At 46.9% G+C, this 72,089-nt stretch overlaps 1 gene segment (V, D, J or C); it reads right to left on the reverse strand.

Annotated features, from left to right (window-relative positions):
* Nucleotides 1-8,386: 8,386 nt before the first annotated feature.
* LOC119961455 lies at nucleotides 8,387-30,986 on the reverse strand. The segment is given in 7 exon segments: nucleotides 8,387-8,834; nucleotides 10,356-10,664; nucleotides 11,518-11,826; nucleotides 12,026-12,325; nucleotides 29,240-29,264; nucleotides 30,439-30,806; nucleotides 30,935-30,986. Coding segments are annotated over 7 exon segments (1,749 nt in total).
* Nucleotides 30,987-72,089: the final 41,103 nt, after the last annotated feature.

The raw sequence follows: 72,089 nt of genomic DNA on the forward strand, positions 1-72,089 counted from the left end.
GTGGAGTGCCTCGTGCACCTCCACCTTTCCCACGAGGACCGTGGCCTCCTCCTCCCTCACAGCCATCTCCTGCTGCAGCTCCCGAATTGACGCCTCTTGGGTCGCCTGGGCTCCCATCAGCCTGGTGGTCGTCGCGTTCATCGACTCCAGCAGCTCCACTTTCAGCTCCGTGAAGAAGCGCAGGAGAACGGCCTGCTGCTCCTCCGCCCATTTCCTCCAGTCCTCGGGTGTGCCGCCGGCCGCCATTTTGGGTTTCTTCCCCCGCTTTTTTCGGGGAGCTGCTGCCGCTTTTTTTTCTGCCCCACTTCGGGTGACGACCATAAGTTTTGCAGGGTTCTCCTCTGGGAACCTTCCCCCACCGGGAATCGTCGTTCCAGCCGTATTCATTGGAGTTTAGAAGGTTAAGGGGAGATCTAATAGAAACTTACAAGATAATACATGGCTTAGAAAGGGTGGACGCAAAGAAACTGTTTCCGTTAGGCGAGGAGACGAGGACCCGTGGGCACAGCCTTAGAATTAGAGGGGGTAAATTCAGAACAGAAATGCGGAGACATTTCTTCAGCCAGAGAGTGGTCGGCCTGTGGAATTCATTGCCACGGAGTGCAGTGGAGGCCGGGACGCTAAATGGCTTCAAGGCAGAGATAGATAAATTCTTGATGTCGCGAGGAATTAAGGGCTACGGGGAGAATGCTGGTAGGTGGAGTTGAAATGCCCATCAGCCATGATTGAATGGCGGAGTGGACTCGATGGTCCGAATGGCCTTACTTCCACTCCTATGTCTTCTGGTCTTATAAGCACCCGGCATATTCAATAAACACATATGCACATTTCTCCCTTCCCCCGCAACAAACCCCCCCCCCCCCCCCTCCTCTCCCCCCCTCCCCCCCTCCCCCCCTCCCCTCGGGCTGCTGCTGCTGCCGGCCTATTTCCCTACCGTTCTGCCAGGAAGTCCAGGAAAGACTGCCGCCGCCTAAAGAACCCCTATACTGATCCCCTCAGGGCAAATTTCATCTTCTCTAATTTGATGAACCCGGCCATGTCATTGACCCTGCCCTCCACGCTTGGGGGCTTCGCATCCTTCCATTGAAGCAAAATTCTCTGCCGGGCTACTAGGGATGCAAAGGCCAGAACACCGGCCTCTATCGCCTCCTGCACTCCCGGCTCCACTGCAACCCCAAACATTGCGAGTCCCCAGCCTGGCTTGACCCTGGATCCTACCACCCTCGACACCGTCCTTGCTACCCCCTTCCAAAATTCCCCCAGCGCTGGACATGTCCAGAACATATGGGCATGGTTCGCTGGGCTCCCCGAGCACCTAGCACACCTGTCTTCGCCCCCGAAAAACCTACTCATCCTCGTCCCGGTCATGTGGGCCCTGTGCAGCACCTTGAACTGTATGAGGCTAAGCCTCACACAGGAAGAGGAGGAATTCACTCTCTCCAGGGCATCTACCCACGTCCCCTCCTCAATCTCCTCACCCAGCTCCTCTTCCCATTTACCCTTCAGCTCCCCCACCGAAGCCTCATCCACCTCCTGCATGATGTGGTACACGTCCGAAATCCCCCCCCCCCCTCCAACCCACACCCCCGAGAGCACCCTGTCCCGTACCCCATGTGGGGGCATCAGAGGGAACCCCTCCACCTGCCGCCTGGCAAACACCCTAACCTGCATGTACCTAAACATGTTCCCCGGGGGGAGCCCAAACTTCCCCTCTAACTCATCCAGGCTCACAAACCTCCCATCCACAAACAGGTCCCTCAACCTCCTGAGACCTACCCTATGCCAGCCAAGAAACCCACCATCGATGCTCCCTGGAACAAACCGGTGGTTCCCCCGCATCGGGGACTCCATTGAGCCCCCCACTTCCCCCCTATGCCGTCTCCATTGCCCCCAAATTTTGAGGGTAGCCACCACCACCGGGCTCGTGGTATATCTCGTTGGAGGGAGCGGCAACGCCGCCGTTACCAGCGCCTCCAGGCTCGTGTCCACACAGGACGCTATCTCCATCCTCTTCCATGCTGCCACTGCCCCGTCCATTACCCACTTACGCACCATCGCTGTGTTGGCAGCCCAATAGTACCCACATAGGTTGGGCAACGCCAGCCCCCCCCCCCCCCCCCCCCCCCCCCCATCCCTGCCCCGCTCCAAAAGCACCCTTCTCACCCTCGGAGTCCCATGCGCCCATACAAATCCCGTAATACTCCTATTGACCTCCTAAAAAAGGCCTTTGGGATAAGGATGGGGAGGCACTGGAACAAGAACAAAAACCTCGGGAGCACCGTCATCTTGACGGACTGCACCCTGCCTGCCAGCGACAGCGGCAACATGTCCCATCTTTTGAACTCCTCCTCCATTTGCTCCACCAGCCTAGTCAGGTTAAGTTTGTGAAGAACCCCCAACTCCTAGCCATCTGGACTCCCAGGTACCGAAAGCTCCTCCCTGCCCTTTTCAGTGGGAGCCTACCAATCCCCTTCTCCTGATCCCCCGGGTGCACGATGAACATCTCACTCTTGCCCAGGTTGAGCTTGTACACAGAAAAGCCCCCAAATTCCCTAAGGATCGTCATCACCTCCGGCATTCCCCCCACTGGGTCCGCCACATATAGCAACCAGTCATCTGCGTATAATGACACTCGGTGCTCCTCCCCACCCCGCACCAGACCCCTCCAATTCCTCGACTCCCTCAACGCCATGGCCAGGGGCTCAATTGCCAATGCAAAGAGCAAGGGGGAGTGAAACCAAATTTTGCCACGCAGTCGTGTGTGTACAGGGAGTAGAGTAGAGGGCTAAGTACGCAGCCTTGCGGTACACCGGTATTGAGGACTATTGTGGAGGAGGTGTTGGTGTTAATTCTTACTGATTGTGGTCTGTTGGTCAGAAAATCGAGGATCCAGTTGCTGAGTGGAGAGCCAAGTCCTAGGTTTTGGAGCTTTGATATGAGCTTGGCTGGGATCATGGTGTTGAAAGTGAATGCCCTGTTGCAAACTTTGTGGATGACACAAAAACAGATGTGAAGTCTGCAGATGGATATAGACAGATTAGATGATTGGGTAAAAACTTGACAGATGGAATATAATGTGGGAGCTGAATATCATTTAAATGTCGAAAGCCTGCAGAAAGTTGCAGCACAGAGGTCCTGGTGCATAAATCACAAAAAACTAACATGCAGTTTCAGCAGGTAATTGGGAAGATTGGCCTTTATGTCAAAGGGAATGGAGTAGAAAAATAGGGAAGTCCTGCTGAAATTTTACAGCCACTAGTTAGACCACACCTGGAATACTGTGAATAATCTTGGTCCCCTTTCCTCAGGGATATATGTGGACATTTGAAGCTGTCCAGAGAAGGTTCACTCGGTTGATCCTGGGTATGGAGGGATTTTCATATTAGAAGAGGTTGACTTGTTTGGGCCTGTACGCATTGGAGTTGAGACGCATGAGAGGTAACCTTATTAAGACATAAGGATTCTCAGGGGACTTGACAGGGAAGATGCTGAGAGGATGTTTCCTCTTGTGGGAGAGTCTAGGACCAGAGGGAAGAATGTCAGAGTAAGGGGTCTCCCATTTAAGATAGAGATGAGGAGACATTTCTTCTCTCAGAGGGGAGTGAATCTGTGGAATTCTTCAGCTGCGCAATCATGCTGTTTAGCACACTGGGCTAAATCGCTGGCTTTGATCGCAGAAAGCCAGGCCAGCAGCATGGCTCGATTCCCGTAACAGCCTCCCCGAACAGGCGCCGGAATGTGGCGACCAGGGGCTTTTCACAGTAACTTCATTGAAGCCTACTCCTGACAACAAGCGATTTTCATTTTTCATTTCATATCCTGTCTCTGGAGTTTACCATAAAACGGCAGAGGTGAAATGTCTTAACCCGGATGGGCCGCTTGGTGGCGCAGTGGGTCTTTCACTGAGGGGTCGTGAGTTCAGACACATCCCAGAGGGACTGGTGAGAAATATCTGTCTGGGAAAGGGGAGAGAACTGTATAATCGGGGAAAAGGAGCGCTTCCGATGGACTTGAGAGAAAGAAGTTCAGCAAAGTATTTTATAAATTTTTTATTCAATATTTATTAAAATTTCAGAGACGATATTGCACAAAAGTTTATTTTGAAGTTAACAAAAACGATTGAGGGTGACACTGAGAACACAGCACATGCCCTCTGAGCTGCCAAATGTATGTACAACTGCTACAGACACAAGAGAGAACAGGAGCTCAACATAAAGGGAAGGCAACTGTTGTAAATAAGGTACGAGATAAGTTACTTATTTAGACATGACATTGAGAGAAATTATTAGCTACAATTACATTACAGCCAAAATTATCTCGGCCATTTTAAACTGAAAAGCAGAAATACTGTCCATGATTGTCTCAGTTACAGATGCAGACTATAAACTGAGATAATTTTACTGTTCGAGTCACCAAGAGGAGATATTGTATTTGTGTCACACACAGATCATAATAAACAGCTGAGGAAAATCTACAGCGTCCGAACGTCAACCCATCACTTGATCTGTAAAAGAGAGAGAAAATGATGAAGCAGATGTTTATGATCTGGGACATTGATGTTAGAGTTTTTAATCAATCAAACATTTAGAGATGTTTTAAACGGCCTCTGTCAGTTTGAATTGTGAGTGGATTGAATCTTCTCACCTTCACCAGAGTGACTGCAGCGCTGTAGGAAATGCTCAGGAAGAACAGGGTGATGAATGTGGAAGCGGTTGTCCAGATGTTCCCGTTATCATCCTCATTTTCTTCAGTCCAGGTGTGGTCTGTGGTATCTACGAGGATCGAGCCAAATATAATTAGTTTGTTTATTAATCCAGGATATGTTTTTTAATATTCTCGTTCCATTTTCTCCCGCTGCTAATTTAACATATTTGTCATTGCATATCTACTGTTGAATTCATGACACTCGGAAATCGGTCTCTGTCACCCATTTCTTCCAATTAAGGGGCAATTTAACATGGCCAATCCACCTACCCTGCACATCTTTGGGTTGTCGGCGTGAGACCCACGGGTCACTGGGAAACTCCACTGGGACAGAGACCCAGAAGCGGGATCAACCCCAGGTCCATGGTGGCGTGAGGCAGCAGTGCTAACCGCTATGCCACCGTGCCGCCCTTGCCTGACGTTTGTGTTTGTTCTTTAGCTTTTGTGTCTGTGTAGATGCGAAATTCGTATTTCTTTACTCTTCATTTGTGTGTCCCGATGTCTTTATAAGTGTCATTGTGTGTGTTCATGTGTCAAGGAGTATTGATCTGTGTATTTGTGTGTCAGCGCCTGTGTGAACTTTGTTTATCTTCTGTTAATGTGTATATATGAGTGTTTTATTGTGTGTGTTTGTGTGTTGAAGTCTATGTTTATATATTAATGCCTATGTCAATATAAGTTTATACTTCCCTGTCCAGTAATGAAACTGTTAATGTGTCTTTGTACGTTCAACATGCATGTCATTGTCTAAATGTTTGTGTCTGGATAAATGCGTTTGTGTGTGTGTGAGTTTGTTGATGCGTGTATTTCTTCATAGAATCATCATTAAATATAATCCCTACTGTGCCGAACGAGGCCATTCGGCCCATTGTGTCTGCACCGACCCTCCGAAAGAGCAGTCTGCCTGGACGCATGCCCCTGCCCTTTGCCGAGAACCCCGTAATCCCAACTAACGTTGTGGGCATTAAGCGGTAATATAGCCTGGCCAATCCACCGAACCTGCACATCTTTGGACTGTGGGAGGAAACTAGAGCACGTGGAGGAAACAGAAACAGACCCGGCAGAACGTGGGAACTCCACACAGACAATCACCCAAGGCTGGAATTGAACCCGGGATTATGGCGCTGTGCGGCAGAGGTGCTATTTATGCGTTGATGTTTGATTATAACTATCTATTGATGTGTGTTGATGACTCTATGTGTATTCATATGTGTTCGTGTTAGCGTGTGTACGAGTCAGCTAATATGTATCTACGTGTGTCCGTTAGTGTGGATTATTGTCTCTGTTTGAATGGAAATATTTCTGTCATCGTGAAATTCTGCTAATTTACATGTTATTGGTTACATTTCTGTTTCATATTCTTCTGTCAGCCTGCTTGTCTGGTTGTATATGTCTGTGTATCTGTGTCGACATGTGGTTGTATATGTCTGTGTACATGCGTGTACCCACTTATGCGTATGGAATTGTGTTTGTATGTGTGGATGCGCACGTGAGTCTGTGTGTTTCTAAACATGTGCTTTTTGTGTTTACGTGCTTGCTTGTGAATTTTTGTGCACATTTGCGTGTGCTTTTGTGTCAAAATATGTGTGGTCCGTTGTGCCTGGGTGTATGTTTGTGCATGTGTTTCTATGTGTGTTTCTATGTGTGTGTTTGTGTCTACTTGTGAGCGTGTGTGTGTTTCTGGGTCTGTGTGCATGTGTGTGAAGTGTCTGTGTCTGTTTATCTGTCTGTGTATTTGTATCAGCTGCCTGTAGCTTTGCCAGTTGTGGGTATTATTGATACCGATGTAGAATATGTTGAACTTTCTGCATATAAATGTGTTTTCCGTGAGTTGCACGCTGACATCAGGTGACCTAATGCAAAAGTACAAGGAGGCTCCTTGGGAGAGAACAGTGAAAACCCAGAGAGAATTCAATCACCAGTCTGGATTTGGATTATGGGGAATCGGTTTCAGCATACGGATAAGAGGAACAAGGGTGCTAAAAAAATTATGTTGCATAAATAGATATTTTAAGAACATCTTTATAATGTATCAGCCTGTAAACTACATGGCGTCTTGTAATGTCAGTAACTGAGTTCTTAGTCCAGACAACCGTTTACTTCCAAACTCCCTGCTTGGGGACTGGGAAGATATTGAGTTAATAATCTCCCTCTCTCTGGTCAGCTCAGCAAATTGCCTTTGGGTTCTCCCTGCTGGAGGTGGAGATACAGAGAGTTCACTCGTCACCTTCCTCCTCTTTTGGTCGGGATAGTGGAGGTAAAATGTGTTAGTATTGCCCCTTAGCTCTCTCTGTTGGGGAAGTGGGGAGGCAGTGGATTAAATAATGTCCTTCCACTCATTGTTGGAAGCGGGTGTCCAGCGGATTAACTAATGTACAGCCCCCCCCTCATTGTTGGAAGCGGATGTACAGTGGATTAACTAATGTACACCCCCCCCCCCCTCATTGTTGGAAGCGGATGTACAGTGGATTAACTAATGTACACCCCCCCCCCCCTCATTGTTGGAAGCGGATGTACAGTGGATTAACTCAGCCCACCACCGTCTCTTTGTTGGGGAAGTGGGGGCAAAATGTGTTAACTAATGCTCCTCCCCTCGCTTTGCTGGGGAAGTGGGGGCACAGTGTGTTAACTAATGCTCCTCCCCTCGCTTTGCTGGGGAAGTGGGGGTACAGTGTGTTAAGTAATGCCCCAACCCCTCTCTTTGTTGGGGACGTGGGGAGACAATGGATTAACTAATGCCCCTCTCTTTGTTGGTGAATTGGGGGTACAGTGTATTAACTAAAGCCCCTCCCACTCTCTCTGTTGGTGAGGTGGGGTACAGTGGATTAACTAATGCCCCCCTCTCCTCTCTTTGTTGGCGAATTGGGGGTACAGTGAATTAACTAAAGACCCTCTCTCTATTGGGGAAGTGGGGGTACAGTGGATTAACTAATACCCCTCCCCCTCCCTCTATTGGGGAAGTGGGGGTACAGTGGATTAACTAATGCCCTTCCCCCTCTCTCTGTGTGGGAGGTGGGTGGGTGGGTGGGGAGACAGTGGAATAACTAATACCCCTCCCGCTCTCTCTGTTGGGGAGGTGGGGGTACAGTGGATTAACAATTTCACTTTCCCCTCTCTTTGACTGGAGATTGTTGGTCCATGTTTCTGTGTGACCCTCAAATCAGTTCCCAGTGGGTCTCATGCAGCAACTTAAAGCTGACATTAATTTTAAAGGGATGGACAATGAGAGAAGCAGGAACACCGAGATCTAAATGTGATGGGTTTGTTTGTCTGAAATGGGAAATTGTCCGATTTCTCCTCATCTGGAGGAAAGTCAATGAAGATATTTTGTTGAATCCTGGAATGAATGAGTTTTACTCTGTCTCTAACCCAGGGTGTTTCTGAGCTGAGAGCTCTGGTTGTATCAGACTTGGGGCTGAGACCTGTAGAAATCCGGGTCTCATTGACCAGGGACTGGTTTAAAATCGCTGGATTTTAAAGCAGACCAAGACAGGCCAGCAGCACGGTTCAATTCCCGTACCAGCCTCCCCGAACAGGTGCCGGAATGTGGCGCTGAGGGGCTTTTCACAATAACTTGACTGAAGCCTACTTGTGACAATAAGTGATTTTCATTTCATTTTCAGATCTAACATCAGTAAAGTGGAAACACCATTAATCAAGTGGCTGTATGTTTAAATCACAATTAGAGGAAACGTTTTTATTATTTTTATTTTAGTTCGAAATATAACCAATCGATTCTCATTGACATGAATTAACGGTGTCCATCAGAGCGAGGGAAATGTTCACAAAACTGGGTTTACCGCTGGATTTATCAACCGTTCTGTTGATGATCTTCAAGGGGATGGCTTCATGTCCCACCACACAGGAGTAAGAAGCGCCGCTGGCCCACTCCTCCGCTGCAATGGATAACAGGCTGTACATGAAGAAGGAGCTATTGCCGTTCTCCGCCATCACCTCGGTGTTCTTGTAGTTCCCGGGATTCACCGGCTTGTCATTGACGGTCCACTTGACGAAGATCTCTCGGGGGGAGAAACCTCTCACTAAGCAGCTGAGGGAGACGAATCTCTGAGCGGAGACGTCTTCAGCCGAGGGCAGGAGGACAGAGACGGACGGTTCCCGCGGATTGGGATCTGCAGAAAATGTACAATAGATGTCAATAAAATGGGGAATTCCAGAGACAATGGAACCGCGAGTTAGATGTGAGAGTAATGTGTTTTGTGTTGGATTTTAAAGGTTTCCATTTTCCACTTTGGGATCTGTCCGGTTTCCCAGCTCGGAGCAGAGGTGGACACAATCCTTTTCCCTGAGGATTTACGGATTATGGATTCGAAAGTTTCAGAAAGTGTACAGCAGGGAAACAGGCCATTCGGCCCAACTGTTCTGTGCTGGTGTATAAACTCCACACCAGGCTCCTCCCACCTTACCCCAAGAAGATTGGACAACTGCCAATGTAACACCTTTATTCAAAAGGGGAGGGAGTCAAAAACAGGTAACTATAGGCCAGGGACCTTAACATCTGTCAGTGGAAAACGGTTCGAGCCCATTATAATGGATCCAATAGCTGAGCATTTAGAAATACTCAATATAATCAGAGTCAGCACGGCTTCGGGAAGGGTAAATCATGCCTGACAAATTTAGTGCCCTTATTTGAGGTGATGACGAGAAGGCGAGAGAGGGAGGGGGAGGGGGTGGGGAAATAGATGTAAAATACATGAATTTCAAAACGGTGTTTGATAAATGAATGTACTATTCCCATGTTTGCAGATGATAAAAAATAGGTAGAAAGGCAAGTGGTGAGGATTACAGGAAATCCACAGAGGGACAGAGAATGTGAGGTTAGACACTTTGGTAGGAGGAAGAACATAAAGAATTATTATTTAGATGGAGAAAGACTGAAGAAAGCTGAAGTAACGGGGGAATTGGGGGCCCTCGTGCAGAAACCACAAAAAGTAAGTTCTGCAGGTAATATGGAGACAAATTGCATGCTGATCTTTATTTTAAAAGGAGTAGAATATAACAATGGGGAAGCCTAGCTAAAACTGGGGAATTAGTTAGACAACACCTGATATACTTTGAATAGCTTTGGTGCCCTTATCTAAGGAAGACAGATTGGTTTTGAAGGCAGTCCAGAGAAGGATCACAAGGTTGATCCCGAGTATGGAGGGATTTTCTTACAGGGAGAGGTTAAGTAGGCTGGGCTGTACTTATTGGAGTTTAGAAGAATGAAGGCGACCTCAGATTCTGGGTCGGTCAGTACGTTCAAGGTTGAGGGACACATATTTTAAATCAGTAAAACCGTCAAGAGATATGAGGATAAGGTGGGAAAGAGGAGTTGAAGGTTATCACATCAGATCAGGCTTGAACTCACTGAAGGCTGGACCGGTGTTGATGGGCCCAATGGGTTACATCTGCTCCTATGTCTTGTGGTCTATGGTCTCGCTTGATCTACACCCAATATCACTGGGTTTAATTCATTGTTCATTCATCTACATATCAATTTCCCCCTGAAACTCTAAACGCCCAGAGTATTTAGTTAGTGGAATTACCAATCAGAATGGACCATAAATACACTGAATGCTAAATACTGACCACTGCTCTCAAACTAGAAATAGACACAATGGCTCACTTAATGCTTCAGTTTCACCGCTCACCTATTTTTTTGTGAATTGAAATTCTTAAAGGAGTTGGCAGGTCCTGATGGCTCGCCACACAGTCAAACACAGCCCCACTCAGCCAGGCTTGTGTCGAGATGTTTAATTTGCTGAGCACGCTCTCAGTATCTGCCCCAGGCTCGTTGGCGATCTCTGATTTCAGCGGCTTCTTCGCTTCACTCCAGGACACGTTGACTCCATAAGGAGCATTCGAAATGACACAGGTTAAGGTTACAGTCGCCTCCAGTAAGACCTGTTCTATTGGTGGTGGCACTATTGTTACTGAGGCATCAGTGCAAATGGAAGGATCTGTGAATGAAAAAAGTGGAAATCAACCCAAGTTTGATCTTCAGAATCAGGTCAGCAGGATTCAACCTGAACTCTAAATGGGAATAAATCAACTTCGAAACATCAACCTCGAAATAATCAACTTCGAAGCATCAACCTTTAAAGATCTCCTTTAATCTTCGATACGCATTGGAAAACCAGTTTGGTTTCTGAAAACTATTCTCATTGTGAAATACAGTCAGCCCCGATGCCATTCTAACGAATCAGTATTGCAGCATTCCCAATACAAATATTCCAGTCCTGATCTCAGGGACGAAGTACTGGAGGCTGATCCATAAATAGGTTGGATGAACTTTCCAACACTTCCCCCGGAGCTGTTATCAGTTAAGGGTTCCACACACCCACTGACTCTCAAATATAATCAGCTGTCTGAGGATAAAGCTGATATCAAGTCCATCAGGGGCTGGTTTAGCACAGGGCTAAATAGCTGGCTTTTAAAGTAGACGAAGTAAGGCCAGCAACGCGGGTTCAATTCCCATACCAGCCTCCCCGAACAGGCGCCGGAACGTGGCGACGAGGGGCTTTTCACAGTAATTCATTTGAAGAATACTTGTGAGAATAAGGGATTTTCATTTCATTGATTCACCTCACTCACTAAATTACTTCAAATTAAAGGGATACATTTATTTCTATATTCATAAAATCGTGAATGGTCAGCAATCCTAATGCAGCTCTTACATCAGAATGAAACACAAACTACATGGCAGCAAACTAGAAGTTATTCTGTGCTTTGTACTAACTTCAGTAAATTCCTGATTTGGATTAACATCAGAGTGCAGGATGATTTATTGTTTCCTCTGTTTGTGTCTCTTACCAGACGCGGTGATGTTGTGAATTTGGGTGACCTCTTCATGAGTGACCTGGCAGGTATAGACCGCTTTGCTGAACCATTCCCCAGCGGAGACTGTCAGCCGACTGCTCGCTGAGAAGTTCCCGTTAACTTCACAGGCGGGAGAGGTGACAATTCCTGAACCCATGGCTTGTCCATTCTTCAGCCACTTCACCGTCATTGACTTTGGATGGAAATCGTTGATTGAACAGACGATGGTTGCAAATTTCTGTCTTGTGATTTCTTCACTGGAACTCACGGTGAGGAGAACATTTGGAGCATAAATTCTGGGACCTTCAAGAAACACAATGAGATATCTCTTGCAGTAGAAATTGATAAACAAAATGAGTTGATATACTTAAAAAATGTTTGTGGTCAATAGACACTAAGCTGGATTTTCCAGGGATCAGGAGTATTACAAATGAGTTATATCCAAGACCCTATATAAGGTAATCATATGTTTTCTATTTCTCACAGGTTCCACAACACTTACATTCCATTCCAATGCTCTTGTCTGAGACGCTGTGTCGAACCTCACAGCTGATGTTGCTGCATCCCCCCTCTGACTCGGTGATGGTTAACTGGCTGCTCAGGGTGTAGGTTCCCTTCTTGTTTTTTACTGATGGGTATTTCTTAACTCCAGTGGTGATCAGCTGCCCATCGTTCTTCCAGGTGAGGCTGGTGATTTCTGGGGAGTAGTCCATCGCCAAACAGCCGTAGGTCACGGAGCCGTCGGTGTTGTGTTGCTGACAGGAGGAGACCAGACTGTAGAGAGTGGGCGGAGTCGGTGTCACTGGGGGAGAATGGCCCATTCAACAAGTTAGACTCTGGTATTTGTGATTTATAAGTAACCAAGCATTTCATAATTTGACTAGAACTATGATTTTATCCTAACATTTCCGATTAAATCACACATCCACATTGAATCTTCTATCGGTTCTATCGTTCGGAATCACCTACTTTTTGTCCCTTGTTCAGAAACTCACCTCTTTCTCCGTCTCTATAAAAAAAAACATGTTTTGATGTAATCTGAATGGTGTATCTTTCATTGGATTGAAAGAGAAGAGCAGAGCGTTTCCCCCATTATTTCAGCCACCATGTAATATAAAATGCAAATGAGGCCATAGTTCCGGAGACTGTTCTTTCCCTTTGAGAGCTGACTGTGGTGATTTAACCTGAGGGTCACCACACATCAGGCCAGGAGCAAGGTTGAGAATGGAGATCTTTATGAATAACCTCAGCCGGTGCAGCGTTTGAACCCGCGCTGTTGGGATCGCTCTTCGTCACGAACCAGCCGTCCAGCTAACTGAGCTGTGTACGTCACAATCCAGCTAACTGAGCTGTGTACGTCACAATCCACCTAACTGAGCTGTGTACGTCACAATCCACCTAACTGAGCTGTGTACGTCACAATCCAGCTAATTGAGGTGTGTACGTCACAATCCAGCTAATTGAGGTGTGTACGTCACAATCCAGCTAATTGAGGTGTGTACGTCACAATCCAGCTAACTGAGTTGTGTACGTCACAATCCACCTCACCGAGCCATGTACGTCACAATCCAGCTAACTGAGCTGTCACGTCACAAACCAGCTGACTGAGCTGTGTACGTCACAATCTAGCTCACTGAGCTGGGTACGTCACAATCCAGCTAACTGAGCTGTGTATGTCACAATCCAACTAACTCAGCTATGTACGTCACAAACTAGCTGACTGAGCTGGGTACGTCACAATCCAGCTAACTGAGCTGTGTATGTCACAATCCAGCTAACTGAGCTGTGTACGTCACAACCCAGCTAACTGAGCTGTGTAGATCATAATCCAGCTAATTGAGCTGTGTACGTCACAATCCAGCTAACTGAGCTGTGTACGTCACAATCCAGCTAACTGAGCTGTGTAGGTCATAATCCAGCTAATTGAGCTGTGTACGTCACAATCCAGCTAATTGAGCTGTGTACGTCACAATCCAGCTAACTGAGCTGTGTACGTCACAATCAATTTGTCTTACAAAAGTTGTCTCTTCATTTGTATCTTTGCAGTTTTGGGAAATTCTCTTTGTTCAAACTGACTGATGCCCCTCCTCTCTCCACCTCACTACCCCCACTCCCCAAACCAGAGAATAGTGGCTTTGCTTCAAAAACACCTTCTGAATGCACCTTTATATAATTACAATAAAATTCTACATTTGAGTAATTGCAACATTCACTAATTTTAGGACCATGCACATTGACAGCAGGAGGAGGCCATTCAATCCGTGGAGTCTCCTCCCCCATTCAATAAGATCCTGGCTGTGCTGATTGTGGTGTTAACCCCACATTCCGCCTGTCACTGAGACCGGGCTGTCTGCGATCCCCCCAAACCCCGCCCCGCGCTCTCTGAGCGTTCCCCCATCTCTCTGCGGTTCCCGCTGGATTGCTGCACCTTCCTCCTGGTCCCTTCACTATCGTTTAGCTCTCTGCTCTTTTCCACGGCTCTTTGCCCATGTGCGCTGCACTTTCCCTAGTTCTTTCGACTTTTCCCGGTTCCTGGCACTTTCCCCGGGCTTTTTGAACATTTCGCCACTGTGCGCTTTACCCCGATTCTTATGGCTTATCGCCCACTCTATGGACTTTCGTCCGGCTCTCTGCACTTGCGCCAGCTCTCTGCCCCTTCTCCCGGCTCTCTGCCCCTCCCCCCGGTTCTCTGCGCCTTCCCCAGGCTCTCTGCTCCTTCCCCCGGCTCTCTGCTCCTTCCCCCGGCTCTCTGCTCCTCCCCCGGCTCTCTGCTCCTTCCCCCGGCTCTCTGTGCCTTCCCCAGGCTCTCTGCTGCTTCCCCGGCTCTTGGCGCCTTCCCCCGGCTCCCTGCACTTCCCCCGGCTCCTGCACTCCCACTCCCCCCCCCACCCCGCTCTCTGCACCTTTCCCTTGCTCCCTCCACTTCCTTCCAGCTCTCTGTCCTTTTCTACAGCTCTCTGTGTGTTCCGCTGCATCTCTGCCCATTCCCCTGCATCTCTGCCCATTCCACTGCATCTCTGCCCATTCTCCTGCATCTCTGCCCATTCCCCTTCATATCTGCCCTTTCCCCTTCATCTCTGCCCTTTCCCTTGCATCTCTGCCCTTTCCCCTGCATCTCTGCCCTTTCCCTTGCATCTCTGCCCTTTCCCCTGCATCTCTGCCCTTTCCCCTGCATCTCTGCCCTTTCCCCTGCATCTCTGCCCTTTCCCCTGCATCTCTGCCCTTTCCACTGCATCTCTGGCCTTTCCCCTGCATCTCTGCCCATTCCCCTGCATCTCTGCCCTTTCCCCTGCATCTCTGTGCTTTCCTCCCAACTCTGCCTTTTCGCCGTCTCTCGGCTCCTTCCCCCGGCTCTCCGCACTTTCCCCCGGCTCTCGGCTCCTTCCCCCGGCTCTCGGCTCCTTCCCCCGGCTTTCTGCACCTTCCCCCGGCTCTCTGCACCTTCCCCCGGCTCTCTGCCCCTTCCCCCGGCTCCCTGCCCCTCCCCCCGGTTCTCTGCGCCTTCCCCCGGCTCTCGGCTCCTCTCCCGGCTCTCGGCTCCTTCCCCCGGCTCTCGGCTCCTTCCCCCGGATTTCTGCACCTGCCCCCGGCTCTCTGCTCCTTCCCCCGGCTCTCTGCTCTTTCCCCCGGCTCTCTGCTCCTACCCCCGGCTCTCGGCACCTTCCCCCGGCTCTCGGCACCTTCCCCCGGCTCTCTGCCCCTTCCCCTGCCTCTCTGCTCCTTCCCCCGGCTCTCTGCCCCTTCCCCTGGCTCTCTGCCCCTTCCCCCGGCTCTCTGCCCCTTCCCCCGGCTCTCTGCCCCTTCCCCCTGCTCTCTGCTCCTTCCCGCGGCTCTCTGCTCCTTCCCCCGGCTCTCCGCACTTTCCCCCGGCTCTCCGCACTTTCCCCCGGCTCTCTGTTCCTTCCTCCGGCTCTCGCCACTCCCGTGTCATGCAGCCACATTCGGGCGCCACTGGACATCAGTTTCGCTCCAGTTCTCTATTCCTCCCCCGTTGCAGTCGCTCCCTTGCCCATTTCCTGAGCATCAGAGAGAGAGGATGAGTGAGTAACTGAGTGAGGGTCGGAGAGTGAGTGTGTGTGAGTGAGTAACTGAGTGAGGGTAGGAGAGTGAGTGTGGGTGAGTGAGTAACTGAGTGAGGGTAGGAGAGTGTGTGCGGGTGAGTGACTAACTGAGTGAGGGTAGGAGAGTGAGTGTGGGTGAGTGAGTAACTGAGTGAGGGTAGAAGAGTGAGTGCGGGTGAGTGACTAACTGAGTGAGGGTAGGAGAGTGAGTGTGGGTGAGTGAGTAACTGAGTGAGTGTAGGAGGGTGAGTGGGGATGAGTGAGGAACTGAGTGAGGGTAGGAGAGTGAGTGTGTGTGAGTGAGTTGGCTGATTGAGGATGTATGAGTGTTGATGAGTGGCAGATCAGGGTGAATGACAGAGTGAGGGTTAATGGGTGAGGCTGTGTCTCCGAGCACGAATGAGCCAGGATGGGTGAGGGAGAGTGAGTGAGAGGCAGGAATGAGTGCCGCTGGATGAGTGAGGTTGTGTAGTTCGAGCCAATGAAGATGAGTGACCGAGGGTGGGTGAGTCAGGGGGTCGGTGAATGAGTGAGCATGGGTGAGTCAGGGGGTCGATTGCTGGTGAGTGAATGTAGTGGGTGAATGAATGAGGGGGAGTCAGTGACCGTAGTCGAGTGAGGGTGAATGAGTGAGGATGATTGAAGGAGGATGTATGAGTGAGTGCGGGTCAGTGAGGATGTAACTGTGGCTCAGTGAGTGAGGTGCATCATTGAGAATTAGTGGGTGTGCGAGGATGAGTGAGGATGAGTGAGTGGCAGAGAATGAGTGTGGGTGGGTGGTGCGCGAGGGTGGGTGTGTGATGGTGGTTGAGTGAGTCAGGGTGAGTGAGAGGATGGGTGTGGGTAAATGAGGGTGTGTGAGGATGGGTGGGTGAGTGAGGGTGAGGGATAGTGGGTGACAGAGGGTGGGTGCGTCTGGTGAGGGTGGCTCAATAAGGGTGTATGAGGGAATGTGAATGAGTGAGGGTGCGTGAGTGAGGAAGGGTAAGGATCTGTGAGTGAAGGTCTTAAAGAGGGTGGGTGCGAGTCTTTGTGAGGGTGAATGAGTGAGGCTGGATGAGTAAGTATGAATGAGTCATTGTGGGTGTGTGAGGGAGGATTCGAGAGTGATGGTGGGTTGGAGGGTGAGTGAGTGAGTGTGGGGGAGTTAGGGTGGGTGGTGGTATTTGAGTGGGGGGAGAGTGAATGTGTCAGTGAGGGTGGGTTAAAGATTGAGGGTGCGTGAGGGTGGGTGTGTGAGTGTGGGTGAGTGAATAAGCGTGCATGAGGGTGGGTGGGTTAGGGTGTGTGAGGGTGGGTGAGTGAGGGTGTGTGAGGGTAGGGGAGTGAGGGTGAGTGAGGGTAGGGGAGTGAGGGTGTGTGAGGGTGGGTGAGTGAGGGTGTGTCAGGGAGGGTGGGTGAGTGAGGGTGTGTGAGGGTAGGGGAGTGAGGGTGTGTGAGGGTAGGGGAGTGAGGGTGTGTGAGGGTGGGTGAGTGAGGGTGTGTCAGGGAGGGTGGGTGAGTGAGGGTGAGTGAGTGACCGTGGGTGTGAGGGTGTGTGTGAGCGTCGTAAAGGAAAAGTTTGTCATTGAGGATGGGTGAGTGAGGGTGTGTGAGCGAGGGTGTGTGAGGGTGGCGGAGTGAGTGTGGGTGGGTGACTGAGTGAGGGTGAGAGCCTGAAGGAGAGTGGGTGAGGATGAGTCAGGATGGGCGTTGGTTTGAGGATGAGTGGGTGAGAATGTGTGAGTGAGGGTGAACGAGTTAGGTTGGGCCTGAAAGGGTGAGTCAATCAGGGCGAGTGGTGGTGAATGAGGATGGGTGACTGTGTGTGTGAGGGTGAGGGAGTGAAAGTGTGTCAGAGTGGGTGGGTGAGTGACAGTGTGTCAGGGAGGGTGGGTGAGTGACAGTGTGTCAGGGAGGGTGGGTGAGTGACAGTGTGTCAGGGAGGGTGGGTGAGTGAGAGTGTGTCAGGGAGGGTGGGTGAGTGAGAGTGTGTCAGGGAGGGTGGGTGAGTGAGAGTGTGTCAGGGAGGGTGGGTGAGTGACAGTGTGTCAGGGAGGGTGGGTGAGTGAGAGTGTGTCAGGGAGGGTGGGTGAGAGAGAGTGTGTCAGGGAGGGTTGGTGAGTGAGAGTGTGTCAGGGAGGGTGGGTGAGTGAGTGTGTATCAGGGAGGGAGGGTCAGTGAGTGTGTGTCAGGGAGGGTGGGTGAGTGAAAGTGTGTCAGGGAGGGTGGGTGAGTGAGACTGTGCCAGGGAGAGTGGGTGAGTGTGTGTGTCAGGGAGGATGGGTGAGTGAGAGTGTGTCAGGGAGGGTGGATGAGTGTGTGTGTGTGTCAGGGAGGGTGGGTGAGTGAGAGTGAGTCAGGGAGGGTGGGTGAGTGAGAGAGTGTCAGTGAGTGTGAGTCAGGGAGGGTGGGTGAGTGAGAGTGCGTCAGGGAGGGTGGGAGAGTGAGACTGTGTCAGGGAGGGTGGGTGAGTGAGAGTGTGTCAGGGAGGGTGGGTGAGTGAGTGTGTCATGGAGGGTGGGTGAGTGAGAGTTTCAGGGAGGGTGGGTGATAGTGTGTGTCAGGGATGGGGTGGGTGTGTGAGAGTGTGTCAGGAGAGTGGGTGAGCGAAAGTGTGTCAGGGAGGGTATGTGAGTGAGTGTGTGACAGGGAGGGTGTGTGAATGAGTGTGTGTCAGGGAGGGTGGGTGATTGAGAGTGTGTCAGGGAGGGTGGGTGATTGAGAGTGTGTCAGGCAGGGTGTGTGAGTTAGTGTCTGTCAGGGAGGATGGGGGGTGGTGAGTGGGTGTAAGGGAAGGTGGGTCAGTGAGTGTGTGTCAGGGAGGGTGGGTGAGTGAGAGTGTTCCAGGTAGGGTGGGTGAGTGAGAGTGTGTTAGGGAGGGTGGGTGAGAGAGAGTGTGTCAGGGAGGGTGGATGAGTGGGAGTGTGTCGGGGAGGGTGGGTGAGAGAGTGTGTCAGGGAGGGAGGGTGAGTGAGTGTGTGTCAGGGCGGGTGGGTGAGTGAGAGTGTGTCAGGGAGGGTGGGTCAGTGAGGGTGGGTCAGTGAGAGTGGGTCAGGGAGGGTGGTGAGTGAGAGTGTGTCAGGGAGGGTGGGTGAGAGAGTGTGTGAGGGAGGGTGGGTGAGTCTGTGTGTGTCAGGGAGGGTGGGTGAGTGCGAGTGTGTCAGGAAGGGTGGTGAGTGAGAGTGTGTCAGTGAGGGTGGGTGAGAGAGAGTGTGTCAGGGAGGGAGTGTGTGTGTGTGTGCCAGGGAGGGTGGATGAGTGAGAGTGTGTCGGGGAGGGTGGATGAGAGAGTGTGTCAGGGCGGGTGGGTGAATGAGTGTGTGTCAGGGCGGGTGGGTGAATGAGTGTCTGTCAGGGAGGGTGGGTGAGTGAGAGTGTATCAGGGAGGGTGGGTGAGTGAGAGTGTGTCAGGGAGGATGGATGAGTGACAGTGTATCAGGGAGGGTGGGTGAGTGAGAGTGTGTCAGGTTTGGTGGGTGAGAGAGAGTGTGTCAGGGAGGGAGGGTGAGTGTGTGTGTGTCAGGGAGGGTGTGTGATTGAGGGTGGGTGAGTGAGAGTGGATCAGGGAGGTGTGTCAGGGAGGGTGGGTGAGTGAGTGTTTGTCAGGGAGGGTGGGTGAGTGACAGTGCGTCTGGGTGGGTGAGAGTGTGTGTCAGGGTGGGTGGGGGTGAGTGCGTGTCAGGGAGGGTGGATGATTGGGAGTGTGTCGGGGAGGGTGGGTGAGAGAGTGTGTCAGGGAGGGAGGGTGAGTGAGTGTGTGTCAGGGCGGGTGGGTGAGTGAGAGTGTGTCAGGGAGGGTGGGTCAGTGAGGGTGGGTGAGTGAGAGTGTGTCAGGGAGGGTGGGTCAGTGAGGGTGGGTGAGTGAGAGTGTGTCAGCGAGTGTGGGTGAGTGAGTGTGTCAGGGAGGGTGGGTGAGTGAGAGTGTGTCAGGGAGGGTGGGTGAGTGAGGGTGTGTCGGGGAGGGTGGGTGAGTGAGAGTGTGTCAGGGAGGGTGGGTGAGTGTGTGTGTGTCAGGGAGGGTGGGTGAGTGTGAGTGTGTCAGGGAGGGTGGGTCAGTGAGTGTGTGTCACCGAGGGTGGGTGAGTGAGAGTGTGTCAGGGAGAGTGGGTGAGTGAGAGTGTGTCAGGGAGTGTGTGTGAGTGAGAGTGTGTCAGGGAGGGTGGGGGAGTGAGAGTGTGTCAGGGAGGGTGGGGGAGTGAGAGTGTGTCAGGGAGGGTGGGTGAGTCAGAGTGTGTCAGGGAGGGTGGGTGAGTCAGAGTGTGTCAGGGAGGGTGGGTGAGTGAGAGTGTGTCAGGGAGGGTGGGTGAGTGACAGTGCGTCTGGGTGGGTGAGTGTGTGTGTCAGGGAGGGTGGATGAGTGGGAGTGTGTCGGGGAGGGTGGGTGAGAGAGTGTGTCAGGGAGGGTGGGTGAGTGAGAGCGTGTCAGGGAGGGTGGGTGAGTGTGTGTGTGTCAGGGAGGGTGGGTGAGTGTGAGTGTGTCAGGGAGGGTGGGTCAGTGAGTGTGTGTCAGGGAGTGTGTGTGAGTGAGAGTGTGTCAGGGAGGTTGGGGGAGTGAGAGTGTGTCAGGGAGGGTGGGTGAGTCAGAGTGTGTCAGGGAGGGTGGGTGAGTGAGAGTGTGTCAGGGAGGGTGGGTGAGTGAGAGTCTGTCAGGGGGAGTGGGTGAGTCAGAATGTGTCAGGGAGGGTGGGTGAGTCAGACTGTGTCAGGGAGGGTAGGTGAGTGAGAGTGTGTCAGGGATGGTGGGTGAGTGAGAGTCTTTCAGGGGGGGTGGGTGAGTTAGAATGTGTCAGGGAGGGTGGGTGAGTGAGACTGTGTCGGGGCGCGTGGTTGAGTGAGGGTAAGTGAGTGAGGGTGGGTGTGAGGGTGGGTGTGAGGGTTGTTAAGGAAAGATGTATCATTGAGGATAGGTGAGTGAGTGTGAATGAGTGATGGTGAGTGAGTGAGTGAAGACTGGTGAGTGAGGGCGAGTGAGCGTGGATGAGTGAGTGGCCGTGATGGTTCTTCCCAGGTGCTCCCAGCCCATTAGGACGATGTTTCTCTGGATGATTTTCCGCTCAGGCTCAGCTTTCTGTTGCCTGTTGTCCACAGCCGAGCTGAGGGCTCTTCCATTCGGCTCCACCACCCCCACCTCCTCCTCTTCCTCTCCATCTATCCTGTCCTGATTCTACACATTGATCAGCTTTCAGTAACACCGGCTGTGTACAGTCAGACAGCAGTGTAGATCACTGGGCAGCTACTTTAATACTTTCAGTAACACCGGCTGTGTACAGTCAGACAGCAGTGTAGATCACTGGGCAGCTGCTTTAATACTTTCAGTAACACCGGCTGTGTACAGTCAGACAGCAGTGTAGCTCACTGGGCAGCTGGTTTAATACTGTCAGTAACACGGGCTGTGTACAGTCAGACAGCAGTGTAGATCACTGGGCAGCTGCTTTAATACTTTCAGTAACACCGGCTGTGTACAGACAGCAGTGTAGATCACTGGGCAGCTGCTTTAATGCCGATGTAATTTCATTTTGTACGAAACAATTCGGAACTTCAACAATGAACATTCCTGCAATTTAAGAGATTTTAATTTTACAACTGGCAATTTCAGGCCGTAAAATTGCTGTCATATTTTGTCAGAGTGTTTTCTTCATTTTTGTGCTGTAGGAGTCTCTGACTGGGCCAGCATTTATTTCCCATCCCTCAGTGTCCTTGAGAAGATGGTGGTGAGCTTCATTCTTCAACCACTGCAGTCCATGTGGTGTTTGGGAGGCAGCTCCAGAATTTTGAATCATGGACAGTGAAGGAACAATGTGATATTTTGAGGTCACGATGGTGAGAGGCTTGATGGAGAAATTCCAGTTGGTGATGTTCCCATGTGTCTGCTGTCCTTGTACAGATGGTGCTGTTGTGAGATTTGAAGGTGCTGTCGAAGGAGCCATGACGAGTTCCTGCAGAGCATGTTGTTGGTGTTACACACTGCTGCCAGTGTCCCTCAGTGGTGGAGGGAGGGAGTGGTTGTCGATGGTGTCCCAATCACGGGCTACTTTGTCCTGGATGATGTTCAGTTTTTGAGTGTCGTTGGAGCTGTATTCATTCAGACAACTGGGGAGCATTCCATCACACTCCTGAATCGTGCCTTGCGTGATATGGAGATGCCGGCGTTGGACTGGGGTGAGCACAGTAAGAAGTCTTACTCAGGTGACTCACCTGATGAAGGAGCTGCGCTCCGAAAGCTAGGGATTCCAAACAAACCTGTTGGACTTTAACCTGGTGTTGCAGATGGTGGATAGGCTTTGGGGCATCAGGAGGTGTTTTTGTTGCAGAATTCCGAGTCTCTGACCTCTTGTCGCAGCCACACAGTGTATATGGCGAGTCCAGTTCAGTTTCTGGTCAATGATCAGCAGGAGATTCAGCGATGGTAATTCCATTGAATGGCATAAGGTGATCGTTCGATCTTCGCTTGTTTGAGATGTCCATTACGTGCACTTGTCTGGTGCGAATGTTCCTTTCCCCTTGTCAGCCCAAGCCTGGATATAGTCCAGATCTTGCTGCATTTACCAATGGACAGCTTCAGTAACTGCGGAGCCGTGAATGGTGCTGCACATCGTTCAATGATCAGCCAAAATCCCCACTTCTGACTTTTGGAAGGTCATTGCTGAAGCAGCTAAAGATGGTGGGGCCGACACTGAGGACCCCTGCAGTGATGTCCTGGAACTGAGATGATTGACCTGCAGAAACCAAAACCATCTTCCACTCGGTATGACTCAAACCAGCGGGGAATTTCCCCCCGATTCCCATTGACTCCAGTTTTGCTCGGGGTCCTTAATGCAACACTGGTTCAAATGTTGCCTTGATGTCATGAACAGCCACACTCAGCTGTCTGTGTGTTCTTGTGTGTGTGTATCCTTGTGTGCATGTTCCCAGGTATTCGTGTGTGTGTGTGTGAGCGTGTGTCTGTTCCTGTGTATGTGTGTCCCTCTGTATCCCTGTGTACGTGTTCCTCGGTGTTCATGTGTGTCTGTGAGCGTGTGTGTCTGTTCCTGTTTGTGTGTTGCTGTGTGTGTGATGAGTGTACATAGAACATAGAACATAGAACAGTACAGCACAGAACAGGCCCTTCGGCCCTCAATGTTGTGCCGAGCCATGATCACCCTACTCAACCCACGTATCCACCCTATACCCGTAACCCAACAACCCCCCCCTTAACCTTACTTTTATTAGGACACTACGGGCAATTTAGCATGGCCAATCCACCTAACCCACACATCTTTGGACTGTGGGAGGAAACCGGAGCACCCGGAGGAAACCCACGCACACAGGGGGAGGACGTGCAGACTCCACACAGACAGTGACCCAGCCGGGAATCGAACCTGGGACCCTGGAGCTGTGAAGCATTTATGCTAACCACCATGCTACCCTGCTGCCCCCACATCTTCATTATATTTTGAATGCAAGATGTGATCTTAGACCAATCAATTCTCGAGGGGCGAAATTTTAATAGCCAATTTTTGATTGCCAGCCAACCAGCTTCTAAATTTATCAAATCCTCTTCGAGGGCAATTTCTACCTCTAGTCCAAGAGTTGCACTGGCATGAATGCCTACTACAACAGTCAGAATTTGTACTCCATCAAATGGGTGGAGATGATAAACGGGTTTTAATCTGTGAAGTTGATCCCATGTGGTCATACCACCCTTTTTAGGGCGTTGAAGATCTTTGGACCAATTGTCAGTTTTTTCAGGGTCTGCTGGTTCATGAATCCAATGGTGGTCAAATACGTTTTTCGTGACAGTTTCACCTTCCTCTTCTACTTTCTTGCTTCCAACTCTAATCCGTTTGCATTTTAAAGGGGCTAGTCAAATTAATTTAGTATTTTGCATTGTAGGAAAACGTGTTGCATCACTATCTTCATCTGATTCAACTGGCAAATGAATTTTAGATTTTAATTTAGTCCTGACACTTGATCTCGGCTGTGCTATTGCCAATTGGGCTGCTTGCTGAATTTGAACTGTTTGTTCAGCTGCTTGTTGAATCTGAGCTGTGCTTTGGTTTAAATTATGAACTGCAAGACTGTCTATCAGGATTTTGCAGTGTCCTTTTAAATTGTTCATTTCTCCTTCTAAATCAAATCTTTCTTCGATTAACTTGCAATTTTCTATTTCAATTCGCTCAGTTTTTGATGGCAACTGTTGGTATTTTGACTTAATTTCAAGAACTTTATGTTGCAATTCCTCAATTTGAAAAGATAGTTGCTGGACTTTAAAGGATTTGTTTTCCAATCCTGTTCTAATTTCATGATAATGCTCAAGTTTGGATTTTGCATCGCGTAATTCCTCAACAACTGCAATCAGTTGATCTTTAATGGACTTAAGCTCAGGATCACTTTTATTTTTAATAGTTATTTCTTGCTGTCTGCATATTTATGAGTGCTCTTGAGTGTGTGTGTGTGTTTCCTTGCGTGTGTGTGTTGCTGCGTTGCGCGTCTGAGTGTAAGTGTGTGTGAACATATGTGTGTGTTCCTGTGTGTCCCTATGTGGGCGTTCCTGTGTGTGCCCGAGAGAGATAGACAGAGTACGTGTCTGTACGTGAGATAGGTGTTAGAGGGAGAATACAATAATCTGCAAGGGAGAGTTTCTGTGTGAGTATGTGTGAGGGGATGTGTGTGTGAGATTTTGTGTGTGAGTGAGAGAGGCAATGTGTGTGAGAGTGTGTGTAAATGGCAGATTGTGTGCGTGAGTTCGAGATAGCGTGTGTATGATTGAGTGTGTGAGATTAGAGAGCATGTGAGTGTGTACCTAAAACAGTGAGAGAGACCACGTGTGCCAGAGAGAGACAGAATGTGGGGGCGCGTTTGTGTGTGATAGTGTGCCAAAGAACATGTGTGTGTTTGAGTGAGAGAATGTGTGTGCTTGCGAGATGCTGTTTGTGTGGGAGTGTTTGTGTATGTGTGAGGGAGAGACGGTGTGTCAGAGAAGGACAGATTGTGCGGACGAGTTTGTGTGTTTATGAGAGAACGTGTGACAGTGTGCCAAAGAACATGTCTGTGTTTGAGTGAAATAAAGTGTGTTTACGAGATATGTATGTACCAGTGTTTGTGTGTGAGAGATATGAGTGCTTGTGTATGTGTGTCTTTGTGTATGAGTGTGCATGTGCGAAAGAGAGATTGTTTGAGAGAGACACGTGACACTGCATGGGAGAGAGAGCAGGTGAGAGAATGTATGTGTGTGACAGGGTGCGTGTGTGTCTCTGGAAGTGTGTGTGAGAGAAAGGGAGAGAGATAGTATGTTTGAGATTGTGTGTGTGAAAGAAGGAATGATTCTATTTGAAGAGCGATTATGGATGTGAGACGATGTGCGGGAGAGATCTGTGTGTCTGAGATAGTGTGTCTGTGATAGAGAGGGAGTGTGTGAGAGAAAGAATGTGCGTCTGAGTGTGTGTGTGTCAGAGAGAGAGAATGTGTGAGATAGAGTGTGAGATACTGCATGCCTGAAAGGGAGAGATAGATTGTGTGTCAGAGAGGGAGAATGAGACAGTGTCCATGAGAGAGAGAGAGGGCATGTGCCAGGGTGCGCGTGTGAGGGTGCGCGAGGGCGAGAGTGAGAGAGTAATAATGTGTTGGCGAGTTTGTGTGCGTCTGAGATATTGTGTATGTGTATACCGGAGGGAATGTGTATGAGAGAGAACCTGAAAGAAAAAATGCTACGTTTTGAAGAGTGATTATGCATGTATGTGAGGGAGAGAGACGGTCTGTGTGTTTGAGAGTGGGTGTGAGAGTGAGGCAAGGTGTGTCAGAGATTTGGTGAAAGAGAGTGCGTGTGAGATAGAGCGTGTGTGAGTGAGAGCGCGTGAGTGAGAGATCATCACAGTGTGTCTGAGAGTGAGATTGTGAGTGTGTGATTGCGTGTGAGGCACAGTGTGTCTGTGTGAGGCTGTGAGAGAATGTGTGTGAGAGAGCGAGAGTATGTATGTGTTTGTGATGATGTATGGGTGCACCAACACCTGCAAGTTCCCTTCCAAGTCACTCACCATCCTGATTTGGAAATATACTGCCAATCCTTCACTGTCGCCGAGTCAAAATTCTGGACCTCCCTCCCTAGCAATATTGCAGATATACCTCCGCCACATGGACTGCAGCTATTCAAGGATGCTTCGCATCAAAACTTTCCCAAGAACCCTTAGGAATATATAATAAAATCTAGCCTTGCCAGCGCCTCCAGAATCCGAGGATAGGATTAAAAATAAAATGCAAAGGGATTTCTCCGCTGCACTGACCCATTAAACAGATCAAGGACGGCCACAGCACGGAATGTAACCCGTAATCGCTCTCTGCATTGCCGAATCGAAAATTCCCAAGACCAATATATCACTGCTTAAAAATCAACCAAATCTCCTTCTACAACCTATCTGGCGTTGCTGAATTATTTCTGACTGTCACAATCTGGGGTTGGATTCCCCTTCCTGAGTCGCCTAGTCAAACATCAAGTATAATTTCCACATTCCACACATATACAAGTTTTATTGAAGGACTTGATCAAATTGTACTCCCTGAAATACTGGAAAATGAAGTAGAAGATTTACAACCAGTCAGGAAGATTCCTGGTCCCAGCACAGTGACCGCGCGCACAGAAACTGAACAGATACACATGGCAACAATCGAGTTCCAGCAGATAGTTCTGTTCAATCTGTCAGTTTCATGAAACTGTTTGATTCTAATTGATCAATGGTCAACTTCCGACAACAATAATTTAGTGACTTATTTGAAATTAACCTGACATTAATTTCAAAACTGCATTCGGTTTTTAACTATTTCTCTCTGTCTGTCTCAAATCTCGATAATTGGGCAAAAAGTAGTTTTGCTGAAAATGAGCAGATTAAATATTACAGATTCAGGGCAGATTAATGACAGAACAGAGACTCAGTGACAGGGCAATAATTAAACAAACCAGGAAATATTCACATTACCCACTATGATCTAAAAACACAACTAAATATAATCAGCAAAAGAATCAGGGCAAAAGAATGTAATCAGCAAAAGGATTTAGCTGCACACAGCAGTATAATGAAATGTATTGTTTCCTAAATTAATTTCAGATATTATTAAAATTCTCTAAACCATTTGAGATACTGCACGCCAGGATACAACTCAATTGTAGGAGATCATTTATGTTGAATTAATTCTCACTGATATTGTATTGTAAGTTATTGTTAATTGTCAGCTAATTCTTTAATCGATTATCTGTACTATAATAATACATATAATAAAAATAGCATTCAATAATCCCCAATTTGTTTTTACCCAGAGCTTTATGAAATAATTGGGGTTTAATTAAAACAACCTGGCAATCAAACAATGTTGAACAGCAAACTCCAAATTACTCGATGGAATCATCTTAACATTTAATTGACTATATTCACATTTTATTTTTTTTACTCCAATTGCTCTATTCGACCTACAAATGTGTAAAATATGCGCCTTTCTGAACGCATTGATAAATCATAAACTCCATCTATTCTCAGAAAGTAATGAATATAACGAGACCAGCTCAGTAATGTTTATTCAAATCATTTGTAAAACTGACCCATTATGAGCAAGTGGAGTGGAAAATTTGTTGTTGAATTTAGCATTTAATAAAATTTAAGCCGAAAGCTAAGATATAATAATTCTTTCTTTCCTATCATCTGTTCTTCCTATAATTCTATCGTGCAGAGCACAGCCGTGGGAGACAGGATGTCATTATAAAATGCAAAGGTACTGTTAACCTTTTGTAAATAAATAAATCGGTTTGACATTCAAGCTTTTACTTTTCAATCTCTTGCCATATGCAATCTGAACTTTCCTATAATACAAATAAAATCATGGGAACAATTCATTGATTGGCAGCGACTTTCACATCTAAGAAAACTGTTTCAGGTTAGATTACTGATAATTCCCTCGCTATCCAACTACGCATTACAGTGAAGGTATACTATGGTTGCAGCGCCACAGAAATAATAGAATAACTGGAACTACAAAGTATTTCCAGCCTAGAAACCTGTCCGGCCATGTCAACCTCGTGCAGAACACAGCAGGATTGTGAATGGTGATTAATGATGAATTATATTAATCTAAAATAACCCTTGGTTAATATAGAGTTGTATCACCGCATTGCAATTGTTTGAATTATATAAATGTTACTATGTTTTGCATGGGCGTTTCAGTCACTATTTCGTTTAATCTGGAAGCATCAGTTAAAATTACAAAATGCATCAATGTATCTTTATTCGATTATTTTCTTAAGCCTGGCTGTTTTCTCCTGACAATCGCCCTTCAAGCATTTTCAAACACGGAGACTGTTTGCATTCAACCAGTAAACGTGTAACCGCTCAGTGTCACCGAGTTTAAACAATGCAGAAACAATGCAGAAACGCTGAACCGTTTGACAGATCTGAATCATTTAAAGTCATCCAGATACACCATCTCCTCAGCAGAACAAAACACTAAATCACATCAATGAAACCCGTTTATGGAGAAGCAACTCAACTCTACATCGAACAGGATCAAACTTAACATTGCAAGAAAATATCAATATCCAGCAAACCAGCTCATCGCCAAATGTATGAATTATTGAACTAAACAGAAATATGGAATAACAGCAATAGCATTGCGAGGAGCTGGAATATTAACAACAAATAAATATTGAAACTTTACCACATTTTTTCATATTGAGTCATTTTTCAAACATTTAAATGCTTTTAATGTTTGCAGTTGATGGTAAAAGCTGCAACCATCAGATGCCACCGAGATTAAACTTTGCACAAACGGCAAACTGATTGCAGCAACACTTGTGCTCGGAAAGGATTTGTGGTAAAACGTGGCTTAGTTTAATCTGCAATTTTCACTTTTTTCACGATGCACTAACAGCCTCCCTGTTCTCTGCCGACAATCCTGCGACAAGCAGTTTCAAACACGCAGACTCTTTGCATTCAATCACAAAACGTGTAACCGCTCAGTGTCACCGAGTTGAAACAATACAGACACGCCAAACCATTTCACAAACATTCCTACACAAAGTCACCCAAAAACATTCCTCAGCAGAAAAACACCAAATCACATCGCTGAAGGAATGAAACATCATGGAGAAGCAGCTCAATTCTACAAACCTTCCAAAAGAATCAAATGTAACATTGCAAGAACATCTCAATTTAGAATGCACCAAACCCTCATGTCATCAAATGAATGAACAGGTAAACTAAACAGAAAACTTGAATAATACCATCAGCACTTTCAGTAAGCAGAACATGTTCAATAAGATAATACAGAAACTTTAGCACATTTAGTCAATATTGGGATCGATCTCATACACTTGTGCGGAAGACGGTACAAGCTGCAGACATTGGATAGAACCGAGATTAAACATCGTAAAAACAGCCGTTTTGTATTTAAAGTAACCCAGCCACACAGTATCCTCAGCAAATAAACATCAAATCACAGCAAACAGGGACTGAATCCCTCAGCAGCATCTTTCTGTCAAGAAACCTCGGGATTCTATACCCCCTTTCAACAGAATCAAATGAAACATTGCAACAACATCTCAATACACGATCCACCAAAACACATTTCAGTGAACGAATGGATTTTGAAAATACAGAAAAATATAAAACAAATACTCAAGTAAAACAGTTGGTAAATGACGGAATGGTTCTTACCTGCAGTCACCGTCACCATGGCCCCCTGTCCCCAGTAGCCCATGGCGTCACAGTGTTACATTCCCTGAGCTGCTCCATACAATAACCGCACCTGCACAAAATAGACAGAAACCCAGCGTTATTTTAAATATTCACAAACCAACGGCAAAGAAAATTCACGATTAATTTTCAGGAAATTATATTAATATTTGTGGATACCGTTCTCTCTTCATAAATGACCGAATGTTTACATTTCACAGATATGGAAATGTTACTGAAAACACCAACTGTGACTAACTAACGACCACCAAATTTCCAGATTAATTCTTATTATTTTGTCAGTGCTGGAAATAAATAATGCTTCACTGTAAATAAAGTTGGATTGTAAAATCGAGCACTGAGCCAGCCTCAGTGAATTAGTGCTGAGGGGCTTTTTGTATTGACAGTAACTGCTGTGCCCCAGTTATCACAGTGAGACACAGCGTGTCAAATACTGCGGCAGACTGTTAACTGTAAAATACAGAGATTTAATTTCACTGTTCACTCAAAAAACAAATTCTGTCTCTTCCAAGAGCGAATGGGTGAGTTATTTCAGATTGTCCTGGTCATTACATTTATAAAGAGGATCTGAACACTTTTAAACCTTCTGTGCACATTTAGCGAGTCGGTCAACAGTGATAAAGTGGAAGATTTTTATACCTTTTTGCAAACTAATATTGTGTTTTATTTAAGCCTCATTTGCCTTGACAATCCTGTTGTGGCGCTGATCACCAATTTGAACAAACTCTATCACTGAGGTTTTTGTATGAGGATGTCGCTGTACACAGCACTGTGACCCACTGTAGTCACAGTGACAGACACCCGCACAAAAACTGCACTCACTCTCTGTTAAGTCCTGCCGCTCAATATTCACTTCAAATACACGTTTACTTCTGATCTAATTTACTATTTATACAGCAGTTTATCAAATCCAATGTACATAGATTTTCTCAAGTATCAGAAATAATAAAACCAGGATTATATTCAAGTCTGTATTTGCTGAAACTGTGAACAGTAAATATAAACAGACAAAAGCTCATCCTATTAGATCGATTGGTTTGTTCGGCTTTACTGTTTAATTTTCTCTGTGTGAGTTATGTAAGAAGCAGCGTGTGCAATGACTCTGATCACTGACATTAATATTAGATTTGGATCAAGTGCTGACTTTCAGGTTAAGGTGCAAGTTGCTGAATTTCCTCTCGAGCTGTTCTTGTGCGGGTCCAGCCCTGGTTCCTCTCGCTGTGGTATCCTGCACAGTAATAGATGGCGGTGTCTTCGGTCTTCAGGCTCCTCATGGCCAAAGAGAAGATGTTGTTTGAAGTGTCTTTGGACGCAGTGAATCGATCTTTAATTGCTGGGGCGTAGCTGTTGTCTGATGAACTATAGTAGTGAACCAGCCACTGCAGCCCCTGTCCGGGAACCTGCCGGAGCCAGTGCATGTAGTAGCTGCCAAGATCGAAGCCGCTGGTTTTACAGGTCAGTGTCAGGGAGCCTCCGGGACGCCCGGTCTCTGCCTCTGGCTGAGTCAACACAACATCCGACTGGACACCTGTAAAAATATATCAAAAAGCCCGAGGATTAATGCTGGAGAAATGATTGGTGACTCTGGAGCATTCCAGAGAGAGACTAACACTGAGACAGTAACAGTGAGAGACTTGGACAATAAAAACTACTCACGGGATAAGAAAGTCAGCAACAAACTGAGAGAAATGGCCCACCTCATCCTTCTGGTCATTTGGGGGAAATGGTTGTGTCAGGAACTCAGTGAACAAACCAGCTCCCGGACTGTTGGATTCGGGTCCCAGTGAGCGGCATTTAAATACCCGGCAGAAGGGGGCAGCTTTCCAGGCGCCGCCTGTTGATTCCCTGGTGGAGGCGGCGCCTGGATCCACGTCCCACCTTCCACACCCCCAACAGAATGGACTCAGATATTTACTATAGGTTATTACTAAAAAGTGACATTAGATCGGAATATTTGTTTGGCTGAATGGATTCATTGTAATGTCTATCCTCATCCGAATGGAAAATTATATTTGAGCATCTCTGAGTAAAATCTAATTCCATTATACATTAAGTCTCTTTATTTCTGCACTCCAATATAAAGGGATGAAGATAAACAGAATAAATTACATTTATCAGGGTATAAATCGTCTGTCTATCCAATTACAACAGCAAAGTATAATTTATCAGACGAAATGTAACTAAATGAGGGAATGAATGACGTGATTACATTTGCAGTGCGGATGGCCATCACTGTACAATGTGGGTCTGTAGACAAGAAGAAACTCCTCACATTACACAATGTGTCTCTTTACATTTCTCGATTTGCCCCTGAGCCTCAGACAGTACTGTGAACATTAGCTGTAAAAGAAGCCGCTTGCCTGATAATTCAGCAGTGAGTTGACAGAGAAACATAAAATTCAGACCAGCTTTTGACAGAGAAGTTAATGAATCAGAACGGGCGCGGCGATCAGCAAAGTTATCCTTTAGCATCCAAATCATTGCCGCTAATTTTACTGACCAGCGGCTGTCTAACATTCACTGGTGTTGGGAACACAGGATATCAGGACTTTGCAGCATATTACACAATATCACAGGAATAAATGTTTTATTTTCCACGAAAGCAGGTCATGAACTGGTCATTTCTCCACTTATTGGCAGCAATGAGAGGGACTGTTAAACAATTGAAATCCAGACAAATTAAACTGTACATAACACGGTGTTAATCGGGTATAAGAGATCAAGGAGATCAAGAATTCGGAGAATATTCTAGGAATCCCCGCGAGTTTAATGCAGTTTATTTACTTTAAATTCATTTTATTTTATTTTTTGTAATTGAAGTCATCTTATTGAACTTGTGGATTGGGCCCATTAACACCACTCACTCTCACTTCATTAGGCTCTTAACAAACGGACTTTAATAACTAGAGTGACCTTTCCTCGGAACTAATATAAATTAAATAGCATCTGGTCAGTTAACTATTTTCCCATTGTGTTTAATCTCATAGTGAACAAAACATTCAGTGAATATATTTCTTTGCATGGATCACCATTTAAAACGTTTACTTCTTGTGCGACTGAAACATTTATTGTTTGAATGGATAAATCCCATTTTATCCATTCATATTCAGGCTAATCTGCCCCACACAGTATTTGGCAGCAATCCAGCCGCCTGCAGTCAGGGAGGCTCGAATGTTCAATGTTGTTTACAGGAAGCATCTGGATTTGTTTTTCAAAGATCTGTTTCCTCAGTACTGACCGCTTGGCTGCAAGCCAACTTCAAATTCTTAACATTGTCAATGAGGACTATTTATAAACAAATCTACCCAGCAACAGTACTGGAGATCATTTTATGTTTTAAATTGCGAATTTATTTGAACTGTTCCCGTCTCTAAGGAAAGGAGAGTTATCCAGCTTTTCTAGCCTCTCTTAACAACACTAACCGGCTGGAGGATCTCTCCCACACCTCATAACATTGTGATGATGGATAGAAATACAAGCAGACTATCAGACAGAGGGTACATTTTGTAATAGATAAACACGTAATTCATGTGTTTTCCCTTTATTCTTCCATGGAATGTGGGACTCACTGGCAAGACCACCATGTGTTCCCTGTCCCTAATTGCTGTTGAACTGAGTGGGCCAGCTCAGAAGGAACTGAAGAGTCAGACATGTTGCTGTCCAACTGGAGCCACATGTAGGTGAGGCAGGGAGGGATGTCAGATTTCCTTCATTGATGATGCAGAAGGGATTTCATGGTCACCATTATTATGTATTCCATATTTATTAATTGATATGGGGGGCCTCACGGTAGCAGGGGGCCTCACGGTAGCATGGTGGTTAGCATCAATGCTTCACAGCTCCAGGGTCCCAGGTTCGATTCCCGGCTGGGTCACTGTCTGTGTGGAGTCTGCACGTCCTCCCTGTGTGTGCGTGGGTTTCCTCCGGGTGCTCCGGTTTCCTCCCACAGTCCAAAGATGTGCGGGTTAGGTGGATTGGCCATGCTAAATTGCCCGTAGTGTAAGGTTAATGGGGGGGATTGTTGGGTTACGGGTATACGGGTTACGTGGGTTTAAGTAGGGTGATCATTGCTCGGCACAACATCGAGGGTCGAAGGGCCTGTTCTGTGCTGTACTGTTCTATGTTCTATGATATCAAATTCCGCCACTGACAATAGTGGGATTTGTACCTGAGTCCCCACAGGATTAGACTGGGCCTTTGGATTACTGGTACAATAACATGAATACTACACCACCACCTGCCAAAAGATAAAGGGATGACTGCTTTTATGTAGGGATGGATGTTGGTTGGATGCCTGAATATTTTAAATGAGGAATCAGTGAATGTGGTTGATGGATGGATGGATAGATGGTCTGAAAGATGTTGTTCCACATTCTCAATTTTGCGCTTGATAAATTAAAGCAGGCCCTTCATAATTTGTGGATAGCACAATTGCTTCACAGCTCCAGGGTCCCAGGTTCGATTCCAGCTTGGGTCACTGTCTGTGCGGAGTCTGCACATCCTCCCCGTGTGTGTGTGGGTTTCCTCCGGGTGCTCCGGTTTCCTCCCACAGTCCAAAGATGTGCAGTTTAGTTGGATTGGCCATGATAAATTGCCCTTAGTGTCCAAAATTGTCCTTAGTGTTGGGTGGGGTTACTGGGTTATGGGGATAAGGTGGAGGTGTTGACTTTGGGTAAGGTGCTCTTTCCAAGAGCCGGTGCAGACTCGATGGGCCGAATGGCCTCCTTCTGCACTGTAAATTCTATGATACTCTATGAATATGATAATTAGTGCCAGACTAATACATTCGGTGGCTGAAACTTTTCTGGGTGAATTCCATCCCCAGACTATCGGGAACTGACGAGCTGGACTTCACTAAGAGGAAAGTAGAGATATTCCTGCGGTTCTAGCGCTTCTTCTCTGCTGATGACGAATCTTCATTTCAAAGACAGAAAGCGGGAACATGATTACATTGAGGAGGGACGGTTGTAATATTGTGTGCATGTGGTCATTTCATGTACAAAAGTCACTCCAGATGTCCCGACACAACTTAATGAAGACACCAGACTGAAAACAGAAATCCTGTGAAACTCAGTGGACAGATGCGGACGTTGAATTGCTTTCCAAAACAGTGTAATAACAAATCGGGATTTAAAGATTCATTAACGTCACATCAGGTACAGGTATTTTCATTTCTACCGACACTTTAAAAATCATCTCACCCTCCAGTCTGGCGATTCTGTGTGAGGACGAGGTGATTACTGACCAATACAGCGCAGAGGCTGCTGGGTAGCTGCACATAATCCTCGGTCTGGTTTAATTCCAATTCACATTGAATTCTGATGCAGATGTTACTTGTTGGTGACAGAATGGTCAATGCTATCTCAATGATGTTTAATCTCAATAAATTATGTTAAACATAGGAATTAGGAGCAGAAGTCGGAGTTTCAGACATTGGAGCCTGCTCCGCCGTTCAATCATCATGGCTGATCTCTTCCTGGTCTCAAATCCACCTCCCTTAAATGAATTGCATTTACATTTTGTAAAACCAAATGCGGAAAATAATAGGTGAATGTAACTATTTATGTTGTGAGTTGATCATAATTGATTAATATAAGTATTTAACTTTGTGAGTTGTGATAATTGGTAACATTCGCCAGGGAAGTGCTGAAGAATGACCATCTCCACCAAAATAGAATCTAACAATCTCTCCTTGACATTCAATGATATTGTCATCGCTGAATCCCCAATTATCAATACCCTGGGGTTACCATTGACCAGAAACTGTCCTGGACTGACCATATAAATGCTGAGGTGACATGATCTGGTCAGGGTCTAGGGAATCTGTGGCGAGTAGCTCACTCATGACTCCCAAAGCCTGTTCATCATCTATAAGGCATAAGTCAGGAGTGTAATTGAATACTCTCCAGTTGCCTGGCTGGGTGCAGCTCCAACAACATTGAAGAAGCTTGACACCATCCAGGTCAAAGCAGCCCGCTTGATTGTCACCCTATGTGCAAACACTCTTATGATGGACATGGCTAGAATGGATGGCAGGAACTCATTCCCAGGGTGGCGAATTCCCAGGTAGCATAGGATTAAGGTCCATGCGGCAAAGTTTAGAGGAGATTTAGTGGGAGGCAAGGTTCCATCCACCACCGTTGAACAATGACAATAATTTACCATCCGCAAGATGCACCACAGAAACCCATCAAGTCTCCTTTGAAACACCTTCTAAATCCAGGCCCATTGCCTTCTAGAAGGAAAAGGCAGCTGACACATGGAAAGATCACCACCTGGAAATTCCCCTCCAAATCACTCACTATCCTGACTTGGAAATATATCGCAGCATCTTCGGTGTCGCTGGTTCGAATGACTATAACTCCCTCCCTAACAGCACCGTCGGTGTACCGACACCAGAGTGACTGCGGAGGTTCAAATAGGTAGCACATCACCACTTTGTGAAAGACAATTAGCGATGGACAATAAATCATGGCCCAGCTAGCGACACCCGCACCATATAACTTAATTTAAAACTGTATTAATTTTTGTGAAACGACGGTAATTGGTGAATTCAATTATTTATATTCATAATTGAATGAAGATTGATGAATATAATTACTGTGTTTCTGAACATTTGTGGCCTTCTCCTTCTCTGATGGAAGATATAAACCATCCCACAGGAGATTCATGATGCAAAATCATAACCAATACCTGAAAACAAAGTGGACAGAGGAAACTGCAGCAACTATTGAATTATCTCACGCATAGCAGCACTGGGAAGGCCATTGCTAGCTTCACACTTTAAATACATCATCTGCTTGCAGGCTGAATGTAGCTGGAAGCAAGGTGCGGTGTCTGTGTCGCAAGATTTACTCTGGGCGTGATCTGTTCCCTATACCACAACTCTACCTCTTCACCTTGCTTTCATCAACATCAATAAACATTCGTCAGCAGAGCAGAGACTATAGGTTTTGGGGATAATTGGCTGTCTGCTAAAGCTCCCTTGTCTCATTCACTTCTTCCATGGCAAAATGCACTGCATTGTACAGATTGACGATTCCACTTCCGACAGATTCTAAGTGAATAATTGAGTGAAAGAGGACCGTGTGATTTACCCAACTCTATTCGGGAGCTTTCTCTTCAAGCTGCTGATCTTTGCCTTCCCTGAAGATATGGATGAAGTCCACTAGCACACTCCGTCAGGCTGCAACCCCTACAACCTTTCAGTCATCAAAACGGGGACAAAATCACAATGCATCCGCATCACAGAATTCCTCCACGCTGAAAATTCTATCATCCAAACAAAACCTCATCCAGAGAGACTCATGGACTCTGTCCCCAATGCCTGTAACTTGTTCTTCCTTGCCATAAGCATGAGGAAAACAGTGATCATGGACAAGGTGTTGCACTTTCAGCCTTGATGTAGAACATGATGCTGACATGGGGAAAGCAGGTACTACCTTTGTTTGACTCATTAAAATGTCCATGGAATAACATCAAGCTTTGGAATGAGCTAATGGTTTATAAGGCCTAAACTCTCAGAACCTTAGGCCAGCAAGTTAGAACAGTGGCAAGCACAGTTGCTCCATAGCTTCAGGGTCACCGGTTCAATTTCTGCCTTGGGTCACTGTGCAGAGTCTGCAAATTCTCTCCGTGTCTGTGTGGGTTCCTCCGGGTGCTCCGGTTTCCTCCCACAGTCCTAAGATGTCCAGGATAGGTGGATTGGCTATGCTAAATTACTATTAGCATCCATAAAAGGTCAGATGGTATTACAGAGATAGGGTGGAGATGTGGGGATAGGGTGGAAGTACGGGTTAGGTAGGATGCTGTCTCCAAGGGACTTGATGGGCCGAATAGCCTCCTTCTGCACTGTAAATTCTATGATTCTATGAATCTTGTCGTATGTCTGTGAAACAAGGAACACTTGCAGCTGTCAAGAAAAATAGCTCAAAAAATGTCATCTTTGTTGTCCGCAGTGCATTATGGATATTTACTGGCAGGACAAAATCAGAAATGCAGCAGTTCTCTCAAAGACAGAGCTTCCAAGTCCCTTCAAAACAATCAAAAAAGGTGGTTTGCACGGTTCTAGTGTGGTCTCCAAATGGAAGATGGCCACATGAATTTCCACTTCGCGAAGCAGCCGGAGCCACGCATCCAGTGGGGAGCCAAATATTCCACTTCAAGGTTTCTTCTAAGTTTGACATAATGTCCCTAAACCGAGATATTGAGCATCGCAATTGGGTGTCACCAGCAGCAAACGGAAAACATGGCGGCACTTCCGGTGGGCTGGTGTGAGCCACCAGGACCAGGTAATTTAGCAGCTTTGACATTGACAAACCGAGAATATGAAAACCCAGAACGACAATTGGGAGCTTCATGTGCAACACTTGTCTCGAAATCAGTGGATATTTGTTGGTTATCTATTGGAAATTGAAGGATGCCTGTGACCTGAATGACATTCAGTTGTACACAGCATGGGTGCTTTCGCACACACACACGAAACACAGATATATAGTCTCTCACACATGCATTCTCTCTGTCTTACACGCACACCCACAATTTCCCATTCAACTTAAGATCCCATCTTAACTTCCTTGGAGGCTTTGGAGCCAATGACCCCAACCGTCTTTCAGCTGGTATAATGAACCAACAAATTCGCCCCAACATCATGTACGTTAAGTTGAATGTTACATTTCCTTTGGACTCCATACAGGGCCCACACTCCTCCATTTAACAAACATGAACAAAAACGCGCGACCAGGGATTCAGCCGCTTTGCTCTGGCACTGACCTCACTGCGCAAGAATCAGCCACCAACACCTGCAATAAGTTAAACCTGAGATTTTAGCAGCTCCGCAGAAGGCGATGTGATATTACATTTGTGGAAATGAATTATTGACCCATCAACATCATGGATCACACCTGACTGCAACATTTTCACAGTAACTGCAATTGCAAAGTTTGGCCAGCAGATGGAATTTAAATCGAGATGCTTTACATTACATGAAGCAGACATTGCCACAATAATTACTGCACTAATCCCTGTCTCTTTTAATTTTAAATTGGGCTCTATCTGTTTTCTTTTAGACTAGACTCAGTCTCTGTTTACATTACACGGCACTCTGTTTCAATTAATACTGCACCGGTACATGTCAATGTTTATATCACACAATCACTGTGATCCTATTTTTAATGGATAGGATCTACCTTTGCAGTTCAGCAACATCCAGTCCTGAATAGTAATGAACTAGCCGGAGCAGGAGCCTCAACAAAATTCCCCTCCTCAATGATGGGGGATCCAAGCACATCAGTGCAAAAAACAAGACTGAATGTTTCTGCCAGAGGTGCCGAGAGGATGGTCCATCTCGGCCTCCTCCAGTGGTCTGCATCATCGTGGATGTCAGTCTTCAGGAAGTTAGATCCCTCCACACCATATCAAGAAACGGCTGACGGCGCTGCAAACGTTATTAGACCTGGCAACATTATAGCAACAATACTGAAGGTTTGTGCTCCAGAACTGGCTGAGCCCCAAGAAACTTCCTCCAGTGCAGATACAGCACTGGCATGTACCCAACAATGTGCAACATTGCTAAACATGACCCGTTCATGAAACGCAGGATAAATCCAACCCAGCCAATTATTTCCCTATCACTCCGCATTTGATCATCAGCCACTTTATAAAAAGTGTCAAGGATCATCCAGTAACATATAGTGTCCGTGGATAGTGTCCCCGGTCCAAGCTTCACCCTTCATCATAAGGCCAGAACTGGGGATGATCGCTGATCGTTACCCAATGTTCTGCACCATATTCGACTCCTCAAATGCTGAAGTAGTCTGTCTTCATATGCAGCAAGACTTGGACAACATTCCGGCTTGGGCTGACAAGTGTCAGGCAATGACCATCCCAAAAAGCGAGATTCTAACCGTCTCTCCTAGATTTAAAATTATACCACCGTGATTGAATCCCCCACTACCAATATCCTCGGGATTATCATTGCTCAAAAACTGAACACTTAAAAAATGTGGCTACAAGAGCATGTCAGTGGCTGGAAATTCTGCGGTGTGTAACTCACCTCGTGACTTCCCAACCCCTATCCAGAATCTATACGGCAGAAGTCAGGTGTTTGACTGAATATCTCCATTGGTCTCACGTGTGCCCCTCAAGCAACACGTGAGATCTCGACGCCATCAAGGGCAAAGCAGCCGGCTGGACGAACACCCCATCCACCAATTGAAACATTCACTCCCTGCATCACGGGTGCACAATTCTAGTAGATTGAACGACGAGCAAGGATCTAATGCAGCAACTGCCTCCTTCTATAGCACCTTCCAACACAGGAACTCAGCCATCTAAAAGGACCAGGCCCGGCAGATGCACTGTAACAGCAGGACCTGCAAGTTACCCACCAGGCCTCACACCACCTTGATGGGAACTATATCTCTGTTCCTTCACTGTCTCTGGTCAAAATCCTGGAACTCCCTTCCTGTCAGCTCTGTGGGTGTACGTACTCAGTATGGAGTGCAATGGTTCAATAAGAGGGCTCAGCACCACATTCTCAAGGGAAATGAGGAATTGGCAGCAAATGTTGACGTTACTGGCGACTCCAAGATCCCACTAAATCATTTTAAACATATCATTTCTCTGCTTTCATTCACCTAGACCGCGCCTCTGTTTACATTACACTCGGCCATGTCTCGAGCACATCACAACAGGTCCTGTCTCAGTTTTCCTGCACTCGGCTGAATATCAGTTGTTAATCTACGCGGCTCAAACCCAGTTTATATAACAAATCCTTAATTATGACGCACTGACCCATCTCTCGGTTCGTCTAGTAAGAAACACGTCACAATGGTTACAGCATCAGAACGTTTTTCTGTGCATCGTAAACTGGAACAACATTCTGTTTGCATCACAAGTTGTTCGGTCTCAGTTATTACTCGACTAGATAGTTAAATGCCAATAAACTCATTCCTGCTTTAGTTAATGCTGCACATGTGCATGCCCCTGTTTATATAATACTAGACCCTGCCTCTGTTATTCTGGTATTTTACGATATCCCTCTTATTGCTGCATTGATCATGTCTCAATTTGTATCAGACCACACTCCCCTCAACCAGAACGCAGATTATATTGCACTAGACCCAATCTCTGTTTATGCCATCGGCGGCATGGTGGCACAGTGGGTAGCACTGCTGCCTCATAGCGCCGGGGTTCAATTCCTGACTATCTGTGTGGAGTTTTTACTTTTCCCCTTTGTCTGCGTGGCTTTCCTCCGTGTGCTCCGGTTTCCTCCCATAGTCCAAATATGTACAGGTTAGGTGGATTGGCCATTCGAAATTGCACCTCAGTGTCCAAGGATGCACAGGTCATGGTGCAAGGGCGGGGGATTGAGGAGGGTTATATTTCAGAGGTTGGTGCAGATCCTATGGGCCGAGCGGCCTTCTGCCTTGTAGGGATTCTATATTTGATCCTGAATCTGCCTACTTTTTCCGAGACCTGCTCACTTTTATTAATCCACTGGGTGATGCCTCTGCTTTTAACTGTGGGCGCATTATTCCACATGTCTTTGAGATGGAAAGATAATATGATACATATTTTGGACAAGAAATCAGTATATGGCAATAACCTGCAACGGATGTCCAGTGTATACTATGCAGCATTTGATATTCATTTTCAGTGCAGTCAGCAGAATTAGATTTCAGATATCATTTCTTCTTTGCCGGTACCCAAGACCAATTCCAACCCCAGACAGCTGTATGTGTAGGAGGATGCAGAGTATTGTGTTCCCATGTCCTTGTTGCCCTTGTGATTCTCGGAGGTCTCGGGTATGGAAGATGCTGCTGAAGAAATCTTGGCGAGTTGCTGCAGTGCATCCCGTCGATGTTACACAATGCAGCTACTGTGTGCCTGCTGTGAAGAGAATGAATGTTGCTGTAACATTAGGTTCTGTCTCAGTTATTTATCTAATGGTCCTTTGTTTATGTGACACAATTACAACTATTCTATTCCCTTAGTTTATTGCACTAGGCCCAGGCAATAGAAGTTCAGTTGTACAAGTTGAAGTGGCTGCAAGAAGATCAGGGAGATCTGCGCTTGTATGTAGATGCGTCTAGGGCGCTGACAAGACAGACTATGACGTTTATCTGGACATTGATCAGCATTGCTTGCTGAAGAGTTTTAGACTATCACTTTTCCCTCAGTCTTTTAAAAATCTTCACCATTTCCAGCTCAGCTACTTTCCAAATTATTGTGCATGGTCGACCGCAGCAATTACTGAGGCTGAGTCCAATGTAATATGAACAGAGATATGGTCCAGGGCAGAACTGAGGCTGTATCTAATGTAATACAGAGACAGGTTTAAATTAATAGAAACAGAGTCAGGTTCTAGGTTAATGTAAAGAGAGACAAACTGGTGGGCAGCACGGTGGCCTAGTGGTTAGCACAACCGCCTCACGGCGCTGAGGTCCCAGGTTCGATCCCGGCTCTGGGTCACTGTCCGTGTGGAGTTTGCACATTCTCCCTGTGTCTGCGTGGGTTTCGCCCCCACAACCCAAAAATGTGCAGAGTAGGTGGATTGGCCACGCTAAATTGCCCCTTAATTGGAAAATATAATTGGGTAATCTAAATTTAAAAAAAAAAAGAGAGACAAACTGGGTCCATAACTCCATAACATACAGGAGCAGAATTAGGCCATTCGACCCATCGTGACTGCTCCGCCATTAAATCATGGCCAATATGTTCCTAATCTCCATTCTCCTGCCTTCTCCCAATAACTCCTGAACGCCTTATTGATCAAGACATGTCCTCTAATTGGTGGCCTAGTTTAATATGAACAAAGAGAAATAGGTCCTTATTTAATATAAACTGAAACAGGTACAAGGTAGTATAATATACACAGAGACGGACTCACGGCCTGGTTCAATACAGAGCCAGCGACGACTGTCCCTTCAAACACTCGCAGGACAGGTGCATCACAGGTTGGTGACAAAGAGAAACTCCCTCACACTGTCCCCATCAAACATTCTCAGAGCAGCTGCAGACTGTTTAGATATAGAATTAAATTCCCTCTAAATAACTCGCTCAAACACATTAACTGCCTGGAAACCAAGAGTTCGATACCACGCAAAACCTCTTCTGCACTCTTCCTTCAGAGATCCCCAAGAAAGGTTGACAGTGGGGTTAGTTACTGGGTAAAGAAACCTCTGCATTTCCCCATCAAACTCACCCAGGTCAGGTACAGCACAGTTCAGACACGAAGTAAATCTCCCTGTGCACAGTCATGTCAAAAACTCACAGGGCAGGTTCAGTGCAGGTTACATGCAAGTAAAGCTTGCTCTACACTGTTCAGTCAAATGCTCCAATATCCTGGCAGCTTGATTAAGTGCAAGGAAAGATTCTTCGGCCATGCCACATCAAATCCTCAACCACCATGTGCATCCCAAATCAGATATAGAGGAAAATTGTCTCTACAGTTCTCATTAAACACTCCAAGGTCATTGAATGCTTCAACCTCATTTTAGCGTAAATCAGATTTGATTCATTTAGTTGGAAGCCAACGGGGTGAGTTCGGGCTGAGAGGCCTGGTTTAGCTCAGTGGGCTAGACAGCTGGTAAGTGATGCAGAACAAGACCAGCAGCGCAGGTTCATATTCCCGTTCCAGCTTACCTAAACGAGGCGCCGGAATGTGGCGACTCGGAGCTTTTCACAGTAAAATTGTTATTAGTGTTGGCCACATATCGATTAAAGACAATGACCCTTCGTGGAGAGACATGCGATAAACCAGTTATGAGAAAGGCAGAGAGAGAGATAGGATACAGGAAAATTCTACTAACCCACTTGGCATGTCCTTATATTTAGAGATTGGAGGGAATCTTTCCTAATTATGAACATGGGTAGCATAATGACATTTTTCTCATATAACCGATGAATAAAAAAATGTTGAAAAACAAACGTTTTTCAAAAAACAAACGAATCCGTTGATCTATTTGCAATTTTGGCTCTATTTCTGTGTTGTGTTGGTGGGGAAACATTTGTTTTGCTTTTCTCAGTCCGCAATCTAACCTGGAACTTCTATTTCTGAGTTTATTTACATAAAAACCTCACTGGTCACAATGAAATGTTCATGTCAGCAAAACGAGATAAACACAGTCACTTATTGATTAGTTTCAACTGAAAATAGCGGTTTATTTTAAGAATATTGACAGTTGGTTAAATGAATAGAAACTTCCATTAGAACAGATGTTACTTAATTGAAATAAAACATACTTTAAATTAAGTATTCATTCTGAAAGTTCTGATACCTCAATTAATAAAGCATCTTTAACCAGCTACTTTTCCACTGAATGTTAAATTGACTGAAATATTAACCGATTTAAAGTAAATAAATTGAAACATCAGGCAGAGGATTGATCTGTAGTCACATCAATCTCAGATCTTGCGACATATTACAACCTGCATTTAAAAATGTTAACATTTGGAAAGAGCTTGATTTTGTAAAACACTTTACCCGACCTCAGGTCATCCCAACGCCCTTAAAACTCACTGATATATTTTTGCTGAATTTAGTCACTGCTCTAATGTTGGAAACAGAGCAGGGAATTTGTGCACAGCAAGCTCACACAAACTGAGATGTGATAAGTGACCAGCTAATTTGCGATTTTAGATGAAGAACGGACATTGGTCCAAGATACTGGGAAAAGCAGCTCCGCTCTTTAGAATTATATCAGTGAGGTAATCCACCCGAATGTGAATCTGTTCCTCTCTCTGCTGATGCTCACTGACCTGCTGAGCAGTCTTTTTTGTTGCTTTTGTTTTAGATTTCCAGAACCTGCAGCACTTTGCACAGTTTTGCATTCATTCTCGCCATATAGCCATCATTAACTGTCTATCCTGAGAAGCGGGATGTGAACCACCTTTTAAATAAGGTGCACTTCGATCGATTTTATTGACATTTGACTTTCTGTAGCATGTTCCGTTGAACTAACTTGCTTTCTCGGCAATATCAGAGATAGTCAACAGTCAACCACATCATTGCTGAACTAGAGTCACATATGGGCCAGACAGAGTAAGGATGGAAGCTTTCTTCTCCTGAAGGACTTTGGTGAACCTGCTGGGCGTTGCGAAAGTTCGATAGCTTCATAAGTATTATAAATGACACGCCGATTTTTTTTCTGATTGATTAAGTCATTCAATTGAAAGTATCTACAGCTGCCATAAAACCAGAAGATCTTGGAGCAGAAATTGGTCATTCGGCCCATGGAATCTGATCTGCCATTCGATGAGTTTGTGGCAAATCTGGTAAAAATCCTCAACTCCACATTTCCACGTCATCCCCATAACCCTTGATTCCCTTACTGATGAAGAATCTGTTTGTCTCAGCCTTGAACATATTTATTGACCAGGCCAACTCTCTATGGCAAAGAATTCTAGAGAATCACTACCCTCTGAGAGAAGAAATTCCTCCACATCCTCGTCTGAAATGAGTGGCACCTTGCACTGAGATTATGCCCTATGGTCCTAGACCCTCCCACAAGCCGAAACAACCTTTAACATCTACACTGTCAAGTGCCCTGAAAACTATAAATCTCAGTAACTTCGCCTCTCATTCTTCTAAATTCCAATGCGTGTAGTCCTAACCTACTTAAGCTCTCCTCATATCAGTCTCTGTGGTGCAATTGGTCAGCGTGTTTGGCTGTTTATCGCAAGGTCTGTGATTCAAGGCCGGATTCTTCTTTATTTGCTGACAGACAGAGTACCGAGCCTCTGTCTGTGCTGTGAAATGCTACCTATCCTTTGAAAATCCCTCCATCTCGGGAATAACCTAAAAAGCCTTCTCAGGACTGTCCCCAAATATCTATCTTACATAAGGAGACCAAAACCGTTCACAGCATTGCAATATGCCCTGGTGGAATTTGCACTCCTGTGTCTGGAGTATTAGTTCAGACCTCCAGGTTACCAGTTTTGTAATAATCTTGCGAAACTACCCCTAAGACTGAAATCATCACATCTAAAAGATGGAACAACTGAACATAATACACTCCTCCTGCATTGGATCACAGGTCTGGATCATGGGCTCAGGTATCTGTTGTGGGAGGTGATATGGATTCCACTGAGACAAGACTGTTAACCTATCATGGTTTGTATTTTGACATTCTGACATATTGCTCAGTGTATCTAAAGTTCAAACTCTGGGTCCAGTCTTACTTGGGTCAATTTAATTTTCAGAGGCTGGTCTTTTATTAGTCTTGGTCTTATTCGGACACAATGGTAATGGTGAATGGGAATTCCACTCGATCAGTATAAAATATCAGTTATTCCAAAAATAGCATCTAAATGCAAGCAAGGCAGAAACATATGTACAACCTGATCTTCTCACTGCATCAGCTGCACGGTTAGAGCGGTTGGAAGCTGGGATTGTTTTCCTTATAACCCAGCAGGTTATGGGAAGGCCTGGTGAAAATGGTCAAAATCGGAATGGTTTTGTTTGATTAGTTAGGAAGAAACTTAATTCACTGGAAGAAGGGTCAGAAAACAGAGAACACTAATTAATGAGATATTAATTCATTTTCCGCTGATTATAAACCGATCAAATTGCAACAGGACTAGACAGGGCGGATGCAGAAAGGATGGCCCCGATGGCCGGCAAAGCTAGAACAAGGTGTCACAGTCTAAGGATACGGGGTAAGCCATTTAGGACTGAGATGAGGAGCAATGTCTTCACCCTGAGATTTGTGAATCTGTGAATTCTATACAACAGAACGAAGTTGAGTCCAAAGTATTCTATGTTTTCAAGAAGGCGTTAGATAAAGCTCTTGGGGATCAAAGCTATAAAGGGACCAAATGACAGGGGGGAAAGTGGAAAGAGGTTACTGATGTGGATGACCAACCATGATCAGAATGAATAGCGGAGAAGGGACAGAATGGTCCACTCCTGCTCTATTTTCTATGTCACTGTATTACGTCAAATCTGTTTCTTCTCAAGTTGAATGAGAATCTGCCTTTATTTATATTAAAGTAAATCCTGTCCCTGTCTATACTACACTGTTCTGTTTGTGCCACACTCAATTAATATTACACTAAACCATGCACATTATTATATTACATTAAGTTCCACCTCTTTTATATTCCACTGGAATGTGTCTCTTTACATCACACCAGGGCCTGTCTCTGTTAATATTATACCGGACCATGTTCCTGTTGTCTGTCTCGATATTATACATTATTTTATATATTTGCTTGTTGTGACTCGTGGTGTTCCGCAGGGACCAGCGGTGGGACCTTTGATGTTGGTAGTATATATAAATTATATTGAGGAAAATGTAACTGATCTGATTAGTAAGTTTACGGACGACACAAAGGTTGGTAGGGCGAAAGAGAAAATGTTGGAAAATCTCAGCAGGTCTGGCAGCATCTGTAGGGAGAGAAAAGTGCTGATGTTTCGAGTCCAATGACTCTCTCACACAAAGGTTGGTGGAATTGCAGATAGCGATGAGGACTGTCAGAGGACAAAGCAGGATTTAGATCGTTTGGAGACTTGGGTGGAGAGATGGCAGATGGAGTTTAATCCAGACAAATGTGAGGCCATGCATTATGAAAGGTCTAATACAGGTGGAAAATATACAGTGAATGGTAGAACCCTCAAGAGTACTGACAGTCAGAGAGACCTAGGTGTACACGTCCACAGGTCACTGAAAGGGGCAATACAGGTGGAGAAGGATAATTGTTAGATAGAGAAGGATAAACGATAATCGTTTTGGGCAGCACGGTAGCATGGTGGCTAGCATAAATGCTTCACACTCCAGGGTCCCAGGTTCGATTCCCGGCTGGGTCACTGTCTGTGCGGAGTCTGCACGTCCTCCCCGTGTGTGCGTGGGTTTCCTCCGGGTGCTCCGGTTTCCTCCCACAGTCCAAAGATGTGCGGGTTAGGTGGATTGGTCATGCTAAATTGCCCGTAGTGTCCTAAAAAGTAAGGTTAAGGGCAGGTTGTTGGGTTACGGGTATAGGGTGGATACGTGGGTTTGAGTAGGGTGATCATTGCTCGGCACAACATCGAGGGCCAAAGGGCCTGTTCTGTGCTGTACTGTTCTATGTTCTACAACCCCAGTCCATCAGCTCCTCAGCGCCTCAGTCCAACTGCTAACCATTACGCCACAGGCCTCCCTCTTACTTGGATTTATGTATGATTTTTATCCCACTCGCCCAATCTTCACATCATAGCAAACAAAAATCACTATTCCCTAATTGGGATGGTCAATGGCGCGTGCATTACCCGGCATTCCCCGCGGTGCTGAATGTCCCCTATCGACACCGCAGGACAGCAGTGTGCAGGCGCAATTCCTGGAAGTTGTTAGAGCATGCGCGGTGTGTGATGGTGCCTGGGAAAGAGACGCTTCTTTGTCTCATGGGAAGCGGGTAAGGATGCGGAAATCCGGAGGAAGCGATAGAGCCCACTCTGGAGGGAGAGATTTTGTAAACACCGCGTGAAGGCCTTAAACCAGGAATACGTACCTGCAGATCCTGCGTTTGCAGATTCGGCTCTTTTTCCCGATAACAGGCCCAGTTTCACGGCCGCCATCTTGATTCAGATGGAGCGGCGCGCATGCGCGTGTGCGGTGACGTCGGTAATGGGTGAGGCTTCGTAGACTCACTCGGCAAGGTCCTAGTGCCCGAGGCAGTGAAACAACCCATTCAGACCCAGCATTCACGCCCACGCTGCAGTGTCCCTCAGCTTCATTCATTTATTTGTCTGGCTAAAAGGATGGTCTCTTTCCTAATGTTCACAACTAAAGGGTTGGTTTCCCCAGAATATGGCTCACATTTAAGGGGGCAATAAATTAATATTGAGCAGAGATATATCTAATATCTAGGAGTCGCCCCCTCGAGGCTGCTCCTTACACAAACTAGGAGTCGGCCCCTCGAGCATGCCCCTTACAGACAAACTAGGAGTCGGCCCCTCGAGCCTGCTCCTTACACACAAACTAGGAGTCGGCCCCTCGAGCCTGCCCCTTACACACAAACTAGGAGTCGACCCCTCGAGCCTGCTCCTTACACACAAACTAGGAGTCGGCCCCTCGAGCCTGCTCCTTACACACAAACTAGGAGTCGGCCCCTCGAGCCTGCTCCTTACACACAAACTAGGAGTCGGCCCCTCGAGCCTGCTCCTTACACACAAACTAGGAGTCGGCCCCTCGAGCCTGTCCCCTTATACACAAACTAGGAGTCACCCCTCGAGCCTGCTCCTTACACACAGACTAGGAGCCGGCCCCTCGAGCCTGCTCCTTACACACAAACTAGGAGTCGGCCCCTCGAGCCTGCTCCTTACATACAAACTAGGAGTCGGCCCCTTGAGCCTTCTCCTTACACACAAACTAGGAGTCGGCCCCTCGAGCCTGCTCCTTACATACAAACTAGGAGTCGGCCCCTCGAGCCTGCTCCTTACACACAAACTAGGAGTCGGCCCCTCGAGCCTGCTCGTTACACACAAACTAGGAGTCGGCCCCTCGAGCCTGCTCCTTACACACAAACTAGGAGTCGGCCCCTCGAGCCTGCTCCTTACACACAAACTAGGAGTCGGCCCGCCAGACCTGCACCATCATTCAATAATTTCAACCTCAATTCCACATTCCTGCCGACCCGATAACCTTTGACCTCCTTGCAAATCGAGAATCTATCCAACTCTGCCTTAAAAATATTCAAGGACTCGACTTCCACTGCCTTTTGAGGACAGAAGCTCCAAAGTCATAGAATCCCAACAGTGCAGAAGGAGCCCATCAGGTCCGCACCAACCCTCTGAAAGAGCACCCCACCCAGGCCCACTCCATCCCACACACTCCATCCCACCCACTCCATCCTCATAACCTGGGGCTGGTTTAGCACACTGGGCTAAATCGCTGGCTTTTAAAGCAGACCAAGGCAGGCCAGCAGCACTGTTCAATTCCCGTACCAGCCTCCCCGAACAGGCGGCGGAATGTGGCGACTAGGGGCTTTTCACAGTAACTTCATTGAAGCCTACTCGTGACAATAAGTGATTTTCATTTTCATAACCCCACCTAACGTGCACATCGTTGGAGACGAAGGGGCAATTTAGCATGGCTAATCCACCTAACCTGCACATCTTTGAACTGTGTGAGGAATCCGGAGCACCCGGAGGAAACCCACACAGACACAGGGAGACCTTGCAAACTGCACACAGTCACCCAGGGTCGGAATTGAACCTGGGTCCCTGGTACTGTGAGGCAGCAGTGCTAACACTGTGCCGCCCCCTGTCTTACAACCCTCGAGAAAAAAATATCTTCATCTCCATTTGAAATGGGTGACTCCTTATTTTGCAACAGTGACCCCCTTGTTCCAGATTCTGCCACAAGAGGAAACATCCTCTCCACATCCACCCTGTCAAGTCCCCTCAGGATCTTATATAGTTCAATCCAGGTTTTACCCAAAACGTTCAATCTGAGTCCCAACTGCTTGTACGATCAGTGAATGGAAACAGAGTTTCTTTGTCCACCCGATGGAAATCTGGCATAATCTTGTGTCCCTGAATCAAATCTCCCCTCAACCTCCTTTGCTGGATCCATTCTGGTAAATCTCCTCTGCACCTTCTCCGAGAACCTTCCCATTCTTCCTGAAGGGTGGTGACCAGAGCTTTATAAAGATTCATAGAATAGAATTAGAACCATAGAATTCCTACAGTTCAGAAGGAGGCTATTCGGCCCATCAAGTCTGTACTGATTCTCTGAAAGGGCACCCTGCTCAGCCCACACTCCTACCCTGTCCCATAACCCCACCTAACCTGCACATCCCTGGACACTATGGGACAATTTATCAAGGCCAATTCACCTAACTTTTCCTTCTTTAGACTGTGGGTGGAAACATCAGCACCGGGTGGAAACCCACGTCGACACGGGGAGAAAGTGCAAACTCCACATAGACAGTCACCAAGGCCGGAATTGAACCCGGGTCCCTGGCGCTGTGAGGCAGCAGTGCTAACTGCCGTTCCACCAGAAGCATAGTTTTGGTATCAATATTACTGTTTATGAAGCTCAAGGTCGAATTTGCTTTGCCATCTATTCTCTTTAATATGACTCGTAGATATACAAAATCTCTCTTCACATCTTTCTCTCTCCTGCCAAAGAGCCCAGGTGGGTTTTTCTGCCAATTCATCAGTTTTCATGGTCACTTTTTCCCAGTGTCGACCCCACAAATGACCAGATTCATTCAGCTCAATTTCACAACCTGCTTTTTGAGTTTTTCTGGGTTCTGTCTCACTCCCTATTTTCTGTTTTAAATCAGTTTCACAGGGTGTTCGAACGGGAGGCTTCAAAGTCCAGAAACTCAAACCAAACATCACATCAGGATCTGACAAAAGTCCTCAATTCATCATATCCTGAATATCAGCGGATTTTGAACATGGAAGGAAAAAGCATCATTCACAGTGGGGAGAAACCGTACACATGTTGTGTTTGTGGACGAGGATTCAGTCAATCATTAGGCCTCACAAGCCACAAATGCAGTCACACTGAGGAGAAACCGTGGAAATGTGCGGACTGTGGGAAAGGATTCACTTCCCCATCAAAGCTGGAAACTCATCGACGCAGTCACACTGGGGAGAAACCATTCGCCTGCTCCAAGTGTGGGAAGGGATTCACTCAGTTATCGGCCCTGCGGAATCACCAGCGAGTTCACACTGGGGAGAGACCATTTACCTGCTCCAAGTGTGGGAAGGGATTCACGCAGTCATCTGCTCTGTCTGCACACCAGCGAGTTCACACTGGGGAGAGACCATTCACCTGCTCAGAATGTGGGAAGGGATTTACTAAGTCATCCCACCTGCTGAGTCACCAGCGAATTAACACTGGGGAGAGGCCATTCGTCTGTGCCAAGTGTGGGAAGGGATTCACTCAGTCATCCAACTTACAGAAGCACCAGAGGGTTCACACTGATGAGAGACCGTTCCAATGTCCAGACTGCGGGAATTGCTATAAAAGTTCTGGGGAACTGATGTGCCATCAACGTTTTCACACTGACGAGAGACCGTTTAGGTGCTCTCACTGCGGGACTGGGTTCAGACACTCATCTCAGCTCACTGTACATCAGCGAATTCACACTGGGGAGAGACCATTCGTCTGCACCCAATGTGGGAAGGGATTCACTCAGTCATCTGTTCTGCAGAATCACCAGCGAGTTCACACTGGGGAGAGACCATTCGTCTGCGCCAATTGTGGGAAGGGATACACCACTTCATCCCACCTGCTGACACACCAACGAGGACATAAGTAACCACGGTGTTTGGATTTTGCTGTTCCTCACGTTCAGGACTGAACCATCTTCATTTGGGTCTCTTTCTGCTGATAACAAACTCCAGCACATTTACAGGGGCTAATATTCTGGCGAAAAGTCAAATTAATTAGATTTGTGTGAAATACGTAGTGTGCTGAAACTTTTAATATCTCTGACACAAGTTTGTTCCTTTTGAAGTACTCTCGCTCTCCCCTGTCTCTTCCATCCTCACCTCCAACAAGAAGTGTGAGGAGCTTGTGGAAGCTTCTTTGTGACATGAGATTGAGTAAATCCGATCAGCTGCCTCTACTGCTTCCCTCCCTTCCACGAGCCCACTGGACCATACTGTCTCTAAATTTCACCCTTGCCCGAGCCCAGAACCCACATCTTTCTCTAGTTTCTATCCCATCTCCCCTCATGCCGTCTCAGAGCTCATCTTGTCCATGAGACCCAGCTCCTGCTCCATCGACCCTATTCCCACTGAGCTACTGATCAGCCAACTACCCTGTGTCCACGGATATTGTCAACATTTCTCTCTCTTCAGGTACTGTCCCTCTGTCCTTCAAATCTGCCATCATTACCCCCTCCTCAATAAAACAAACCCTTGACCCTGCCATCCTTACAAATTACTGCCCCATCTTCAACCTCCCTCTCCTCTCCAAACACTTTGAACATGTTGCCACCTCCCAAACCCTTGCCCATCTTTCCCAGAACTCCCATGTTTGAATCCCTTGAATCAGGTCTCTGCCCTGTTGTGAAATACAAGAGACAAACAGTGGTTAGCACAGTGAAGCAACAGTGCTGACATCAGGGAAATACTACCAGACTGACCCATCGGAGGAGACTGTGAGAGAGAAAATCCTACAGAATCATAGAATTTACAGTGCAGAAGGGGGCCATTCGGCATTCGAGCCTGCACCGGTCATTGGAAAGAGCACCCTACTTAAGCCCACGCCTCCACCCTATCCCCGTAACCCAGTAACTCCACCTAAACATTTTTGGTAGCACAGTGGTTAGCACAATTACTTCACAGCTCCAGGGTCCCATATTCGATTCCCAGCTTGGGTCATTGTTTGTGTGGGGTCTGCACATTCTCCGTGTCTGCGTGGGTTTCCGCCGGGTGCTCCGGTTTCCTCCCAGAAGTCCCGAATGACATGCTGTTAGGTAATTTGGAAATTCTGAATTTTCCCACTGTGTCCGAACAGGTGCCGGTATGTGGCAACTCGGGGCTTTTCACAGTAACTTCATTGCAGTGTTAATGTAAGCCGACTTGTGACAATAAAGATAATATTATAAAGGACCAATTTAGCATGGTCAATCCACCTAACTTGCACATCCCTGGACGGTGGGAGAAAACTGGAGCACCCGATGGGAACCCACACAGAGAATGTGCAATCTCAAATAGCTGCAGTGATATCAGAGTGTGGGTGGAGCTGGGCTGTCTGTCTTCACTGCAGCTATTTGATAAACACCCAGTTCTTAAAGGTACTCTCACATGACAATTCTGAATTCTCCCTCTGTGTACCTGAACAGGCTCCGGAATGTGCTGACTGGGGGCTTTTCACTGTAACTTCATTGCAGTGTTAATGTAAGACTACTTGTGACAATAAAGATTAGTATCATTAATAAAAATGTTCTGGCAAATTTGCATTTAGCCCACAATGATTCTCACAGCCGGAAATATGACCCCAACAAATGGGATGAAGCCAAATCTTTAAAAGTCAAAGTCTTTATTTCAAATTGTTGCCGTGCTGTCAGGGAAAGGGTTAACTTCGCTGCTTGTTTACAAAAGGGAAGAGGAAACATTCACAAAGCTTCGCACAGCTTGTGAGCTCCGAAACATAATTTCAAGGCTGAAGTTTATCTTCAGAGATTGAAACATTTTGGTGCCTTTTCCAATTGTCCCAGTAAATTGTGATTCACACTGAAAGGTTTACTTTCACTCAGTAATTAGAACATTTCACTTTCTCAACACAAACACTTTAGATCAAATCCCAATTGTTCACTTCCCTTGTAGCTGGTGTGTGGAGAAGATCATGTTCACTGTAGATCTGTCAGCACAGAAACCGCACTGTGCTTCTGGATAAACTCAGTCTGCAACTAGATGAATCTTTTAAATATCACCCAAGTGAAGGTCTTCCCCTGACTCTAAGCAGTGAGATGTCCCTGTAGTTGATGCTGCCTCCTCTGTCACTGCTGTTTTTATTGCATCACACATGTTCCATGGACCAGTCTCACAGCCCAAAAGGGGAGGGCAGGAAGGTGGGACAGTCGATGGGACTTTCTGTGTGTGAGCAGTTCAGCTGGAATTCCATCCTTCCCGGGCACCTTTCTGCTTGCTCAGCAATCAATGGCTTTTTCCAGTTCAATTGATGAGAGTTCCTTGTCCAACTCAACCATGACAGGAAGCTGCAGGAGAGTCAGAGACTGGGAGATGCCTGTCTCACAGGGGTAGACACTGTTGTGTTTAACCCAGCTCCTCCTCACTCTCTCACCATGACTGACACTGAGCATGCTCAGAGGACATACCTACACTGGGCACTGGCCTCGTACACTCACTGATCGGGAACTTTCTGCAGCGCGGGGGATTCTGGGTAACACAGCCGCCATAGAGCAATTAGTAAACAGGAAGATTCTATTTCCCTGTTTCAAAACAGAAGTTCCACAGTTAGGCAAGATGTTGGGCATGAAGCACAATGAGAGGGTCGGATACTTTATTTAATACAGAAGCACGTTATTCTGATAAGATATCACTTAGACATGGGCAGCAAGCAGGCTGATCTACAGTATGTACAGTATTTACAACACCTGGGACACGGTAAATCATCTCATCAAATCAGTGATAGGTTTGTTTACTGTTCATAATTGTGACTGGGTCACACTCACGATTCATGCAAAATGTAACTCCCCAGGTTCACTGACCCACTCCCTCCAGACCTGTTTTCACTCCAAGGGTCTTGACAGCTGCCTCAGTCTTTATCCAGCCATGTATGTTCAGCTCACACTGCCCAACACCCAGCCTCTCCTGCACTGGGGCACAGGGTTTCCATCACCAGAAATCTGTCCTGGTCCACGCACATCGACGCTACCATCAAGAAAGCGCAACAGCGCCTATATTTCTTCAGGAAACTAAGGAAATTTGACATGTCCACACTGACTCTTACCAACTTTTACAGATGCACCATAGAAAGCATCCTCTCTGGCTGCATCACAGCCTGGTATGGCAACTGCTTGGCCCAAGACCGCAAGAAACTTCAGAGAGTAGTGAACACAGCCTAGTCCATCACACAAACCTGCCTCCCATCCATTGACTCTATCCACACCGCCCGCTGCCTTGGGAAAGCGGGCAGCATAATCAAAGACCCCTCCCCCCCAGCTTACTCACTCTTCCAACTGTTTCCATCGGGCAGGAGATACTACTCTGAGAACACGCATGATCAGATGAAAACAGCTTCTTCCCCACTATTACCAGATTCCTAAACGACCCTCTTATGGACTGACCTGATTAATACTGTACTACACTCCTGTGTGCTTCACCCAATGCCTTTGTCTATATATCAACATTTGTCTATTGTGTACCTTGTTGTACCTATTATGTATTTTCTTTTTAGTTTACTTTATTTTCATGTAGGAAATGATCTGTTTGAGCTGCTCGCAGAATAATACTTTTCACTGTACCTCGGTGCACGCGACAATAAACAAATCCAATCCAAATCTAGGGAGCAATCTGCCTCTCTTGCATTGGTGCACTGCATTTCCCTCATAACACAGTGGCATAGAAAGGTGACAGCACAAAACAAAGGCACTCAACAAATTGTATCTGTGCCAACTTTCTACAACAGTCACAATCCCCTGTCATTGGCCCTGAACTCTGCAGATATTTTTCTCCTCAAAAGATACGAACAGATGAGCAAGGAGCTGGAGTTGGCTATTCAGCCCAGTCTGCTCCAGCATTTAATAAGGTCATGGCTGATCTGACAGTAACAGATAATTGTCCAATTCTCTTTTCAAGGCATCAATTGAATCTGCCTCCACCACATTTTCGAGCAGTGCATTCATGATCCCACATGCAGCACAGAATGTTTTTCTTCACATCATAAGACATAGGAGCAGAATTAGGCCACTTGGCCCATCGAATCTGCTCCGCCATTCAATCATGGCTGATATTTTTCTCATCTCCATTCTCCTGCCTTCTCCCCATAACCCCTGATCCCCTTATGAATCAAGAATCTATCTATCTCTGCCTTAATGACACTCAGTGATTTGGCCTCCAAGGAATTCTGTGGCAAAGACTTCCACTGATTCACCACCCTCTGGCTGAAGAAATTCATCCTCATATTTTTTAATTCCTCCTCATCACCTGAGGGAGGAACTGTGCCCCGAAAGCTAGTGAGTCGAAACAAACTTGTTGGACTTTAACCTGGTGTTGTAAGACTTCTTACTTTGTTTGAAAGGATCGCCCCTTTAGTCTGAGATTGTGTCCCCTGATCCTAGTTTTTCCACCAAGTGGAAACATCTTCTCCATGTTCACTCTACCCAGGCCTCGCAGTATCCTGGAAGTCTTAATAAGATCCACCCATATCCTTCTAAACTCCAATGAGTACAGACCCAGAGTCCTCAACCGTTTCTCATACGACAAGCTCTTCATTCCAGGGATCATTCTTGTAAACCTCCTCTGAACCCTTTCCAAGGCGACACATCATTCCTGAGATACGGGGCCCAAAACTGCTCAAAATACTCCAAATGGGGTCTGCTCAGAGCTTTATACAGCCTGAGAATTACATCCTTGGTCTTGTATTCTAGCCCTCTCGACATGAAGACATTGCATTTGCCTTCCGAACTGCCGACCGAACCTGCATGTTAACCTTTTTTTAAAACATTTAAAAATTTTTTTAGAGTACCCAATTCATTTTTCCAATTAAGGGGCAATTTAGCGTGGCCAATCCACCTACCCTGCACATCTTTGGGTTGTGGGGACGAAACCCCCGCAAACACGGGGAGAATGTGCAAACTCCACATGGACAGTGACCCACAGCTGGGATCGAACCTGGGACCTTAGCGCCGTGAGGCTGCAGTGCACCTGCACTTTAACCTGAAGAGAATCTTGAACAAGGTCTCCCAAGTCCCTTGTGCTTGTGATTTCCTCAGCATTTTCCCATTTAGAAATAGTCTAGCCTCCATTTCTCCTTCCAAAGTGCATAAACTTCACACTTTTCCACATTGTATTCTTTGCCCACTCTCCTCACTTTGCTCAGCATTGCTTATTTTTCTAATCACTTGAAACGAATGCCCTCTGTTTATAACTTTGCCCTAAATATGACTTGCCAGATCAAATGTCGATCACAGATCCTTCGTTTCCGTGTGGTCAAGTGCCTTTCCATTTGAGAACTGTTCAATAAAGTTGTTTGAATTATTTGTAGCTCGTGCAGCACATGGAGCAGTGGTTAGCACTGGGACTACAGCGCTGAGGACCCGGGTTTGAATCCCGGCCCTGGGTCACTGTCCGTGTGGAGTTTGCACATTCTCCACGTGTCTGCATGGGTTTCACCCCCACAACCTAAAGATGTGCAGGTGACGTAGATTGGCCAGACTAAACTGCCCCTTAATTGGAAAAAAAATAATAATAATTGGATACTCTGAATTTTTTTTATTTTTTTAAAAAGGATTATTTGTAGCTTCCCCACCAATCAGTTTTTTCCATTATCCTGAAGTGACCTTATTTTTATCGGGAGTTAACTGAAGTGTGTTCCTAACCTCTCATTATCTAAATTTCCATTCACCACTTTTCTGCCCACCTGACCCAGTCCATGGCTTTCTCCCTCATTGTCTAAAACACATCAGCAACTTTTGTATAACTCTGGTGCATACATTTCAGTCTAAATCACTGATATATCCCGGAAATCTGTAGAGTCCCACTGGAAACAGAAGTCCAGGCATCATTCAGTCCTGCATGTGACTAACAGCAGCAACAACAGCTGAATCCAAACCCTGCTGTTGTCTGTGAACTTGCTGATGTCTGTGCAGGTTGTTTGACTGAGTGAATCTCCTTCCACGCACGGAGCAGTTGAACAGCCTCTCCCCAGTACCACTCCCACGTGTAAGCCACATGGTAGCACAGTGAGTAGCACTGTTGCTTCAAAACTCCAGGGTCCCAGAATTCCCGGCTTGGCTCACTGTCTGTACGGAGTTTGCACGTTCTCCCCATGTCTGCGTGGGTTTCCTCCGGGTGCCCCAGTTTCCTCCCACAGGTCCAAAAATGTGTAGATTAGATGGATTGGCCATGCTAAATTGCCCTTAGTGTCCAAAAAGGTGAGGTGGGCTTATGGGTTAGGTTGGAGGTATGGGCTTAAGGAAGTTGCTCTTTCCAAGGGCCAGTGCACTCGATGGGCCGAATGCCCTCCTTCTGCACTGTAAATTCTATGATTCTGTTTCAGTGTGAACTCGCTGGTGTTTCAGCAGATTTGGTTTACTTTTAAATCTCTTTTCACAGTCGGAACATTTAAAAGGTTTTTGATCAGTGTGAACAAGTTGGTGTGTAGTCAGGTAGGATGACCGAGTGAATTTCTTGTCACACACGGGGCAAGAGTACGGCCTCTGCCCAGTGTGAATTCGCTGGTGTCTCAGAAGCTGGGATGAACAAGTGAATCCCTTCCCACACACAGAGCAGGTGAATGGCCTCTCCCCAGTGTGATTGCGCTGATGTATCAGTAAAACATCTCTGCTTTTAATGCTCTTCTCACAGTCAGCACATTTAAACGGTCTCTGATCAGAGTGAACCTGACGGTGAGCCCGGAGGTTTGACGAAGCATTAAATCCCTTCCCACATTCCAAACAGGTGAATGGCCTCTCCCCGGTGTGAGTGCGTTGATGTATCAGTAAACTATTTCTGCTTTTAAAGCTCTTATCACAGTCAGCACATTTAAAAGGTCTCTGATCAGTGTGAACAAGTTGGTGTGACAGGCGGTGGGATGACAGAGTGAATCCCTTCCCACACACAGAGCAGATGAATGGCCTCTCCCCAGTGTGAATACGTTGATGTGTCAGTAAATCATTTCTGCGTTTAAAGCTCTTTCCACAGTCAGCACATTTAAACGGTCTCTGATCAGTATGAACAAGTTGGTGTGTCAGGAGGTATGATGACCGAGTGAATCCCTTCCCACACACGGAGCAGGTGAACGGCATTTCCCCAGTGTGAATACGTTGATGAGTTTCCAATTTAGATGGGTAATTAAATCCCATCCCACAGTCCCCACATTTCCACAGTTTCTTCATGGTCATCGACAAGTTGTCAGGTGTAGGTGGGATGCAGATTTGAGGTCACTATCAAATCAGCCGTGATGTTATTAAATGGTGGAACAGGCCCACAGGGCTGAATGTCCTATTGCTGCTTCTGGATTCCTTTGGTGCGAATGTCCTTATGTCTCTCCAGCTTGGATCATCAGTTGAAGCCTGAGTACGGTGTCCCCCTGATGTAAATGTTGCAATGTAGTTTCATGCTGTGTGATTGGTTGAAGCTCAGTTCCAGCTAACTGTGGAAAATTACTTAGATGTCTGTGTCTCGGTGCTTTTCCAATCACAGTGATTTTTAAAATATTTTCCCAAAGACAAAAAAGACAAATATTTCTCCTTCCACGTTGAAAGGCCGGTCCTGATGAATCAAGTGACTCTGTCAGATCTCGACATGATGTTTGCATCTGCAAATATTCTGTAAAAGGAGATTGCATTGAAATACTGTGAATATATAAGACACAAACAGGCCATTTTGTCACAGATTCTGCTGCAGTCAATACTCGGCACACATCTCCGACTGTCCCACCTATCAAATCTCAGCCTTTCAGCTGATTTTCGATTCCATTTTCTCTCATGTGCTTGTCCCATTTCCTTTTGAAAACATCTCAGCACTTTCCTCAACTCATTTCCATGGTAATGAGTTGCACATTCTGAACCTGCAATAAATAATTATGTCTGTATTGGTCCCTTGGATTTATTCATAACTATCTTGTATTTGAAATGAAAATGAAAATCGCTTATTGTCATGAGTAGGCTTCAATGAAGTTACTGTGAAAAGCCCCTAGTCACCACATTCCGGCATCTGTCCGGGGAGGCTGGTACGGGAAGCGAACCGTGCTGCTGGCCTGCTTTAAAAACCAGCGATTTAACCCAGTGAGCTAAACCAGCCCCTAATTTATGACTTGTTGTTTATTGATGGTCACTCTCTCACATCGCCCCTCTCCAAACTACTGATAATTTAAAAGATTTATAGCAGGTCACTGCGTAATTTGTTGTTGTCATTAGAAAAAAGGCCCCACTCCATTTAATCTTTCCTGAGAGCTGTAATCTCTCATGTTACAAAAGTCATCACTGTCAATGCAGGATAGAATTCGCAAAGAGACAAACCTTTATGTTGGGTTCAGTTTGTTGTGTGTAAATTCTCTCCTTCTAAAAGGGGTTTACAAAAGCCATCACTGTCAGTCCAGGATAGAAATTCTGATCGGGCAATTCTAGTTTCTCGGGAACATTTTTTTCTCTCTTGTTCCCCCAAAGCTGTAAATCCCCGTCCCACACACTCTCCCTCCTCCCTGGGCTGAAATCCAAACCCATCTCACCATCTCTTTCCTCCACTCGCAGTTTCCTGCAAACCAGGGAGCTGACAATGATGGTGAAGGGTTTGCTCCAGCTCACAATGTCCGGCGACTGATTGACGGCGGGTTCGGACCAATAGGAAGAGGGGGCGGGACTGGAAGACCGAACGATTGCGGATGGTCCTCCAGGCAATCAGAGTGAATGAGGGGCGGGGCTGAGCCCGCATCTCTCGCATTTGCTGAAACTCTGCATCATTTTGAAGCTGATTTGTCTCAAACTCCAGGAGAAAACTGGACCTCCCTGTTTATGGCTTTAAACAGATGAGAGGAAATGAAGGGATCTGGAAAGCAGCAGATTCTTCATGTTGTTCCAGGAAAATGGGGCCTGTGGAATGTTAGGTTTTACACAGCACACGGTCAACCTGTGGTTCCACGCTGGATAAAGAATCTGCAAACAAGGTAAGGGAATAGATCATCAATGGTAGGACCCAAGGAAATGCAGAGGGACCTTGGTGGGCATATCCATAGGTACTTGAAGACAGGAGGCCAGGTAGATAGGGTGGTTAAAAAGGAATATGGAATGCTTGCCTTTATTAACGGAGGCATAGAATATAAGAGCAGGGAGGTTATGATGGAGCTGTATAAAATGATGGTTAGCCCACAGCTGGAGTAGTGTGTACAGTTCTGGAAAGAAGTGATTGCACTCGAGTAGATGCAGAGTAGATTCATCAGGATGGCGTGGGCTGGAGTATTTCAGCTAACCAGGGCCGGCCCAAGGTACCGGCAACTCGGGCAGTCGCCCGGGGCGCCAGAGACTCGGGTCCTGCGCATGCGCAGTTGGCCCCCTCCGCTCCCCCCCTCCGGCTCCGCCTCCCCCCTCCGGCTCCGCTCCGCGCCCCCCCCCCTCTGCCCCCCCCCTCCGCCCCCCCCTCCGCCCCCGCCCCCCCCCCTCCGCCCCCGTCCCCCCCTCCGCCCCCCCCCGCCGCCCCCCCCCTCCGGCCGCCCCCCTCCGGCCTCGACCCCGCCCCGCCCCCCCCGCCTCGACCCCGCCCCGCCCCCCCCGCCTCGACCCCGCCCCGCCCCCCCCGCCTCGACCCCGCTCCAGAGGGTGTTGGGACTCTGGAACTCACTGCCTGAAAGTGTGGTAAAGAATGTAAATTCACAACATTTAAGAAGTATTTAGATGAGCATTTGATATGCTATTGAATGGAAGGCTACAGACTAAGTGCTGGAAAATGGGATTGGAGTAAATAGGTGCTTGATGGCTGGTGGAGACACGATGGGTCAAAGGGCCTCTTTCACTCCTGGAAAAACTCTCTGACTCTAATAGTACCATTCAGATCACTCAAAGGAATTCTCAGGAACCACATTGGAGAGGAAGGTTGCTGACACCTAATGATAAGCAGCACACGCACAAGCAGCAAGACACATAACTTTGGTCAGAAAAGATTTTCCCATTTGAAACACATATTGACTATTCATTGTTACGTTTATCTTTCCAGATTTTAGAAGTTCCCTCCTTTACTCAGGATTCGATTATTTACCGATCTGAAACTAATTGTTTAATAATTTCCTGATGTTCTGTCCACCATTTCAAATATAGGAATTACATTACTGAGCTGCCAGTCTTCTAGAACGGAACCTTTTTCATGAATTATTAAATATGAGCTGTAATGTCTCTCCCCTAGAATATTTTAAAATACGTGGATGTAATCCATTCAGATCAGGGGCTTTAATCCTCTTTGAGTTTGATTTGTGTTATCAATAATCACCTCATCATTCAATGTCCTGTTGACCTGTTCTATCTCTCTGGGAAACAATGATGCAAAGTAATTATTTAATATTTCTGTTATTTCTCCATCGTTCCTGGTGATATTATCCTGTCTGAACCTTAATACTCACTTAATCGCTTTAATGCTTCACAGCCCCAGGGTCCCAGGTTCGATTCCCGGCTTGGGTCACTGTCTGTGCGGAGTCTGCACGTTCTCCCTGTGTCTGTGTGGGTTTCCTCCGGGTGCTCCGGTTTCCTCCCACAAGTCCCGAAAGATGTGCTTTTGGGCACTTTGGACATTCTGAATTAAGAACAAAGAAAAGTACAGCACAGGAACAGGCCCTTCGGCCCTCCAAGCCTGTGCCGACCATGCTGCCCGACTAAACTAAAATCTTCTACACTTCCTGGGTCCATATCCCTCTATTCTCATCCTATTCACGTATGTGTCAAGATGCCCCTTAAATGTCACTATCGTCTCTGCTTCCACCACCTCCTCCGGCAGTGAGTTCCAGGCACCCACTACATTCTGTGTAAAAAAACTTGCCTCGTACATCTCCTCGAAACCTTGCCCCTCGCACCTTAAACCGATGCCCCCTAGTAATTGACCCCTCTACTCTGGGGGAAAAGCCTCTGACTATCCACTCTGTCTATGCCCCTCATAATTTTGTAGACCTCTATCAGGTCACCCCTCAACCTCCGTCGTTCTAATGAGAACAAACCAAGTTTATTCAACCGCTCCTCATAGCTAATGCCCTTCATACCAGGCAACATCCTGCACCCTCGTTAAAGCTTCCACATCCTTCTGGTAGTGCGGAGACCAGAATTCAACACTATACTCCAAGTGTGGCCTAACTAAGGTTCTATACAGCTGCAACATGACTTGCCAATTCTTATACTCAGTGCCTCGGCCAATGAAGGCAAGCATGCCGTATGCCTTATTGACTACCTTCTCCAACTGTGTTGCCCATTTCAGTGGCCTGTGGACCTGTATACCGAGATCTCTCTGACTTTCAATACTCATCAGGGTTCTACCATTCACTGTATATTCCCTACCTGCATTAGACCTTCCAAAATGCATTACCTCACATTTGTCCGGATTGTCCGAAGAATCAAGATAGATGGGTGACACACACTCCCACTCTCCCTCGCAGGAAGAGTCCAGACGATCAAAATGAACGTATTGCCCAGGTTCCTCTTCCTGTTTAGATCCATTCCGATCTACATCCCCAAGGCCTTCTTCATAGCGCTGGAGAAACTTATCATGGCGTTCGTATGGGGGGGTAAAAATGCTAGGATCCCAAAGAAGGTCCTACAGAAAACAAAATCCAGGGGGGGGCTAGCCCTCCCGAATCTACAATTCTACCACTGGGCGGCAACAGCCGAGCGAGTAAGGGGATGGATCCAGGAGCCAGAAGCCGAGTGGGTGCATGCGGAGGAGGCCTCCTGCATGGGGACCTCCCTCCGGGCCCTCGCCACGGCAGCACTCCCATCCCCACCCAAAAAACACTCCAGCAGCCCAGTGGTGACAGCCACCCTCCAATCCTGGAACCAACTGCAGCAGCAATTTGGCCTGAACAAAATGTCGGACAAGGCTCCCATCTGCAACAACCATAGGTTCAAACCAGCACTGACTGACGCCACCTTCAAAAGGTGGAGACAGGACGGGGGGACACTGACAGTCAGGGACCTATACACGGACGACAGGATCGCAACACTGGACGAACTGACAGAGAAATTTCAGCTAGCTGGGGGGAACGAGCTACGGTACCTGCAGCTCAAAAACTTCCTACGAAAGGAGACAAGGACGTACCCACAACCGCCACGACAGACACTACTGGAAGACCTACTGGACGCAAGTATCCTAGAGAAAGGGAACTGTAGTGACATGTATGGCCGACTGGTAGATAGGGACGACACCGTACTGGACGCAACAAGAAGGAAATGGGAGGACGACCTGGGGATGGAGATAGGGTGAGGACTCTGGAGCGAAGCACTGCATAGGGTCAACTCCACCTCCACGTGCGCAAGGCTCAGCCTGACGCAACTAAAAGTGGTACATAGAGCCCACTTAACGAGAAACCGTATGAGTAGGTTCTTCCCGGAGGTGGAGGACAGATGTGAGCGGTGCCAAAGAGGCCCGGCCAACCACGCCCACATGTTCTGGTCTTGCCCCAGACTTGTGGAGTACTGGACAGCCTTCTTCGAGGCTATGTCCAAAGTAGTGGGGGTGAGGGTGGAGCCATGCCCGATAGTGGCGGTCTTCGGGGTTTCAGACCAGCCAGATCTATTCCTGGGGAGGAGGGCGGACGTCCTTGCCTTTGCCTCCCTGATCGCCCGCCGTAGAATCCTGTTTGGCTGGCGGTCAGCAGCACCGCCCAGAGCTGCAGACTGGCTGTCCGACCTCTCGGATTCTCTCCAAATGGAGAAAATCAAATTCGCCATCCGAGGGTCGGACGACGGCTTCCACAGAACGTGGGAGCCATTCATGCAATTGTTCCGGGACCTGTTTGTGGCCAACGTACAAGAGGAAGAATAGTCGGGGGAAGGTAGCCGGCGGGGAGGGGGGGGGCTACGGGCTCGTTACGGGGGTTTGATGGCTAGCTAAGGCCCAAAACCAAACTAAATAAATGCCAATAAACATGTTGGGGAATGTAAAATATGTATGCCGGCAAAGAGGGGGAGGTCACAGTTATTACTACGAAGATGCTCACCTGTAAATATATATGTTAATTTTTGCGTGTTTTCTTTTCTCTCTCTAACAATTTGTAATTTGTTCAATATAAAACATGAAAACTGAATAAAAAACATTTATTAAAAAAAAGATAGATGGGTGACGGTGAGAGGGGCTGGGAGGAAGCAGTCAGTGCAGGGATCCTCTGGTCGTTCCCCTCAGTAACAATTATACCGTTTTGGATACTGTTGAGGGGACGACCTACCAGGGGTAAACCACGGTGAACAGATCTCCAGCACTGAGTCCGTCCCTGTGGCTCAGAAGGGTAGGAGGGAGAGCAGGAGAGCAATAGTTATTGGGGACTCGATAGTTAGAGGGACAGATAGATGGTTCTGTGTCAGCGAAAGAGACTCACGGATGTTATGTTGCCTCCCGGGTGCCAGGGTCCATGACGTCTCGGACCGTGTTTTCAGAATCCTTAAGGGGGAGGGGGAACAGTCACAAGTTGTGGTACACATCGGTACCAACGACATAGGTAAGAGAAGGGATGGGGATTTAAAACAGGAATTGAGGGAGCACGGGTGGAAGCTGAGAGCCAGGACAAACCATGTTGTCATCTCTGGTTTGTTGCCAGTGCCACGTGCTAGTGAGGTGAGGAACAGGGAGAGAGTGCGGATAAACACATGGCTGCAGGGATGGTGTAGGAGGGAGGGTTTCAGGTACGTGGATAATTGGAGCACATTCTGGGGAAGGTGGGACCTGTACAGACAGGAGGGTTTGCACCTGAACCAGAGGGGCACCAATATCCTGGGAGGAATATCCTGGGAGATGCTATTTTCAGCATCATCTCCCCATCTGCTCCTCTTCAGAGCCATACTGGCCCTATTCCCTAGTTCTCCCTCAATACTTTCACCGTACGACCTATTGGTCCAGTTCCCACCCCCTTGCCATACTAGTGTAAACCCTCCCGTGTGACACTGGCAAACCTCATGGCCAGGATATTTATGCCTCTCCAGTTTAGATGCAACCCGTCCTTCTTATACAGGTCACACCTGCCCCAGAAGAGCTCCCAGTTGTCCAGATAACAGAAACCCTCCCTCCTACACCAGCTGTTTGGCCACCTGTTTAGCTGCTCTATCTTTCTATTTCTAGCCTCACTGCCACATGGCACAGTGTGTAATCCCGAGATTACAACCCGAGAGGTCCTGTTTTTTAACTTTCTGCCTAGATCCCTGAATGCCTGCTACAGGACCTCATGCCCCTTCCTGCCTATGTCGTTAGTACCAATATGTATAACTACCTCTGCCTGTTTGCCCTCCTCCTTCAGGATGCCCGCTACCCGTTCGGAGACCTCCTGGACCCTGGCACCAGGGAGTCAACATACCATCCTGGAGTCTCTTTCATGTCCACAGAAGCGCCTATCTGTGCCCCTGACTATAGAGTCCCCTATGACTATTGCTCTTCTGTTCCTTTGACCATCCCTGCTGAACATCAAAGGCAGACGTGATGCCACTGCTCTGGCTGCTGCTGTTTTTGCCTGATCGGCTATCCCCCCGACAGTGTCCAAAGGAGATTACCTGTTCGAGAGGGGGACAACCACAGGAATTCCTGCACTGACTGCCTGCCCCTTCTGGTGGTCACCCATTTCTCTGCGTGCACCCTGGGTGTGACCACATTTATATAACTGTTATCTATTACGCTTTCCGCCACCTGCATGCTCCTAAGTGCATTCAACTGCTGCTCCAACTGAACCATGCGGTCTGTGAGGAGCTCTAGTTGGGTGCACTTTCTGCAGATGAAGCCATCCGGGACGCTGGATGCCTCCCGTACCTGCCACATCTCACAGAGTACTGCACCCCTCTAATTGACATTGCGTCAATTAATTAGTAAATTAAATTTTTTTAAAATTAAAGTGACTGTTCACTATATGTTTCCTTGCACTAGATTTCTACAATGAATCTTAAAGCTAAATACAGTAGTCTCCGATCTCTGGTGTAGATACCCCTCTAAACAATAATTAAGTCTTTAAGTAATTATGTTTAATTAATTTAACAATGCTTAATTTTTAAATTTAGTGTAGATTCCCAATCAGCCAATCGGGTCACAGCTTTACTGTGATGTCACTTCAGTTGCCCCCCACACACAATTTGAAAAGGTAATAGAAATAAAAATGAATAAAAATCACTTACCTTCCCAGGTTCTCAGATGCTCTCTGGTTCTCTCCCTGCAGATTAAAAGTTACAGGCCAGAAGAAAGAGAGAGAACAAAACAGGAGGTAAAAAGGACCTTCTCCCACTCTGCACCGAATTACCTCACTGCACCAAATTACCAAGTTCTAATTCTCACTCTGGATGTGTCTCACTCACTCAGGATGTGTCTCCTTCACCTGCGCAAAGCTCCCTCTGTGTATCCGAACAGGCGCCAAAATGTGGCGACGAGGGGCATTTCACAGTAACTTCATTGCAGTGTTAATGTAAGCCTCTGTGTGACAATAAAGATTATTATTATTTACTTTCCTCCTAACGTTAACTGGCTGGAGTTTAATCTTTAAGATATATGTTGGTTTTTGTGATGGCAGGGTCCCTTTTTAAAAGTATCATCTGTGATCTTATCCTTCGATTTAAGAACTCCCAAAGAAACTGGTGAACAATAAAATTATGAATTTTTACTTCAGTCCTAAGTTGTTTTTGTAAAAAAACTGTACAATTTAGTGTCTGAACGCCTCCTTTGATTAACATCTCCAATTAGAAAATGCTGATTAATCCTCACTGACAATCCTTACTGACTGACACATTCTTCACAGTGACACCTCCATTACAAAAGTAAATTATAAAAGAAAATATAACAGGTCAATATTTTACAAGAACATCAATAAAAAATAATAATAATCTTTATTGTCATAATTAGGCATACATTAACACTGCAATGAAGTTACTGTGAAAATCCCCTAGTCACCACACTCCGGCACCTGTTCAGGTGAATGTTCAATTCACCTAACAAGCATGTCTTTCAGGGAGAATGTGCAGACTCTGCAGAGGCAGTGACCAAAGCGGGAATAGAACCCGGGACCCTGGTGCTGTGAAGCAACAATGCTAACTACTATGCTACCGTGCCACCCTAATGGTGCTGTTTGATGAGCAGGTTGTCACGATAGTGACTGATTGGCAGCAAACTCTTCCCAGTCATTACGATCAATTCTTATTACGTAAGTGGAGAATGAACAGGACTGGAGTAAATTCAGAGACAGGCATGGCAGCACCCAGTTATTAGCCTTGACCAGAACATCAGCTTTTTCAGCATTGTTTCCTCAGGGTGATTAAAGCTCTCAATTGTCTGACAGGAAGGAATCACAGGTTCAGGTGATGGAAATCCTGGTGCATCTTCAGCCACCAATAGTAATTATATATAAAGTCGAGGATTTGAAACACATGAAGGTAAGAGGTATGATCAATAAGTTTGCAGAATAAAAATTGTTGGTGTGGTAGCTAGCGAGGAGAAGACTTAAATTACGGGATGATACAGATGGGCTGGTCATAAGGGCAGAACAGTGGCAAGTGGAATTTAACCAGGAAAAGTGGTAGTTCTTGTACAGATATGACGTGCAGAGTGACTTCCATCTGTGTTGGAACATTTTAGAAAACACTGAACATTCAGTATCACGAACAAGAGGGAAGAAGATGGAAGAATTACTGATTCTGGAATTTAACCGAACAAGAGTTTGCATTTTCTGGGGAGGAGAGAGGAAGGACCCATTGGGAAAAAAAACTTTATGTTCTGCATTGTTCCACAGGAGAGCAGCATTGAATCATTTTGAGAAATGGAGATTAGTAGGTTACCCGTTGACAATAATTTGTTTGATTACATTTATCAATTGGTAACCAAGTTATTTTATTTTACTGTTGCAGTTTCAATGGTGCGGCTCTTACTCAACATCCCCTGCGGCTGTGAATGTGCTCTATTCACTCCACAGGAGCCCAGTGCGCAGACGCAATGCTGGGCTGTGTCTGGAGCATGCGCAGTGTCACTTTGCTGGGAGGTCTGCGGGGGCGGTGAGAGTCGGTGAGGCGGAGGGAGGAATGGAGCCGGGAGCCGGGAGTCGGGGTGGGGAGGGAGTGAAGGCTTCATAAACACCCCCTGCTAGTCACAAGGCCGGAAAAAGACTGCAAAAAAACAAGGTGGGAGTAAAGCCCTTGGACTACTTGTTTGCTGGGCCGAGGGCCCGGCCCAGTCCTCCCAACTGATAACATCTGCCTTCAGCAAGGACAAAACCTTCCTTATTCGATCCGGTGTGCTTGTTCCGGGTCAGGGGGATCGAGTAGACAGTGTGTTGGCTGAGCCCCCTCCCGGACTGAAGGCTCCACACACCAGCAGGGAGGAGGTGGATTCCACTGGGTGGTCGTTCCAGGGTGGGAGCACGGACTGTGTTTTTGCTGAGTCCTACTTGGGCCGAACACCTCGCGAACCAGCTCCACTTACCTCCTTGTGAACATGCTCTGGGCCTGGCGAAGTGCGTCATTTATAGGTCCAGGCAGCGGACGACCGAGGGGGTCATCCAACTAGACTGTTTGCCCCTTTTCCACGGCTACGTTTGCATTTGGGTATCCCTAGAAAGGGAGCATGGAGTGTCCATGGGCACCATCAAAGCCTTCCATGCCCGGTGGGCACCGCAGGGGTTGGGGTGCTTTATTGACCCCTTTAAATACACTCCCATTAGATGTTTTTAAGTTTCTGCTGATCTTTGTTACGTTCGGGCAGTGCCTCTAACTGGAGCGGCCTTTTTTGCTTTGTCCCTAAGTTTGTTTCCTTTGTTCTATTTTGTTGGTGGACCTCAAATGAGTGGCCAGTCCACCTAGCCTGCACATCTTTGGGTTGTCGAGGTGAGACCCACGAAGACATGGGGAGAATGTGCAAACTCCATAGAACATAGAACAGTACAGCACAGAACAGGCCTTCGGCCCTCGATGTTGTGCCGAGCAATGATCACCCTACTCAAACCCACGTATCCACCCTATACCCGTAATCCAACAACCCCCCCCCCCCCCCCCCCCCCCCCCCTTAACCTTACATTTTAGGACACTACGGGCAATTTAGCATGGCCAATCCACCTAACCCGCACATCTTTGGACTGTGGGAGGAAACCGGAGCACCCGGAGAAAACCCACGCACACACGGGGAGGACGTGCAGACTCCACACAGACAGTGACCCAGCTGGGAATCGAACCTGGGACCCTGGAGCTGTGAAGCATTTATGCTAACCACCATGCTACCGTGCTGCCCTTAGCCCTTCCACTTGGCCAGCATCGAATCTGGGTCCTCAGCACTGTGAGGCAGCAGTGCTAACCACTGCCACCGTGCCACCCTTCGTCATGATATCTCCATTCCTATTTTATCACACACCTCCCAGTGACACTCATTGTAACCCAGAAACTTCAAAATATCATTGCTACCTTGTATTTTGCCTTCCTATTATTGTCTAATGGAATTGGAATATCAGATAGGTTGTTGTCTAATAATAATAGTGACTGAGTAACATACACCAGAATTGGAATAACAGGCAGGTTATTGTCTAATCATGACAGAGTTACGGGGGTGGTTCGGTAGTTAGCACTGTTGCCTCAAGCACCAGGTACCTGGGTTTGATTCCGACCTTGGGTCACTGTCTGTGTGGAGTTTGCACATTCTTCCCGCGGCTGCGAAGATTTCCTCCCACAGTCCAAAAATGCGCAGGTTAGGTGGATTGGCTGTGATAAATTTTCCCTGGGTGGGGTTACGGGGTTAGGGTGGGGTTACGGGGTTAGGGTGGGGGATTGGCCATGGTAGGGTGATCTTTCAGCGGGTCGGTGCAGACCCGATGGACCAAATGGCCTCCTTCAGCGCTGTAGGGATTCTATGATTCTATATTGGATCCAATGATGTGTTCACTCACACACTGCAGCCTGACATATTGGAACAGACACTGTGTTTGTTACTCTCAAAGTGAGTGAATCCTTTGCTGTTTCTCCATTGGGCCCCATCTCTACTATTATTGTCTAATTGTCCCACTGAGACTCTCACTGTTATTGTTGGACAATCAGCGAGTCAGCCTGAGCCTGTGGCTGCTCTCACCATCTGGAACCGTCACAGTGCCCGGGTGATTGACGGCAGCTCCGGACCAATAGGAAGAGAAGGGGTGGGACTGGAGGATTGACCGGGAGTGGCTAGTCCTCCAACCAATTGGAGTGAATGAGGGGCGGGGTCCGCTGTGATTGAAGCATGCGCAGTGTGGGTAATGGCGAAGGAGAAGAGCTTCTTCAGATCCGAAATTGGTGAGAGGCGTTTTAACAACATGGAGGAGCACAGTAAGAAGTCTTACAACACCAGGTTAAAGTCCAACAGATTTGTTTTATGAAACAAACCTGTTGGATTTTAACCTGGTGTTTTAAGACTTCTTACTGTGCTCACCCCAGTCCAACGCCGGCATCTCCACAACATGGAAGAAGCGAAAGATCGTTGGGGTGGGCGGAACGTTGTGTAAAGCTGTTGTAAGTCGCAAACCTCGGGAAAAGCGTTTCCGGGACCCCGTTTGTACCGAGCGGAGCTGCAGCTCTTCATATTCGGCTCGGGTTAACAGCCGCCATCTTTATTGGTTGTGCATCAGGGCGCATGCGTGTTTGTCATCTTTGTCGGGGCGATGTTTCAATGAGTGGGAGGAGCTTGTTCCCCATTGTTCAGAATGGAGACAACTTGTCCATCAAACTGGATTAGTCTTTGAGTCCCAATGTCTTATTGATGATGCAAAGCTCTGGCAGAGATGAAAAGGAAAGGAAGCCAATCCTGCTCTCCGGATTTCACTGTCTCATTGGACACCCTGCCCTCTGTGTCCAAAGCTCTGCGGCTCTGTTCAGCCACATGAAGACCCAGGGCAGAAACACGCAACCCTGAATCAACATCACCCTCAAATCAAGGGACTGCTCTGACAACGAGGGTCAGTGTTCAGCGAGGGGCATGAGCGGTGATCCTTGACCAGGGAGCAGGAGGGGAGAATGTAGTGAATTTCTATCCTGGACTGACAGTGATTAATTTTGGAAACTCCTTTTACAGGGGATTAGTAGGGGAGGATTTACACACAGCAAATTCAAACCAGGAGAAATGTTTATCTTTCCTGAATTTTATTTCTGAACTGACAGTGATGCCTTTGTAAACTTCTTTCATAGGGACTTGGAAAGGGATTCACAGACAGGAAACTTACAACCAATCCTCACATCAAATTCGAACACCACTGTTCGAGATCCATGTCAGGATCTTACCCTTAACACCTATTTAACAGTCTCCTGTGCGATACCTTGTCAAACGCCTGGAAATCGAACTTCCTTGTTACCCCCTCAAAGAACTCTTAACAGATTTGTCAGACATGACCTTCCTTTGACAAAGCCGTGTTGACTCAGTCCTATTTTTTCATGCACTGCCAAGTATTCCACAATCCCATCTTTAGTAATGGACTCTTAAAATATTACCAATTACCGAATCAGGCTAACCGGCCTATAATTTCCC

This window comes from Scyliorhinus canicula, unplaced genomic scaffold (assembly GCF_902713615.1).
Source record: "Scyliorhinus canicula unplaced genomic scaffold, sScyCan1.1, whole genome shotgun sequence".
NCBI classification, from domain to species: Eukaryota; Metazoa; Chordata; class Chondrichthyes; order Carcharhiniformes; family Scyliorhinidae; genus Scyliorhinus; species Scyliorhinus canicula.